Below are 70,706 nucleotides of genomic sequence, written 5' to 3'. Positions count from 1 at the left end.
ACTTTCCTATTCACCCTCTGGCTGAATTGATCACTTTAGTTTTTTTCTTTTCTTTTTACTTTTTAAATTTTTTACAGAGACAGGGTCTTGCTATGTTTTGGGAACATAGGCTGGTCTCAAACTCCCGGTCTCAAGCAATCCTCCCACTTCAGGCTTGCAAAGTGCTGGGATTATAGGTGTGAGCTACCGCACTGGAACTTGGATCTCTTTAAAAGATCCAAATGAGTCCATGCGGTCCCAATGAATAGAAAGAGAACTGACAAATTTGTAATGGAAACATCTGAGACACACACCTCTGACACCCCTACTGCTCCTGGCCTGGCCTGAGCCTTGCCCCTGCAGAGTGTGCCAACAAGAGCCCTGGGCCAGGCTGAAGGAGCCCAGCCTTCCAGTCTCAGCTCTGCTCTGGCTTGCTGGAAGACCTTGAGCAAGTATCTGGCCTTCTCTGGGCCTCCGTGTCCATGAGTGGAACATGAAGGGGCGGGGATACATTAGTCCTTCTGAATGTTGGGATGGAATACACAGACTTTCCCTTTTAAGGAAAAAAATTTCAGCAGAACCACCCTCTGAGAAGGTATCAATGAACACCTCTAACTCCCCACCACAGGTCTGCATGTTCCCCAACTTGAGAAGCTCCCTCAGAACTGAATCCAGGCTATGAAAATAGCTTGCAATTGTGAATCATAGCTGTTTTCATAAGTGTAACAAAAATTGTGTTTAGCATCAAAATAAGACCATAAAAAAGCTCAATTCTCAGAGAACTTGTGGCCTCTGGGAATATATCAGTAGGCCTCCCCTCCCCCAAATTGCACAAACCCCAGGTTGAGAATCACTGGACCAGATGTTTGCCAACATGCTCTGGTCTGAAGCCTACTTTTATGGTCTATTGGCTGTGTCTACACCTTATGTTTGGGGGATCCAGATATTCCCCCTCTTGCTGTCCCATCCTGTCACGCCACAGCCCCTCTGGCAGGCTAGACAGAACAATCTCCTCACTTCCCTGCCAGGGACCCTGATGCAGGCAGGTGACCAGAGTGGAAAACAGGCCTGGGCAGGAGTCAGCCTGAGGTGCCACCTTTCACCTTATACTGGGACTGGGGTCATGTCCCTTGGGACAACCCCAGGGGGGCCCCCATATTCAGCAGATGAAATGGAAAGGTGACTCTACATCTGAAGCTTCTGCTGCCATCGATCCACCACTGAGTATCTCCTAGAAAATGACCACTGGACTCCTAGAGCCCCTCCACATTCCTGGGGCACCCTTCTCCTTCCTTGCCAAGTGAACTCACCTAAAGAACAGGGAACTTGTTCTGCAGGTGCTGCTGACAGGAGGGAGAGGATGAGCGGGGGTGGGGGTGAGCAGGAAGCCAAGGACGGCCATCTCTCTATCCCCTTTTTTTCCTGAGAGGCTGCTGTGGGCAGGGGGTGCCCTGGACTGGCACAGAAGACAGGGCAGAAGGATCTAAGAGAGGCACTGCATGTCAGATAAGACCGCCATGCTTGGCATCTGCCAGGGACTGACTGCTGTATGACCTCACCTTCCTGGATGTCAGTTTACTCATTGAGAAGTGGGTGGAATCCTTGTTGTCGAGCAGCTAGGAGGAGGTTATGGGTGAGAAGGCTCTTTGGAAAGTGTAAAGCACTGTGCCCTGAACATATGTGTGTACAAACATGGAAGTCTGCAAACCCAATATGCTGTGGGGCCTCTCCTCTCCTGTATGTCTCTAATGCTCACACTTGAGCATGCAATGGAATTCCCCGGAGGGCTTGCTAAAACACAGATTGCTGGGCCTCACTCTGAGTCCCTGATCTAGTCTCAACTGGGTGGGGCCCAAGAAATTGCATTTCTGACAAGTTCACAGGTGATGCTGATGCTGCTGGTGCAGTAAGCACAGTTGGAAAGCCACTGCCCTACAACGTGAAAAGGGTTTCACATCCACTGTGCTGTCTGTGTATGTTCTTGCAAGTTGTGGTGCTCTTCCTATGATGGGGCGGTAAGGGGATCTGGACATGGAGTCGCAGCAATGCTGAACCACCGGCACCCTCCAGTCCCAAAGGGGCCTGGCCGGGAGATCTCTTAGCTTGCCCTGTTCCCCAGGCATCCCCTGTGAAGAGCGTGAAACAGCAATTGGGAGTTAGCCAGGAAAACTTCCCAACACACGCATTCAGCCACACTCACACAGACATCATGCACATACACATACTCATCTCACACCTATGTAACCTAGTGGCTAAATACAAAGATTTATGAGCAAAACTGCCAAAATTGGTCAGCTCCTCCGCTTCCTAAGGTGTGGCCTTGGGCAAGTCACTTAGCCTCTCTGTGCTTCAGTTTCCTCATCAATGAAAATAAGGGTAATAATAATACTTCGTGGGGTTTTTGAGAGACTCACGAGATAACAAATGGAAGTCTCTTGGAAGAACGCTAAATGTAGCAACTGTTATAGTTTTTAGCAGTGGGCTCCAGACTGTCAAAGGAAGCCTCAGTAAGAAAAAAGGCCAAGGCAGGGGCTGTAACTATTAATAAATTGACCCGGGTCAAAACAGCTTCCATGACCCACTTGGGAGGCAGGAGACCTAGACCCCAGTGTCAGATGTGTTTCTGACTCTCACTGTGTGCCCTTGGGCCAGTCCTTTGCCTTCTTTGGGCCTCAGCATCCCCATTCATCCCATAGGGGCTTCTTTCCAGCTCTGCCGCACTATGGGTTCGTGCCCAGTCGTGCATGGCAGAGACGACAGCTATAATGCCACAGGTTGACATCATGAAGGATGTAAGGATGAAACCTGTGGCCCAGTTTCATCTTTACTGGAGCTCAGAGAAGCTGTTCACCCTCCCCTGAACGAGGCACTGTCAGCAACTCTCCCACTGCCTTCTCTTCAACTGGCTCCTCAGCCAGAGCCATGGGGCTGCTGCGGTAGGGGTGAGTGGCGGATGCCAGAGAGAAGATGTGTGACAACCCCTTTACCTCCAGGGCCTACCTGTCTAGCTACTAAGCACCATCGTGTCCGTCATCTCACCACAGCCCCAGAAGTCAGGAAGTACAGGAGAAAATGGAGGCTCTGAGAGGTGGTTTCTTGCCCAAGGTACCAGGACTCAAATCCGGGACAGCCAGATCCCAAGTCCACTGCCCTGGCCTGTGAATATCTGTGCGGGTCGGACCTGGGAAGAGTCCCCACATTGCCTCTACTTTCTCTCTTCAAGATTTTGCTTAAATGTCACCTTCTGATATGGTTTGGCTGTGTCCCCACCCAAATCTCATCTCAAATTGTAGCTCTCGTAATTCCCACATGTTGTGGCAGGGACATGGTGAGAGATCATTGAATCATGGGGGTGGTTTTCCCCATACTGTCCTCACGGTAGTGAATAAGTCTCATGAGATCTGACACTTTTATAAGGGGAAACCCCTTTCGCTTGGTTCTTATTTTCTCTTGTCTGCTACCATGTAAGACATGCCTTTCACCTTCTGCCATGATTGTGAGACCTCCCCAGCCAAGTGAAACTGTGAGTCCATTAAACCTCTTGTTCTTTATAAATTACCTAGTCTCGGGTATGTCTTTAGCAACATCATGAAAACGGACTAATATACCTTCTCAATAAGGTCTCATGCCAGCCCCACCCTCATAATCCCAATGCTCTTTATCATGCTGTATTTTCTCTTTTTCTATAGCTTTTATTGCTTTCTAACATGACATATAAATTTCTTGTTTGTTGTGTTTATTATTTATTGTGCGTCTCCCTCCACTAGCATGTACGCTCTCTGCAAGGAGGGAGCTTTGTCCATGTTGCTTACTGCAGTATCTCCAGTGCCTAGAACAGTGCCTGATGCTTGATAGGCGCTTGCTATGTGTGGCCTGAATGTTTGCGTCCTTCCAGAGTTCACATGTTGAAATCTTAACCTCCAAGGTGATGGTATTAGGGGGTGGGGACTTGGAAAGGTGATTAGGATTAGTGCCTTTATAAAACATGACAGACTGAGAGAGACCCCCCCCACCCATGCAATCCCTTCCACCACGTGAGGACACAGTGAGAAGGCACCACCTATGAACCAGGAAGTGGGCCGTCACCAGACTCAGAGTCTGCCAGTGCTTTGATCTCAGACTTCTAGTCTCCAGAACTGTGAGAAATAAATTTCCGTTCCTTATAAATTACCCAATCTCAGGTATTAGCAGACTAAGATGGTGCTCAATAGATATTTTTGAAACGAGCAACACATGGGATAGCAGCTCAGAACACTGTGGTGGCATGATGGCGGTGAAAACTGCCTCTTAGCTGGTCTCCCTCTATGCCTCTCTGAGTGTGTGGATAACTTTCTGAAATGCAAAGCTGACTGGGTGCCTCCCCTGCCTCAAACCTTTCCAGGGTTCCCCATCTGCCATATGAAAAACTCCAAACACCTTGGTCTTTCGCGATGTGGCCTCCTAGCCCCTCTAGCTTCATCTCTAAGGCCACCAACACACTCTCTACCCTCCAATCAAAAGGGGTTACTTGCAGCGTTCCCAATATGCCCCATCTTTGTGCTTTTGTGACTGCCTTTGTGCCTTTGCCCATGTGGTTCTCTCTGCCCCCGGGACCTCTATCTGCAGCCTAGCAAACTCCTAGTCATCCTCTACGCTTCATTCAACTCCCCATCTTGGAAGCCTTTCCTAATGAGATAATAACTTCTAGCATTCCCTGACTCTCTATGACCTGCTCCCCACCCCGACTGCCTTGGTGCCTCCCAAACCCCATGAAGAGACCTTGGTTCCAGCGCATCTGTATCATGATCTGTAGCCTTCATGTATGTCTCACTCAGTGAGTTAGGAGCCCCTTGAGGGCAGAGATCCATCATGTCTTAGTGACCTTTGTGTCCCCAGTGCCCAGCCACATAGTAGTTGCATGATGGATGCACACATGAATGAATAGAGGTCCACAAAGGCATTAATGAACAGCCACGAGTATCTCCATTTTCAAAAGCCCTATGGGAGACTGATGTACCTTTATGGTAGGATTGCACTGGCTAAGACATTAAGTTCTTTTGCTTTGGGCTAGAATTGTATCACCTCAATGAGACAACCCTGGGTATCTTACAGAAAAACCAATCATATCTTCCATCTCACTGTCTGCCATCTATGCCTGTCATTCCCACCCATGTCCATTTATCTCATCCATCATCTGTGCACATGCATCCCCTAGATTCCTGCCTGTGTGCCTTCTTTCCATTGATCCATCAGAGGCAGCACAGCCTAGCCAGGTTACAGCTCTGGATCAGACGGCACAGGTTCATTCCCAGGCCTAACCAAGCTATACGATTTTGTGCATGTAAATTAACCTTTCTGAACCCCAATTCTCTTATCTGTAAGGAGGGGTTGATATTAATGGCCCCTTCCTCATGTGGCTGTTGTGAGAGTAAATAAACTCATTTTTGGTAAGCGCTGGTAATAGTAAATATTCACTCAGTGATGGTGACTCTTACAACAGTCATTTGTGGCACATATTTTCATCAAAGAATTTGGGACAACTGAACAAAAGCTATAAAATATAAAATCATAAAATATGTACTTGAGAGAAATCAAGATAAAGAAAAACAACGTTAGGAAAATAATAAAGCCAGGATTAAGATTGGCACACACACCGAACGCCTTCCCTGACATTCTACACAGTTACTAGAGCCTGTGTTTGGCTCTCAGCTCCCCTGGTAGCCTCATAAAAGAAGGAAATGCCATCAATTATGAGCTTCACGGCATCTGTAACATAAAAATAAGCCAAGTATTCCAGAGAAGCATGGCTTTTGCCAGTTGGAAAAGGAATCACATCTTTCCCTTGGCCCTTTACAAATAGGGCCCTGGGAGAAGCGACCACACGATGTCTTCAACAACATCCTTGCAGTGAGTACCAGGTTGACATTGCCACGATGTTTCCTCCAACCATCTACTACAAGGACCTGTGGCAATTCTCCAAGAATAACAATAAATAATAATAGCCAGGCTGGGCGTGGTGGCTCACGCCTGTAATCCCAGCACTTTGAGAGGCCAAGGTAGGCAGATCACCTGAGGTCAGGAGTTCGAGACTAGCCTGGCCAACATGGTAAAACCCTGTTTCTACTAAAAATACAAAAATTAGCCGGGTGTGGTGGTGGGCTCCTGTTATCCCAGCTACTCGGGAGGCTGAGGCAGGAGAATTGCTTGAACCCGGGAGGTGGAGGTTGCCGTGAGCCGAGATCATGCCATCACACTCCAGCCTAGGTGACAGAGCAAGACTCCATCTCAAAAATAATAATAATAATAATAGCCATTATTTACTACGTGCTAGGCATTAAATCCCCGAAAAGGTAAACACTGTTATTATCCTCACTTTACAAAGAAGGAAACTGAGTCGGGTGAAATCACTTGCCCAGGAACACACAGGGAGGAAGTGGTGGGGCTAGAGGCAAACCCAGGTCTGTCTATTACCGAAGCCCAGATTCACAGTCCCTGTGCTTTCCTGCCTCCTGAAAGGCCACAGTACAGTGGTCTCTGTACTCAGCCCTCTGATGAGCTGCTTTAAGCAAAGGAGAATATAAGACTCCAAGAGATAGGGTGGGCAGTCTGCCCTTCAGGCAGTCCACCATAAATATGATCTCTGCCAACTTAGCTATTGGTAAGGCTAGGGTGACAGGAGCTTCAAGGCTGAGTTATCTGGAGTGAGATCCTGGGCTGTCGCAGTCGTGAGTTATGGATGTAGGGCAGAGTCCCAGGCTCAGCCAGAGAGCCAGGCAGAGGGGAGGGATCAAGAAGGCCTAGGGGTGATTCTCACAGAGGGGCCCGGAGGGGTATCCACTGATGAGGGCAATCATCTGCCCCCTGCCCCCGCTCCCCACCCTGCAACAGTTTTCAATCCCCTCCAATGTGCAAAGTTCTCCACCTTCGAGCCAGGCCCACAACCATTTCTGTCTGGAACACTTTCAAAGCAGGCGTTACCAATTGCCACTGTGGCCATTTAAAAACTTTCAATAAAACACCCCTAGAACATCTAATTTAGGCAATATAGCTTCCCGGGGAACCCTCCAAGATGGATTAGTCGCAAATTGCACCCCCAGGTAACTGAGTGATTTGACCTGCTGTATTAAATTGTTGGAGAGAAACCAATTGAATGCTGGGGGGCCGCCTGCCAATGCTGATGATTTGAGTTTTCGGGTAGTTGACCTTAAGTCGTGCTTTCTGACAACAATTGGGCAGTAGGATCAATTGTCTCTTGCAGTCAGTCCTAGAGCATGACAATAAAACCATATCAACAGTGGAGAGAAAAATACCGATCTTTCTATTCTCACTTGCAGGGGGCCCAGCCCAGGCATCCGGTTTGCCCAGAAATCGCATGGAGTCATTCAAAAACTCAAGTTCAGAAGAAGCAGGGTTGGGGAAGAAGGCAAAATCCATACACCTCTCAAATGTGGTATCCAATTTCCCAAGAGACCGTCCTTTCCTGCTAACCGTGCTTTATATTTTTCCAATACAGAGTGTTTGGTAGACAAGATCCATCAGAGCCTTGGTGTGAGGGCAGGGGGAGAAGAGGAATGGGGAGGAATCATTCAAAAGGATGGTTCTAGGTGGCCAAATGGTTAAGGACTACTGGCCCAGGGCACCTCTGGCTCCATGAGGGTGGTCACACCTGAAGTGACCCTCTAAACCCTGCCTACCAAAACCCCCAAACAGGCACACACAAACTCCACATCTTCAAGTGCTTCCTCTAAACCCATTAGCTTTGGAAATTGGCTCAAAATAAACACTGGGAGAGGTGGGGTTTGTGTGTATATGTGAGGGTTTTAGGGGGATGGGGAGGGGTCATTCCAAGTGGAAGGAACTGCCTGAGCAGTGGCTTGTAAGCAGGTAAGTACCCTTGGTGGTCTGGAGACATTCAGTTCTCAGGGTGCATTGTAATGCAAGGAGGAGGGGTGGAAGGGCCTTGAATGGCAGCTTAAGGAATTTACACTTTGTCCTCTAGGTACTGGGGAGTCAGAGACTGTTCCTAGGGTGGCAAAAATGACAGATTGGTTAAGAGGTCAAATCCGGAGTCAGATTATCTGAGTTCAAAGGCTGGCTCTGCAGGTTACTAGCAATGTGAACTGCAGCAAGTTGCATAATATTGCTGCACCTCAGTACAGTTATCTGTGAAATGAGAATGACAGCAGTAATCCTCACCACATCGAACCGTTGTGGAGCTGACCTAAACTATCACACATGTAAGGTGCTTAGAGCAGTGCTTGACACACAGTAACTGCTCACTTGGCGTTAGCCTGTTTCAGTATTAGCAGGTTAGATGATGAAGCATTTGCTTTACGTGCGTGCTCTCAGTTAATCCTTACAATCTTATGAGATAGGTATGATTCTTGTCCCCACTTTACAGATAAGGAAACTGAGGCACAGAGAAGTTAAGTAACTAACATGGATCTGGAGTTTAAGAAGGTAGCTTCAGTGTGTAGAACATGAGAGTGCAACCGGAAGGCAGAATAAAACTGGGGGGAGGTAAAGGCAGAGATTGGAGTGAGAGGCTGTGGGGGCTTGGACAATAAGAGCAGTGGCTGGAAGAAAGCAAGGCAGAAGGGACGGGAGAGACCTGGGCCTCAGCTCTCCCATGCAGGGCTCAGGCTCTTACAAGGCCTGTCTGGGCCTCCAGTAATCTCAAGGTAGTTGTGCCCTAGAAGCCTCATGGATACCTACAAAACAGTGGATATCTCAGACCCCACCAATGGGCAGGACATGAGGACGGAGCAGCTCCGTGTTTTAGCCCTCTAGCCAGGACAGTCCCAGCCAGTAGACGGAGCAGATGGGAAGTATGGTTGGAGCCAGGGGCCACGGACTGAGTCAAAGACTCAGTTAGCCTCCTACTCATCCAGGGCCCCCAGTTTACCTAGGTATGAATTCGGGAGATGGCTCCAGGGTATTTCTGATTAGAGTTGAGCAAAGGAGCTCCCTGGGGGAGGTAGGAGCAAGGTGACAGCCCAAGGCAAGAGCCAGGTAGGAGAGTCAGAGGTGGAGAGAAACACTTCACTGCCCTGCCCCTCCTCAGCAAATCCAAGTTGGTGTCCCACTCTCAGACACCTAATAGTGTGTTGGGGAGAGAGCAGTGGAGGATTGATTGTGCCCCTGAAACTCAAGAGTCTGCCCTCCTCCTGACTGCTGAGATGCATGGTGGGTCAGCAGAGAGCTCGGCCCCAGGGCCAAGAGCCATAGCCTAGGATTGGCTGAAGGCAAATCTTTTCTGGCCGCCTGCAGCAGCCACAACCCCTTCCCCTGCTGTCCCCTCCCCTACCCTAAGCAGAGACCATGTTCTGTCCAGGCTCCTTGGTGAAGACTGAACAAACAAAAGCAGCTGGGCACTGTCTGGGGTGTCTTTGGGTTAAGACAGGGGAGGGGGTGTCTGGCAGTCCCTTACATGCAGGTGTGACAAGAAACCTCTCTCATTCAGGGCCATCCACATGATGGCAAATCGAAGTTTTCATCTGAGTGTCAGAAGATCTGGGGCTGAGACCCATATTTTTGACCACCTTGCCATATGAACATGGGAACGTCTTTTCTCCTCTCTGGGCTGTGGGATTGCATTAAAAGTTCTTGGTGCATTTGCCTGAAAACCCATCTCAAATCCAACAGAAGCCTGGGAGTCTGGGTTTCATGGGCACTGGCTCTCTGCCATATCAGCCGGTCCCATCTTAATCCAAGCATCCAGGGACTGAAACCATCCTCAGCAGATCAGGGTGGGGTGTGGGGAGAAGAGAAGCCTTGGAAGCAGAGAGTCCTGGGCTTGAAATCCCAGCTCTGTCACTGGAAGACTGTGTGATGCTGGGCAAGTCTTGTGGCTTCTAGGCGTACTGTGCCCCTGTCAATAAACAGGGATAATACTTCCTCCCTCATAGGAGGATAGTGAGGAGGATTTCATGAGATGATACATTTAAAGCCCCCACAATCACTCAGAAATCAGCCTCCCTACTCAGCCCACTGTCCCAGCAAAACATGTTCCCACACCAAAGATCAGCCTGGCAAAGAAGGGGACAACAATGGCCAGAGGGCTGACCCAGACTGTAGAGGCAGCTTCCACCTCAAAAGAGGGCAGAGTGCAATGCAGAGGCCTTGGATAGGGGTGGAGGGGGACAGATGGAGAGCTGGGGAAGGGAAGGTGGAGGAAAAGGGGACCTCTGAATGGAAAGGAAGGGAAAGCGGGGCAGGAGAAAGAAGTTTATTATTCTTCCTGCAGACCAATCATGGGGCTCCTGGAGTGTCGAATTCCAGCTCCTGCAGCCAGATGTGACCTGTTCCTGTTATCATGGAATATTAATCAGAGGGGCCCTTGGGTAATTGGGGAGTTTTGATTAGAGAAATAGCCCTTATAATAATAAGCAGGCAAGAGCCTGGGGAAACCCACCCCCAACCCTGGCCGCCCACCTCTTAGGCTTCGTACTTCTGAAGCCCAGGGACCTGGACCAAGGAGGTGGAGGGTATGGAGATGGGGATGGTACTATAGCTACGGTGGGGACCAGGAATGGACCTGGGGTGGGGAATGCAAGGATAGATAGGTAAGAATAGGACTAGAGACCGGAGGTCTGAGGGCCCAGGGCTAGCCTGGCTTCACTCACCTCCCCATCAATCATCACATTAGCTGTTCCCTGGGCTTCCCCCTCGCTAAGCCCCCCTCCCAGCCAGCCCTCTGCCGGCACTGCTGCCTCAGGCTCTGGCCCTGCTGGGACCCCAGCTCTGTTGCAGGCTGCACATGGCCCCTGGGCTCTGTATATTTAGACGGTTAATGAATCTTCCTGTTTGGCTGGGCTAGACTAGAGCCCGAGATGGAGGGAACGAAGGCAAGAATGAAGAGGGGGGATCAGCACAACTGTCCCCGCCCCAGAGTCCCTCTGATCACAGGGATCTCAGACCCCCAAGTTCAGAAAGAGCCCAAGCAGTCCAACTCAAGGAATCCAGAAGGTTACTCACAATCCCACCCTCACCCTCAATTCCCTAGGGGACCACAGCTTGAAGACAGAAGACCTGGGTTCTAGTCTTAACTCTTGATTTGTCCTCTCCTGGGCCTCAGCTGCTTCTTTGTATTGAGGGCATAGGACTCAATTTATCCTTTTACCAAACTCACTCAGCACCCACCATATATCAAGCTTTGTACTGGGCACTGGAGATTCAGAGAGAAAAAACCATAGCCTAGTCCCTACCATGGAAGAGATCACCGACTAATGATAGAGGCAGACTTGTGACTGTCTTGCATTGAGATAATAATCACAATAATAAAATTGATTGAGTGGTTATGACCTGCCGGGCACTCTGCTAAGGGCTTTATATTTATTATCTCGTGGCATCTTTTCAACTGTCCAACATCATAGGCAATATCAGTTTCCCCATTTTACAGATGAGGAAACTGAGTTACTGAGAGTTGAAGACTCCAGTGGTTGCAATCCAATGTGCTGGAGTCAAGAAAGACATATGCATAACTCAGGAGGGGAACTAGGAAAGTTTTTCAAAGAAGACAGTTAATATACGCTGCACCAAAAATTTTTCATTGTTACTGGACATGTGTGTTTGTGTATATGTGTGTGCGTGTGTGTGCGTGCATGCGTGTGTGTGTGTGTGTGTGTGTGTGTGTGTGTATAGATTAAGAAAACTACCCAGACATAGCCAGGAGTGATGGCCTGTGCCTGTAGTCCCAGTTACTTGGGAGGTTGAGGTGGGAGGATCACTTGGGCCCAGGAGTTTGAGTCCAGCCTGGGCAACATAATGAGACCCCATCTTGAAAAAAAAAAAAAATCACAAAAGCCCAAAACTACCCAGAGGAGATGGCTTTTGAAGCCATTTTTTTTTATATTAGAAAACCACTGCAAATACATAAGATTGTGATGAAAATTGCTCACACAGGGCCTTCATCCACATTGGAATTGCTGGGTCAGAGCGCCTCCACATTTTTAGGTTTTTGATGTGTATTGTTACTTAAGTGGCTCCCAGACAGGCTGTACCTGCTGAAACTTCACCAGCAAAACAGCGTATAGAAAGGGGCCATTTAGTGTAGCACTGTCCTTCTTTCAAAACTGCCTGCAACTCTAGTGAACCTGTTGAGGATGGGAACAAAATAGTCTCTGGATCTTAGGTTGTGGTGCATGGGCTTCTCCTAAACATGGCAACACATCCTTCTCGACTTTCCCAGAGCATTCTAGGCCATTATCAGAGTGAGTGTCCCTGCTTCAGAATTGGATCTCTGGCTGCTAGAGTCTGGCTGGGGAGGAGCATGGATTCTGGGTGGGAGAAATACTCATTCATTATTCATTGGCTCTTTACTGAGGCCCAGGTTCACTGCCCCGAAGGAACACACATTCTGATGGGAAATGGTGGCTCCTTACATCAAAGCATACGTGTTTTTTTCACAAAGCAGTTTTGCTTACATCATCCCATTTACATTCAACAGATGAAGAAGATACCCAGGCCTCAAGAGAAGACATGGCACATATGACTATTAGGGGCAGAGTCAGGCCTCAAATGCGAGTCTCCTGATCCTGACTCCAGGCTCCTTGTAAGGGTCACAGCAGCCTAGGTATTCCTCCCTTTGGGACTTCAGGAGTCAAGCCTAGGACAGCTAAGCCCTGGGGCTGGGGCCTGGAGGAGCTTGCAGCCCACCACCCATTGCACCCTCACTGGGGACATAGCAACCCGGGCTGAGGCCAGGGAATATTAGCAGCTGAACCTTCTGATTCAAGTGGCTAAGCAGTGACCAGCCCGTAGAGGACTCGGGCTGCCTAAGGCTGAGTGAAGGAACCAAAGGCTGCCTCGGGACTCAAAGGGTAGTAAATGGCGTTTACGAAGCAATTACCAGGGCTGGGCACTGTTCTAAGGGCTGGATGTGTGTTTATTCACTTAATCCTCACTACAGTCTCATGAGATGGCTGCTACTCTCAGTGTCATCTTTTGGATGAATAAAACAGAAGCACGGAGGGGTTTAAGTAAATGGCTCAAGAATTCACAACTAGAAAGTGGTAAAGCTGGAATGTAAACCCTGGCAGCCTGACTCCAGAATCTGGGCTGTTAACTACCACACTAGACAGCCTCTGAAGCCACGTGGCCAGCATCAAGGGGTACAGACCAAAGGGCCCAGGTTCCTTCTTTCTCCAAGCTGCCACCATCACTTTGCCTTACTAGTGTGGTGAAGCACCTAAGTACTTGGACTCCGCATTCCGGCTTCTCAAGTTCCAGTCCTTACATACAACTTCCTAGCCACGTGCCTGTGGGCGAGGCACTTTCCCTCTCTGAGCCTCCATTTCCTCATCTGTAAAACAGAAATAATCACAGTCCTACCTCAGATAGGGACCTCTCTGAGACATCACTGCAGCAGAAGGTGTCAATGAAGTAATGCACATGAAGTGTGGAGCATGGTGCCTGGCCCACAATAAGTACTCAGTAAATGTTAGCGTTTATTGTAAGGGAATATAATAAGATGTTGACTCTCCAGATTGGCTGGATGGTAAAGTGAGCAGTGAAGGGCAGGGATAGAGCCCTGGGGTGACTGTCCCAGCCCAGCCAAGCCCATTCAAGTCGACAAACATTTCAAAGGTTTATTGATATTGCCTCTGTGCTAAACTCTGTGCTGGGCATCATTCCAGGTGAGATGCAGAAATGAAACACTGGCTCTGTCCTCCAGAAGCTCACAATCTACTGGGGGAGACAGACACTGGCAGTGTGAGCAGAAGCGCTGTGAGGGCTGAGAAGAGAACACCAACTTGGCCTGGCTTGGGGGTCAGAAATGTCCGTGAATAATAGGCTCAATAGGAGTTTGCCAGACAACGGGCAAGGGGACGGGCATTTCTGGCTGATGAGAGCACATACAGAAAGGCGCAGAGGCTTAAGGGTGCCTGTTCTGGTCAGGTGCCAAGGAGTAGCTTTGGGTTGTTGGTGTGTAAGGTGTGCGTGGTGGGGAGGGGTAGAGGTGAGAGACTAAGGAGATGGGCAAGGGCCAGATCACCCACGACCCTGAAAGCCATGCTGAAGAGTTGGGGAATGATGGACAAATATGAAAGGTAAGCAGCGATGGGCAAGATCAGAATTGAGTTTTGGAAAGATGGCCCTGGCTGCTGTTTTGCAAGAGAGAGAGGTGGAATGGAAGCAGGGAGACCAGTCAGAAGGCTATTGCCATTGTCCAGGTAAGAGATAAAGGTAGTACAAACCAGAGTGGCTGGTGGTATTAGGGGTGCTCAGAAATGGGCAGAGTCAAGTTCAGTTCAGAGGCAGAACTGAAGGCAGATTTCAAGGATAACCCGGAAGTTTCTAGCTTGGGTCCATCTGTAGTAAGACCTCAGCTGAGCTGGGAGCAGACACCTGTGCTCTGTAAGCTTGTCTCTTTTTCCCTTTTGGTGTTTATTTTCATTTCCTTTCGGTTTCCTTGTAAAGTTCATTTCAGAAAATTCCCATCTTGTTTCAGCTGAACTGAAGGGAAGGGAAATGTTCCCATACTCTAGCTGGGACCAGGGTTCCCAGGGCCTCCCAGAACCCAAGCTTTGCTGGTGACCACTCCAGCAGAGTGATGATGCACAAACTTGGAAAGATCTGGTGGACTAGGGCCCAGGAGAAGGCTTGGCATAGCTTGGCAGGCCTGCCGGGTGGGCGGGGGATGGGGGAGGTTTGGCCAGTATCAGGGGATGGCAGCGCAGAGAGAGAAGTGAGCAAATCCTGTCTTTTGCCTGTTTCAAAGGAGAATGGCTCCCTTCCCTGGGCAATGCCCCTAAGTCATGGCTATCTCTGGTCTTTTCTTCTCTGGATTTCACACTCCCAGGCCCCACTGAGGGGTGTCTCCCAGGAGCATCTGTGCCAGGGGGAGGGATCCCAGAGTCCACAGTAAATACCCCATGATGGGGGTGGGGTGGGGGATGAGAGGGATTAGGAGGCTGTGTGGCGGTTTGAAGAGGCAATGGGCTGGAAGTCGGAAGACCTGGGTGAGGGCCAGTCCCGGTGAACTCTCTGTGTGACTGTGAGCAGTTCCTTCTTCTCCTCTTTGGGCCTCAGTTTTCCCATCCATCCAACAAGGGGGCTGGACTCGAAGGTCTCTAGACGCCCTAACAGCTTGAAAGATTCCATTCTCTTCTCTGAATCTGCCCAGGGGGAGGCCTTGGGGGCTGGGGCACCGGCAGGGGCTGAGAATTCCATAGCAATTTGCATGTGAAAGCATGTTACTGCCATGGCTATTAGTGTGTGCAGGGGGGCTGAACACAGTGCTAGGACAGCTAACTGTCAGGCTGGCCGGAAAGGCCCAGGCAGCCTGGGTGGGGGAGGGAAGAAGGCCTGCCCTGAGGTATGCGTGCAGAGGCTGGCCAGCCACAGTCAGCATCCAAACAAGGGTGAAACCGCTGGATCTATAAGGCTCTGCCCAGCCTTGAGATGCCCAATTCTGGGTCTGGGCTGTGAACCAGTGGGTCTGGCCCCTACGGATACCTCCAAGCTATTTTGCTGATGAGTGACTTCAGAGCTGTGTAAGGTGCCACAGGAGAGGGACCCCCAGAGAGGGGGGCAGACTATGAGTACATTTTCGCGGTCTGCTCCGAACCAGGCCTAAACCTCCCAGCACCATATTTTCCTCAGGGTTATAATGTGTCATTTTGGTAATTGCCTTGTGTAAACTTACAAAGTTTGTCAATATAAATACTGTGTATATATAGGTTTGTTTGGCACACACACACACACACACACTCAGGGATTTTGAGAGAACAAGGCCACACAGTATGCAAGAAGGGCAACTGGCTCTGGCCTGTGAGGCAAGGAAGCTGGGTCCAAGGCTTGGCTCTGCCAGCACTTCCTGTGTGCCCTTGGATAAGTCCTTTCCTGTCTCTGGGCCTCAGTTTTCTTATGAGGGGTTTGGTCTGGAAAAGAGCTCTCAGAAAAGTCCTAGCTCACTCTTTCCTGGCCCCTGACTTCTTAGACTCTACCTGAACCAGCATGAGGGCAGCCAGTGAGGCTGCTAGCCAGTTCCCCTGACAGCAAGGGTTCTACCCAGGAAAATCCAGCCATTGTGGGTCTCTGGCGCACGGGGTGGATTCTAGGGTCTCCCTTGGTTTCCCCTGGTGCCCTGGAACTGAAGGATCCACATGGAGCTTCTCCCTAGGGACCTGGCCAGAGAAAGGGGGCAAGCTCTTCTCTTAGAAGCCAGCTCCTCACCCACGACCACTAGGGAGGCTGGGAGGGACCAGCCATAGGGCAACAGTGATAGGCAAGGGCTGAGGACACCTCTTCTAGTTTGGGCAGCTTCTGCCTACAGGCCTTGGGAAGTGTTTATCATGGGTATGTTTTGCTCAGGTACCTGGCCACGGGCTAGAGGAAGCAAGCTGGCATTAGAACCACAGGATAACTTCTTAGGATGTTTTACAACCTCGCAAAAGGCCGGCTTTGGTGGATGATGACAGCAACAGTCAGGTCATAGGGTCCACTCTCAAAGCAGGAACAGTCCCCTAGAAGCTCAGCCCCAGGGCCAAATTGTCTACTCCGTCCCTCATGGGAGAAGCAACAGCTACTATTTATTGGTACTTGCTATGTGCCATGCATTCAATATTTGTTTTAAAAAATGAATGTGAATGAATGAATGACTCACTTTAGAACCCAAATTTTAAATCAGTGTATTCTCCATTCTACCTCTCACATTCTTGTGACTCAGTCACCAATACAAAACAGAATCAAGAGTTACCTGGGCACTGAAAGACTTTTCTAGAATGTGAGGTCTCTGGGAGCAGGGACCTTGTCTATCCTACTCTTCACTGTACTCCAGTGCCCAGACCATTGACTGGCATATAGTAGGTACTCGGTAAATATTTTCTGAATAAATGAATAAACCTAGTACTGCTCCTTCATTACCCAGACAGGCATCTGCCTGCCCCTGGTCAAAAAGGGAGTTATGGCAAAGCAGGGACAGGCCCTCAGGTCTCCAGCCTCTTGGTCTAGGGCTCTATCACCTGGATTAAAGGGCCCCATGGCAAACTCCTCCCACCCTCCCATATCTCTTCATCCTTATTCCCTCCAACTCCCAGCTTTCCCTTTTTTCCTTTCTCTTTGCCAGCTGAATAATTAACCATTGAAAACAGAAACTGTAATTACTCTCCCCAATGCCTTTAAATTGCTTTCATTTTGGGTTCTATGACCCCTGTCCTGGGTGGGGGCTGGTCTCCCCCTCAGCAGCCTCGCAAAGAGGAAGCCAACCTAACCAGCGCCAGCTGGGGCCCCAGCCCCCTAGATCCAATGTCCAGCTGTACGGGAGGCCGGCAGCAGATGGGTGAGGAGGGTCCCAGGCAGGCTGGGGCTGACTCAGCTAGGGTGTCAGTGGGACGTGCCCAGGCAGGACAGGAGGCCAGGTAGGCAGGTGGGCTGGATTTCTGAGAGTGATTGATGCCAGGTGGCCAGAGGGCCGCTTGCTCAGCAGGGTCCAACCTAGGATGGCCCCAGTGGGGCCTGGGTCTTTCCGTAGGTTGCTTGGCCCAGCTTCGTGCCCCTGCCTAGTGGATACCAGCCCATTCATGTCACTGGTTCCTCAGGGAGGCCACCTGGGAGCTTAAAATCAACCAGTGCAATAAGGTCACAAGAGCCTTGGCCTTCCAGCTCCACAAGGCCTTACCTTTCAGGGAAACTGAGGCCTGGTTAGCACCTGCTCAGTTTGGCTTTATTGGTGAACTGGGCTCAGCCTGCGGAGAAAGCCAGGCAGCCCCACCCTTACCTGGGAAGCATCCTGTATCCCTGACTCACCAGGAGCTTAGGCCCAGCTGGGACAGGAAGGAGAGTCAAGGGTGGGGCAGTCTGGGGCCCTACCACTGGAGGCTCCCACCTCCTGCCTCCAGCTAGCTGAGCTTGGTCCCTCCCTGACCAAGATAGATGGAAAGGGAATGGGGGGTGGAGGTGGGGAGGGCTCCTGTTTTTTAAGATCCCCAAGGAAGCATGCTTGCTCAAAGGCAAGAAGTGGGAAGTCATACCCCTCGCTCTCAAGGAATACCTCTTATTTGCTCGTGGTGTAATAAAAGGCCTGCACTTGTATCCTAGTGCTCCTGTTCACCTGATGTGTGTCCTTGGGCAAGTTACAGCCCCTCACAGGGTCTCGGTTTCCTCATCTCAAATATAAGTCAGGTAATTCCCCACCTACCACCCTCACAGGGCAGTTTGTGAGATTCAATGAAACAAAGTGTGTAAAAGCATTTGAACAAACTGGCAGGTGCTGTCCAGATGAAGGACACAAGGAACTACTAAGCACACTGTGTGACCAACAGTGTGAGCACCAAGCTCAAACCAGCACCAGCCATGGCACCCATGCTAGGGCAAGGGAACAGCCAGTTGCGAAGCTTCTGGGCTAACCAGCAGATTGCCCCACTTTCCTTTGTAAAATCTCCCTTGGATTTTACTTCACACTCCCACAGCTGCTCCCAGGGGGCCCCCAGTGCTCCATCCCCCACTGGGAGGGTTGAAGGCGTGGACTGGGTGGGGGACTACTGGAGGAAACTCAGTTGGAGAAGTGCGGGAAGTGCTCACTCAACTGAGTCAGGCTCTACCCCAGTGAGCGACACCAATCTGGCCTGAACCAACCCTGATGAGAGACCCCCAGCCCAGGCCGGGCCCCACTCTGGGCAGGCAGTCAAGCAGCAGAGGCTCCATCTGATCCAGGCACTTCCTTTGGTTAATGAGAAACCAAATAAACAGCCTCTGCCCCAGCTGGCTCCAGGAGCACCCCAGCCAGGCCCAGCCCTACACTAGCCCAACCTTCCTTCCCTCCGCCTGCAGGCCCTGTGGCTTTCCGCCCCCTTTCTTCTCCACCAGCTCCCCACTTCCCTCATAGCCCGGGTGGCACCTTGGCTAATTCTCTGGGGCTTCCTACTCTGGATCACTCTCTCTCTCCTTCTTCTTCCTCTTTCCTCTGCTGCCTTCTACCCCATTTTTAGCTGCTGGATCTCACTTGTCCTCTTCCCCTGACATCTGTCTTAGCCGTCTCCACAGGGAGTCCCCCCACAAGACCAGCAGGCGGCTCCAGGCTGGAGCAGGAAGGCTCCAGGCCCTGCCAGTCTGCCTCTCCGCTGTGGGATGGAGGCCAAACCCTCTTCAGGGCCCTCACCACACTCTTTGACTTGAGCAAGTTACTCATCAGCCTGTGGGAGGTAGACCGGGTGCTCAAGGCTGCTCTAGCTTGAGGGTATCGACTGCTGGCCAGAAGCCCCCAACTATGCCATGGTGGTGGCTGTGGTGTGGCCCAGCTCAGAAGCAAGATTCTTCTGGCTGAGAGGTGAACTGGGCAGCCTGAAGCAGGCCCAATACCCAGTAGGCTGCAGCTGAAGTTCAGATCTTGGGAAGTTATTTCTATCCACCTCCAGGCGTCCTGAGGCAGGGCAGGGCTGGGCCTGCCAGCAGGTCCCAGATCTAGCCCCAGCTAGGTGGTGGCAGTACTTTGTGGACACACCCAGGTCCCCATGGGAACATCCCCTCCTCCATTAACCCTCTCTAACTGGGCCTGTGCCAGACTGGGCAGATGCCCGTGGCCTATGCCACAGAGGTGACAGGATGAACAGGGGAAATGGTCTCAGGCTCCATGACAGCAGAACAAGAGAGCAGAAAAACCTGGGGTGAGGGGAGTGGCAGGAGGGTCATAGGGCATTAAAACATCTTGCTCCACTAGGATAGCCATCATCTGCCCGTACCTGCCCCAGTCACCAGTGGTTTGAGCACAGGAAAGCGCACACACACACACCCCCACCACACACGCACGCACACAACTCTCACTCTCCATTTCCCAACATCACGACACCATTTTACACCCATTTCTCCATGTGGTTAATTTTTTTTTTTTAGTTCTCATTTTTTTCTAAGAAAAAAGCAACAAGAAAATAATTCAGAGTTTATACAAAACATCTTTACATTATTTTTTTTCCAAAAAGACTAGTATTTACACAAATGGCAACAGAAACAAAAACAAAAACCCTTCCGACTGCCACCTGGAAGGGGCTGGCTGTTCTGCTCCCTCTCCCACCTGGCACTGGGGTGGGCAGCTGGCCAGGAGGCAGTGTGGAGGTGGATGGTGTGAGGGCCAGCTCCTTCCATGGCTGCTCTGGGAGTGCCTGCAAGGCGCACTCAAGTGGCAGTCTGTTAGCAGCCGTGCTGGCAAGGAACTGGGGTCAAAGTGCACAGCGGGCTGGCCCAGCCCCAGGCAGCCTCTTCCTCTTTCCAGGCCCCAGCCCAAGACTGGGACAGCAGCAGGAGCTGGGTTGGGTGGGGGTTACCCACCTGTGCTAGGGCCCAGAAAAGGAGCAGGCCACCTGGTCTTATACCCGCTTAGGTCTCCACCCTGGGCCTCTGTTTCCCCACCAGGCCAAAGGATGCCAAAGGTAAGGAGAGAACAGGGTGGGGGGTGGGGGTGAAACTCCCAGCTCTGCAGGGCAAATAGCCACCTGGGCACCTCACCTCCCTCCACCCCCCATGAGGTCATCTGCCTGCAGCAGCTCTCCTGTTCCCCAGGCAACAGCCAATTAAGACATTAATTACCGTGAGAGTGAGGGAGGCAGGAGATGCCCAAGAATCCCACAAGGAAGGGATTTTTTTTTGTGTGTGTGTGTGTGTGTGTGTGTGTGGAAGGGTGGCAGTGACTACCCCATTGCCAGGATAAGCCTCGTAGGAGGGTCAGGAGGGGAGGGTGGGACACCTTGCCCAGTGGCACTTTCCTCTTCCCTCATGGGCGTGAACAGCCCTGGCCTGCCCCTTACCCCACCAGAAATACCAAGGAATCTATAAAAGAAATGGCATCCTATGCTTCCTGGCTGACCACATCGTGCCCCAGGCCCTCTTGTACTGGCTTGGGCCAGGCTCACAAAGCCTGGGGAGGGGCTGCCTTTTACATTTTTCCATTTTTCTTCAAAAAACAGATGAAAATGAGTTGACAGCTAAAAAATGAACACAAAAGCATTAAAAACAGTGATGATAGCGGACAAGCAGTCCTGGGAAGGTGGCAAGGGGGGCGAGGGAGGGGCAGGGCCAGGGGACTGTCTCCCTGCCTGCTGTCCATCAGTGTCCAGCCCTGCCTTCCAAGAAGGGGCGCCCCCACGGAGCCCAGAGGCCTGGCCAGAGGGGGAAGGCACAAGAGCATGGGGGTTAGGGGCACAAGCACCCCCCTCCGAAGCCCAGGGGGCAGGGAAAAAGGGGGATTATAAAAGCCAAGAAACTACAAAACTAAATACAAAGGTGGGCACAGCTGGCAAGGGGAGGGGGTGTGGGGGCGAAAGGAGAGGTCCGGTCCAGGCCGACTGTCCCTCGGGGGCCTGAGGCCGTGCCGGGCACTCAGACCTTGTAGTAGATGTTCGCCGGGCTCTGGGGCGGCATCTCTTGGACGATGTAGACAGGGTGCCCGTAGTCCCCACTCACCTTCTCATAGTGGGGGCAGTAGTTGTTCTCTGTAGTCCGTAAGGGAATGATGATGTCGCTGGGCTCGGTGCCCGCTGTGCCACTGCCCCCCTTGGGACTGGCCAGGGTACTGAGCGAGAGGGCAGCCGCCCGCTGCTGTGTGTGCTTGCGGTGCCGCTTGCGTAGCTTCAGTAGTAGGACCGTCAGGAAGATGATGATGAGCAGGAAGATGACGCAACCGGCACCGACAGCCGCGAACAATGCCACCTTGGAGTTGAAGAAGCCATCAGGGTCCCCGCTGCTGCCCCCACTTGCACCTGGGCCACTCTTCTCTTCCTGGTTCACAGTCTCTGAGGAAGGGAAAGGGGAAGGAACAGTCAGCCAGGGGTCCCAGGGACACACAGCAGATTTCAGGCCAGGCCCAGCTTGCATTTCTTCAGGGACAGGGCCTAACAAGGTGACAGAGCAATGGCTCCTGACCTCTGGGAAACACATACACTTACCATGCTTGCCATCAGAGTCACCCAGGGAGCCCCGACTACCAGGGGCCTGTGTGGCCATCTTGACAGTGTTGTCTGCCTCCTTGCTGGGCCTGCTGGTAGTCAGCTGCTCAGGCGTCACAGCATTGGGATCTAAGAATGGAGACAGAACAGGTGAGAGGCAGGGACCCGGCCAGCATAGGTGCCCTCAGTCATCAAGGGTGGGCCAAGAATGGCCTGGATACTGTAACCCTACGCCTGCTCCCCCACTCCTAATACACATGCACCCAGCCAGGAACATCTGTTCCAAAGGTCAAACAGGGTGGGGTGAGGGGACCCTCAGACTAGGCACTCACCTTGCCCAACCTTCATGATGATCTTCATGGTGCGTGTGCGGCACACACCGCCCTCCCGGTTTTCCAGCCCCTCCAGGCTTCCATTGGATGTTGCTGCAGGAAGAGGCCAGAGAAGTCAGAGAAGTCAGGAGGAGAGAAAGGTCTACTAGCATTACCCAGAAACTCCCATTCTGCTTCAGCCAACAGGGAGAGAAACTGCAGTCGGGAGAAGCAAGCAGCTCCCATCTACCAGTGAACCTTTTCATTTTCTTCCCTCCCACTAGGAACAAAATGGCCTAGTCCAGCCCAGGCCAAGAACAAGCCCCACCCCCAGGGGCACTGCTCCTCTGTCACGAGCAGGCCATGGCCCCTCGGTAAGGTCTGCCTCCTCACTGGGATCATAATGGGGGCTTCTACATAGACTGAAAGGAATTCTGGAGTAGGAATCAGGAGAACTGGGTTGGAGTCCTGACCCTATCTCTAACTCACTGTGTGATCTAAGGCAAGAAGTCCCTTCACCTTTTGGGGCCTTGGTTTCCCCTGAAGAAAAAGGCTGAATAGCTGGCTGATCCCAAAGGGCCTGGCATATGTTACCATTCCCAATATTAGAACTTAGGTGGGCAAAGAAAATAAGAGAGAAGCAACACGAATTGGAGACCTCTCCTGCCCAACCCCTGGAGCCAAGGTGAGCTTGGTAAATGTTGGGGCGAGAATTCCAAGGCCAGGCTAAGAGGAGAACATGCCAGTCTTCAAAGGGGATCAGATCCAGCAGGGTCTTAACTACATGCAATAGCATTGCACCACTTAGAAGCTCCCACTACTACAGGAGAGGAAAGAGTTAAGCCCAGGGAGAGAGCCAGAGGATGGGATGGGCGGGACTCACAGGTAATGTAGTAATCATGGTGCTTCTTGAACTCCAGGCCCATGTAGTTGGGGCTGAACTCCTGGAACTTGATGGTAAAGCGTATTTCCTGCTCTGGCCTATTGCAGGTGACCAACACGTTGGGGTCGAGAACTGTGCTACAGGCAGCTGCCTGCTCAGGCCGCACCAGGTACAGCTTGTAGTACTCATAGGGCCGCCCTGCTTCTGCTCGGGGGCAGATGATGTCCAGCTTGTCTCCAATTTTCGGATAGATCACCAAGCCCTTCCCACTCAGGAACCTGCCCAGAAGGAAGAAGATGGTCAGCCTCAGGGTTGGGGGTGGCCCCAGGCCATTCCAGAACCAGGGAAGCGGACAAGAGCCGGGCTGGGCCTACTGGGTGGAGATGGCAAGAGCAAGCCTTCTGCCCTTCCTCCATCCTCAGGCTGGGGGTGGGGAGAGAGAACCACACTACCAGGAGAGTGTGGAAGGGGTGGCCCATGGGCAAGGCTGCCAGGCTCTGACTGCTCGGCAGGGTGGAGCACTGCCTGGCTGGGGGAGCCCTTTGTCCTAATGTGGCATTTCCGCAGGGGGCTGACGTGGCCAATGGGCTGGGTACCAAGGTGTCAGGCCCATGCTACCTGGAGGTGGCAGTCTTATATACCCCCACCCCCAACAAAGATTCCTTCATGACCGCTGCTACTACCTCTCCTATACCCATACACACGTGCGCGCGCGCGCGCGCACACACACACACACACACACACACACACACACACACACACATACACACACACACAGCAAGCCCACACATGTCTTAGTCACCACTCCCCGCAGCTCCCAGCCAAAGGCTGGGGGAGCTCAATCTGTCTGGGACCCATGTCTTCTCCCCCATCCTTACTAATCTTGGTCATGATGGAAAGATAGGAACAGGCATCGCCTGGAGCAAAGGGATGATGGCCACAGTCTCTGGCCAGGTGCAGCTCTGCTCACTCCCACTGCCTATTGTCCTACTGGCAATTCATCCCACCCTCAAAATGCAAGAGCCTGAATTCCTAAACTTGATTCATCTCATTCTTAAAAAGAACAGAGGAGAAGAGAAGGGGCTCAACCAGAGACAACAGATCATAGAAGATAGGGCCTCATCTGTATCCTAACCTGTCACCTCTATGTTGCTCCTACTCCAGCTCCTGAGAGGAGATGGACAAATGCCTTTTGAGCCAGGTTCATATTCTAATCCAGAAGGCCAGGCACTGGGGGACAGCAGGGAGGGTCAGCAGCCCAGGACCACCTATCCATAGGACTCTGTCCTTGCCTAAGCACACAGAAAGAAAATGGTGCTCCATTGGCCATTTCTGAGACTGGATGGGCTGGTGCTGAGAGCAAGGCAGAACCATGTAGGAGAAAGAACACAGACTTTAGAATCAGATTCCAAAGCTAGGCCCTTACTAACTCTGTGACCTTGGATGAGCTGCCTGTTCTGAGCTTCAGTTTCTTCTCTTGTAAAGTGGGGGTGGCAAGAGCCCCTACCTTCCAATATTGTGGTGGGGAGACAAGGCAGCACATGGAGAACACCTAGCACACAATAGGCGTTCAACATGTTTGACTGCCTCTTAGAAGCAGTCTCCCAAGAGGCAGGAGGTCAGATACTAACACTAAGTACCTATGAGCTCACTCTCATATTTTGGAGGGGAAACAGGAAGAGAAGATATGGCTCCATCGTCAAGGACTTTACTGTCCAGTTTGGGTCAGAAAAGTAAATAACCCATACTCGAGTGATAGACAACACCAGGCTATCTGTAGGTATGTGTGAGGATGATGATTCAAGCAGCAAGGGCTGGAGGCAGGGAGAAGAAAGAGATAGCTCATCTGACCAGGATGGTCAGAGATGTATCCACAGGAAAGGCAGGATGAAAGTGGGTCTTAGGTGAGGAATAAGAAGTCAACACACTGAGACAGTAGACAGCAGTGGCTACAACACAAAGCCCAGGCCAGTGATTGGTCCAGCTTGGCTGGGAGTGAGAAGAGAGAAACAGAAGAAGAGGTGAAAAGTTCACCTGGGGCCAGACTGAAAGGCTTCAAGGGTCACAGCAAGCAGGGTGGGTTTCATCCCATTGGAGACAGGCTCTCAGAGCAGGAAGGACAATGGAAGGCTTCAGGCAGTGCTTAAAGAGAATGAAGCTGACAGTGTCATGCACCAGTTCACAGGCTACCACAATCATCTGAGAAAAGAGTGGTTCCATTTCCTGAGGGCCCATTACACCAAAGGTACTACAAGCAATACCGGCCTACTGGGAACTCTGGGCAAATGCCTTTGCAATGCCAAACCTGTGTCCTCATCTGAGGGAGGGAAATGATACCCAAGTAGGCGAAGAGGGAAACTGACCACATGGATGAAGTGGACGAAGAAAAGCAGCCTTTCCTCCATGTCGAGTGAGGCTCCACCAAATTGGGAGCTGCCATCTTGATGTGCAGGAGGGTAAAAGCCAGAATGAGATGGCCTCCCCACTGGTACCTAACTATAGAGGGCCCAGAAAGGAAGTAGGCATGGGATGGAAGCCTGGATAAACATTTCAGATGGAATACCCCTGTCCCATGCACCATACAAAGCCAACAAGTTTCCCCAAAGCCTCTAGAATTCTCCAGGCATTTTTTCCCTTTCCAGTGCTCACAACGGTTCCATCCAGATGGCAGGATTAGACAACTGCTCACATCTTAGAGCCAGCAGGAACCTTAGAGTCCAGGCCCTTCATGTGAGGGAATGAATGATCAGATGAATGTTCCCATTGAAAAGAGGGGTCTAAACCTACCCAGGACAATAACCCGATGGGTCTAAGAGGCCCTAAAACATTACCTGAATCCTTGTACTGTTGCATCTTAACAACACATATATATGCAGCTACATAGAGGGCACGGAAAGGGAGACAGGCCAGCTCAGCTTTCTAACCACTCGGTTCTGGCTTACTCACCAGGGAGTCCTGTCTACCCCAAGTGCAGTCTCCCATTGCCACCCAGGTTCCAGAGCCCTGGAATTGGAACAGGGCTTCTAGCTAATTGGGGTTCTACCTTGAAGCCAGAGGCATTGAGGAAACAGATGTCTACATGATGGAGGAGGGGGGAGAAGAGAGAACTATTGCCCCCAAAACCCCTCAGAGTCTCTTCAACCTCAGTGAACAGACTTCATAAATATTCATTAGTTCATTTGCATGGCAGCTGGCAGAGGGAAACTCACCTTCCCCTGAAGTGCAGAAGGGAGCGGAGCCTGATGAGACCCGCCTTCCCTGACCCTGATCCCCCATACTGGTAACCTTAGCATCTTCCCGACCACTGGGCAAACCTCGTCTTGACCTGTCAGAAGCTCAAGAGAGTGGTAACGGGCCATAAGGGATGGGTGTATAGCCAGTGAGAGTGAAGGCCAAAGCTAGGTAGAACACTAGTCATACTTTAAAGGGGGACCCTACAGTTCTCCCCTCTTACCAGATTAGGAGTAGGAGTAAGGGAAGAGGAGGAAGAGATATCCCGAAGTGAAACTCTTTATCCTCCACCTTACTTCCCCCCACCCTAGGACCAAGCCAAGCTTTTCTGTCTGGGGCCACCCCCAGACAAAGCCCTTTTCTGAAAAATAAAGGGATTGACATGGCTCAGCAGGAAGCCTGAAGCAGGTCACCATGGTAACCCCTGAGGCCTTCCCTCTCCAGCCTCAGATAGCCCTGGGACCCCAGGGCGCCACCCCAGGGAGTAAAAGGACTTGGGGGAGGCGGCCTAAGCTATTCCAGCTCTTCCCCCTCTACCCTAACCCAAGTTCTACCTTCAGCCTTTCTACCTAGCTTAGAAGCACCACGATGCCATCACTGCCACAAAGAATCCTGGGATATGAAAAGCCTGAAGGGGTTGGGGACAGTAGCCTCCAAGGCCCTGGACTGGCCAGAAACCAACTAACCAACAGCCCCCTCCTTGTTTTCTCCGGATAAGCCCTTCTCCACCCATGTGAATACAATTTACAGGGGGCAGGGAGAGCTTGCAGCTAGGAGGGTCTTGCCCAGAAAGCTGCCCACATCCCACCAGGTCTATACTTCTTTCCCTGTCACCCTGCTCTCAGGCTCTAGCAACTTGTGGTCAGAGAATGACCAAAGGGGGAGCCTGGTTCTAGGCCATGCAAGCCCAAGTCTGGTAGAAGCCTCTAGCCTCAACCTCGATTCAGTGACCCCACGACCACTGCACCTGCACCTCCCAGGGTGGCAAGACCAATGGAGGACAGACCCCAAGCCAGAGCTCAAGTCTGTTCTCATCCCAGCTAGGGTGGGGAGCCCCCAAATTAAAGGCTCCTCTTTAACTCCCCCAGCTCCACCCAGCCCCCGAGGCTGGCAGGAGCAGGCCTGGCATGTCCCAGCAGTGCCCGCCCAGGCGTGGGTGGGCAGGAACAGCAGCTGGGTCCTGGCACACACAGCTCTGTCAGAGGCAGGGAAGCCAGGAGAGTCCTGGAGGAAGTCACCCTCCCCATCTACACTGAACTATGCCCTTCCCTCTGCCCCACCTGGCTAAGGCTCGTGTCCATTATGAATTTAATACCCCCCCTCCTCGATGTCGATGTCTGCTTTCTGTGGGGTCCCTGAGAAGAGAGATTCTTAGCTCAGAGAGGAACCAAAGGTGCCACTCAGAGCTCCGCAGGGAGTGTGCCAGGCAGTGAGTTGGCTGCCTTTAGTTCAGGTCACCCAAGCAGTCAGCCCTGGAAGGTAGGCCTAGAAAAGTCAAATGAGGAAGTTGGAGCACTGCTCACCCCACACAGACAGGGCCTGAGTCACAGGGACAGATGCTTGCACACCTGCGAGGTAAGAGGGGAACTCAGGGGCAGGGAGCCAGGGCCTCTTCCCAAACCCCACCTTGAATTCCTGTCTCTCCTACATTTCAAGGCAGCAGGAATGAATGGCACACAACACAGCTCTGCCCCCATAGGCAAGTCATTGACTGGCCTTAGACAAGTCACTTCCCTTGTCCGGGCATATGCCTTCTTATCTGGAAAATGGGACCAATACCTACTTCCCAGGGTTGTTGGGAGCATTCGATGAGATCATATATGAGAATGCATTGTAAGTAGCAAGGTGCCGCCTGCCTATTAGTTAGCATGCCAAACACAGCATTATTTAGAAGTAAAAAGCTGAAGGAGCTTACATTCCTGGCTGCTAGCACCCTGACCCAAAACAATGATCGTGAAACACGCCCAAGAGGGGCTGCTATGGTCTGCGGGGTAAGGAACCCAGAATGTGGCTGGTGAGCACCCCCGTATCTCAGCTCCTCTAATAGTCACAGAGTGGACTCTCCCCCAAACCTGGTGTTCCCATGGCAACTAGCAGCCTCCTGGCTGGCCCACTCTATCTCCTTTAGTCCCTAACCCCAGAAAACAGTGATGCACCATAGTATCCAGGGCCCACGCATCCCCATTCACCTGAGCGGATGAGACAACAGAGAGCCCAAGGGAAGAAAGGGAACCCTTGATTCAGTCCCCACCCCAGCCTCACAGGTCCTTCTTGCCCTTGCCTGGCTGCCCTATGTGGGAGAGGGGAGGCAGGGGAACAGGGGACTTTAGGAGCTGCTGGATTCCCATCACTCTCAGGCTCCCACCTGTGGCCAATCAGCCACAAAGTAGAAGAGGTCAGGTCCCTAACCACCCCGGAAAAGGGCCCCCTGAGCTGGCCTCCCCAGGACTGTGAGCTAGAACAGCTGTGTGGGGCTGGGGCCAACACTTTGGCTTGGAGCAGGCAAGCATGGGTTGGGGTCTGCAGCTGCCCCCACCCATGCTGGAGTCAAGGGTCCTGGATGCCAAGCTGAACCCCCCCACCCCCACCCCCTTGTAGGGAATGTTTGTAATGTGATCTCAGGCACATTCTGACTCCCTGGAGGTGGGGGAACCTGAGTGGGGGGCAGGAAGGGGTCAGGACGGGACTGAGAGACTGAACTGCAGCAGCTGGACTTGGCTGAGGACTCAAGTGTGAGGCCTGCCGGCTGCCCCAAGTTCCCAGGGGAAGAGGCTGCGGGAGGGGTCGCCTAGGACCATTTAGATAACAGCCCCCCAACTCAGACACACACACACACACACACACACACACACGCACACACAGAGGTTCCTAAAAAAAACTCTAGCAGGACCAAACCCATCCCCCCACCTTGCGCTCATGGGGCAAATCTGACAGGAGGGGCCAAGGAGGCAGAAGCTCCTGCCACTCAGGGACTAGCATCCCAGAAGGCCCCAGCACCAATTTGGGAAAGAGGCTTGGGAGTCTTGGGCCAGCCATTCCCGCTTCCCCTCTCAGTCAGGGCTGGGGCCGGGCCGCACGCACCTTGGAACCTGGAAGCGGACCCCCAGCCCCACCACTTCTTTTATTTTGATTTTTTTTTTCCCAAGAAGGAAGCAATTAAGCAGGGTTTATAGGCACTGGGAGATTTTCTTTTTTGGGAGGGGGGTTGCCAGCTTCTGACAGGGCTGAGGAGAGAGACCAAAAGCCAGGAGAGGAAGAGGGGAAGGAAGAGAGAAAATGAGCCTGAGAGGGAGAGCACGGGCATGTGCGAGAAACAAAAGGACTTGAGAAAAAGAGGCAGAGAGTGACTAAGAGTGAGAGGGAGTGTGAGAGCAAGGCAGAGCAGGCGAGCCTAGCTGGAGAGGGGAAGTGAGCGCTGCTCGCGGAGGGTATGAGAGGGCGAACTGACACGGGCCTGAGAGGAGAACTCGGGCAGGAGGCAGAGAGGGAGGGAGACAGAGAGGGACTGTTTATTTGAAAGGCTGTGGCAGCCTGAGGGTTGGGCGCGGTGGCAGAAGCAGCCCCCAAAGCTCAAGGAGAGCTGAGGGCAGTGCCTCCTTCCTGTCCATTTGCCCCCACCACCCCGAGCCAACACATGTAGACAGTGGCTGCATTCCAGACCCCTGAGCCTGGATGGAAGGAGGGTGCACCAGGATCAGTCTCTGATCCTTCCCAGGATCTACCCAATTACAGAATGGAATTCGGACAGTTTCTAGAGAGTCTTCAGCCACCCCCCATCCTCACCCCACAATGCCTGCCCTCAGCTTGAGGTAGATGAGGAGGGGGGTCAGAGAGGATACCACCCCCCAAAACCTGTAAGCCAGTCCAGAGCACTAAAGTCTCTGAGCACAAAAAGGGGGAAGCACAGACAGATCGTGTTTCTTCCAGCACCCCCAACTCTGCAGGAGGGCTCCTTTCCAGCTGTGGAGCTGCATGCTATCTCTGGTTAGAGACCCGAGAGAGCAATTAGGTCACTCCCATGAGCCCCTATGATGGGCTACCCCAGGCGGATTTCAACTCTCCTGGCTCAAGACAGAACATTTCCAGCCTCCACCCTTACCAGGGTAACTGAGCACTTCACAACCACTGAGCACTTCACAACCACTGAGCACTTCACAACGTTCCCCCCTGGGCTCAAGCAGCCCAGAGCTCCCAGAGCATTTTGAGCCCCTGCTGTTAGGAGAGTGTTGTACCCCGTTTGGCTTCTGGGTAGGAAAGAAATTCTTGCCAATCCCTTTCCTTGTACCCAGGGAGAGCCCTCCACCCCAACCCTGGTTTAGCCATCCCACCAACCAGTAATAGGACTCTACCTTAATCGAGGAGAAGAAAACTAAAGCTGCCTTCTCCTACTCCAGGGCTGAGAGATCAAACGTCCCTGGGACCCAAGAGGCCAAGGTAGGCAGGAGCCTGGGAAGTTACCCGGGGCAGGGCGGGGCTGGGGGGGAGGCGGCGTGGGGCAGCAAGAGTGGACAGGAAGAAATTTGAGATACAGGAATCAGTGATCACGGATGGAGCAGGTCAAAGCTCCCCAGTTTCCTGCTAAGTGGGGTTGTTCGCACATTGCTGGGACCTCCAGAAAATTGAGAGGAAGGGCAATTTTGACCCTTGGTTCCAACCTGAGTCCTGGATGCCAAAAGAGAAGGTCCAGAGGTCACTACAACAGCCCCAGCGACTTCCCACTAAAAGCCCAGAAACCACTGAGCCACCGCCCTGAAAGGTGTGCGTGTTGTTTGGAGGGGTTGTGTGTGTGGTGGTGGTGGGGTAGTTGTGCAGAGGAAGGAGAAGAAAGAAAAGAAAGGATGTCCTTTATATAGCTGCCCACTCCCCGCCCCAACCCCTTGGGGAAAACTAAGCACAGCTTCCCAATCTGGGGGACAGACTCGGGGGCCAAGGGGACCTGCCTGGGCAGGAATCGCTCCTTCTCCACCCACCTCCCTCAACAGCTCGGCCGCCACTCTCCGCCCTGGCGGGCCCTTGAAGCTCTGTTACCGGCTCCATTGGACCCCTGACGGGCACTGGTTCGAACCCCCACTACCCAACGACCACTCTCCCACTCCGCCCCTCTCCACCCGCTGCCTTTGTGAGCCTGGGAGCAGCGCCCGCCTTTCTACCGCTCCGGCAGGGAGAAAGGAGGGGCGGGGGGCAAAAAGAGACAGCAAAGCAAAAAGCCAGGGAGGAAAACAGGGAAGAAAGAGAAATGAAAATGGGAGAAGCCCGAGTGGGGATGTTGGCGCTGCCACCCACCCCAAGCGCCGGGTCCCGCTCTGTGTTCCCTCCACAGCTACGCAAACGAGGAACCCGTGTTCTGGCCTCGTCCCTCGCCCGAGTCAAGCTCGCTCCTGGAGCGGCTCTCGGCGAAAATCACCACGTTCCCAGGGGCCCCGGAGGGAGCTGCGTTCTCGCCTCCACTCAGTTCTCCGGTGCGCTCTCGGGCGCCCGGACTCCCCAGCTCCGCCTGTGCGACCACCTCGACTTCATCCAAGACGTGCAGAGGCAGGGGGTGGGAAGCCCGGGGGGTCACAACCCAGCCAAGTGCCCCTACCCCACCCCGCCGCACCCTGCTCCATCCGCCCGCCCGCAGGAAAACACTCGAAAAAGCCGGAGACAAAATGAGGCGCCGCTCCTCCTCCGAAGACCTCCCCACATGCACTCCGGGGCGTGCGGCCTCACCCTGAAGGAGTGCCTCCCACCCCAGCGTCCAGAGGAGATAAGTTACTCACTTGGGGTTGAGGGAGCTCCAGGATACGGGCTCCAGGTTCTTGGCCAGCGGTGTGGCGAGCCGGCACAGCGCCCACACGACCATCGCCACAAGCCACTTGCCGAGCCAACGCTGCCCAGGCCGAGCCATCTTCCCGGGGGCAGACTGCACTTCGGGATCCCTTGGCGCCTCCTCACCAAAGCTCGCCTCGCCTTCCTCTGCCGCGCTGCGCTCGGAGCCGCTCAGGCGCCCATCCTCCGCAGCCGCCGGCCTTGAAGTGCTCCCCTCCCGCCGGCTTCGGTGTCGCTCTTCTCCGCCCGGCCGGCCAGGAGGACTCACTGGGCAGCCGCCCCCAACCCGGGCATGGGCTTCGGCCCCCGAGGGCTCGTTCTCCTGGGCTCTCCGCTGCCGCACGAGGCGCGACGGGGGCTCTGCGCCCCCGGGTGATCCCGCCCGATTCCGCTCGACTTCCCGAGACGCTTCGGGGCTGCGCGCCCTCTCCCCGACGGGGTCTTCCCGCAGAGGTCTCGGTGACCGCCCCGACGCCTCGACCGTCCCGGGATCGCTGTCCCTTGGAAGAAGTGGGGGTTTCCCCACAGCACAAGCTCGGTCCCCGGGCTCCCGACTGGGCCGCCCTGGCACGGGCTCCGTTCCTCCGGGCCACACTGGGACTCCGGGCTACGCGCCCCCGGACAGCTTCTACTTCAGCGCGGGCCCTGCTCAGTGTACTTAGAAGAGCGGGGAGATGCTGCCGAGCGAGCCAGTCCCATTAGTTTGCGCCCCCGAAGCCTCGGCCGGGTAGCCCGGCAGCCTCGCGTCGCCGAGTCCTGGCTCCCGGGCGATCGAGCCCGAGGGTCTGCGGCCAGTGCGAGCCTCACAAACCTCCCACTGCTGTCCAGCTCGCATAGACTCCCTCCGCTGCCGCTGTGCTGTCTACTCCCTTGCTCAGGCGAACGCAAGGCCAACCCTGCTCTCTTAGCCAATAGCAAGCTCAGTGGCGGGGTCCTTGCCCCATACCACGCCCCCAGAGCAGGAAGGGGGCGGGGTTTCAGGGAGCTCTTAAGGACGCCGCGCGCCCGATGGCACCAATCTGAGTGTGCGGCTCGTGCGGTTAGGGTTGGGTCCCTCTCAGTCCTGTTCCCAGAGAGCTCAACCCGTGGGAAGTTGGCACTCTCAAGAGCTGCCGGCCTGCTCTCCTCTCCACGCGTCTGGTCAACACCCCAGCCCACTGACCCTGTCCCAAGTACCCCAGGAAAGTATTTCCATTTTCTTTTTACACACAGGACCCCTGAAGTCCTGCTCTGTGCCCACCTCCGTGTCAAGGACAGCCTGTCTGCTCCTCGTCCAGTCCCACGTAAGGCTTTAGTGGGCTTTCCTCCTCTCGCCCTCAAAATGCACTGTCTGCTTGCACTTGGACCCGGAGTCAGGAACATAAAAGTGAGAACAGTGGGAGGGGGAAACTGGTGAGGGTCCAGTACTTGATTGGGGTTAGAGGTGGGGCGGGGAGCAGGGTGGGGTGTGGTGGGGAGAGAAGGCGTGTTCATCGCCCCTGGGGACCAGGCCTTCGGAATCTCAGCTTTCTGGGGGAGCCTTGTGGGACCTCTGGAGCCAAGATTTAGTCTTGTCCTGTCCGAAGGCGCGGGCAAGGTCCCGGGATAGGCAAGCGGGGATGAGAGGGCACGTCGATAAAGAAAGACACCTCGAGGGCAAAGAGGAAAAAGCACAGGGCATGAGACTTTTGAAAAAGCAAAAGCGGGCATCCTGGACCGGAGAAGCCGGACTCCAGCCTGTCCCGGCCTCGCCATCTGGGTCTTTGTCTCCCAGCCCTGGCCCATTCTTCCCGCCCCGCCTTGCCTCTTTGCTTATAACTTGGCTCGATCCCATAGCTCAGACCTTCCAGGTCCGACCCACTCTCGCTGGTCGGACCCCAGAGGACGTACCCACGTGCTAATGTCTCCCCCTGCTGGACTTCCATAGCACTGCGGGCGCCTGGGATAAACCCGGAGCTTGCCATAGCACAAGACCTGGGACAGGCGTAGCCTTGGCAAAAACCGTCACCCTGTATGGGGAGGAAGGGAAAGAACTAGAAGGATATCTGAGTTTGGGGTAGGCTTAGGGACTGCCAAGAATACAAGGTCTCCCCACTTTTTCTTTATGGAGATAATTAGATGAGCAACATTCCCAAAGTGCTCCACCATTCACACAGTTTCATGTCCATCATCTCGCTTAATAGGTGACTGAGCTACTGCGTTTCTCAGTGGATCCTCTGATGATCTTTGTGGCTGTAGAGGTGGGAATAGCCCAGATTTTGTCTTTTTATTTTCTCCCAAATAGAGGAGAAAATAGGGAAAATCTGGGCCCTTCCCACTTCCAGGGGCAGCCCTTGAGGGTGAAGTGGCTCTGGGTAGGTAGGGAAAGAAGGAGCTGTTTGGGGTCTCTGAGCTCTCAGCTGGACCCTGCATTGGGGTGTAAGGAAGGAGAGATGAGATGAATAGGGTGTAGGGACACACCAGTAGTCTAGCTGGGAGACTGGGATCCCTGGAGTGCATGCTAGGACATCAAAACCTGAATACAGAAAGCAGCCTGCTGCTTACTGAGTGCCTACTATTGTCAAGAACCAAGTTAGATGCTTTTCCTTTCATAACCTTTTGAAATGAGTTTCAGTATCCCCATTTTACCTACAGGGGAAAGTAAGGCTCAGAGAGAAGTGACTCATCTGAGATCACCAAGCTGATCAGTGGTGAAAGCAGGATTTGACTCCTGGGACATCTGTCTCCAAAGCCTGTGGCCATTCCCCTGTACCATACTGGCTCAAATTCCCAGCCAATCCTTGCTTCTTTGCTTCTTTGGTTCATTCCTGGTTAAGGCTGGGTCGTGCATGGACAGCAGCAGCCTGGGGCTGGCCAGGACTCTTCCCTCACTGTCCTTCAAGAGGTTGCCAGGCCTGGAAAGTTCATCTATATTCCTGGCCATAGCCCAGAGTTCTTCTCATCTAAGACCACCACTGCCAACCCTAGAGCCAGCCTTGATTCTTCCTCCCCACAGCCAGCATGCCCGGTGCCCCACAGGAGGAGAGCCCAAGGCCAGGTGGGGGATGGGGAGATGAGGCTATGCGGCCAGTCTTGGGAAACATGGGAAGACAAGCAGTTCCTGAGTGTGCCAGCACCTAATCCCGGTGGGCAGGGTGGCAGAGGAAATGAGAAGAAGACTCTTTATGTCCAGACCTGCTCCACATGCTACTTATCCCTGCTCACAGCACAGCCTTTCTGCCTCAACCTGCCCACACCAGCTACAGGGGCCTCAGGAGCAGAGCTGAGCCTACTCCCTGCCATGGCTAGGCCAGTGATTCCAGGTTCCCACCTCCTGACCCACCCTGGCGGGGCCTCAGATGTAATGATTCAGGCCCCCGAGGTAGGGAAAAATTACTCCCAAGGGAGCCTGAGAGGAAGTCAGGATCTGTGAGCAATGGGGGCCCTCTCATCCAAGCCCTCCCTATACCATTGGCAGTCACTCCCCACCCATTTCTCCCAGGTTACTGTGTCATTACAAACACATCCACGCACGTGCTCACACACACACACACACACACAACTATCAGGTTTCAAGTCCACCAGCATTTCCTGAGCAGTGCCTCTGTGCTGACCTCTGAGCGGGGCCATCCCTGTTGACACAAAGAGCAGCTCCAACAAGCCCTGCCCACAAGGAACACCAAACACTGATACCTGTATGTGGGGGATCCTGGACCCAGAGATGCAGGAGAACATCTGGCAGCTGCAGGAAGCCTCGGGCATCGTGCAGCCCTGGGAGAGCAGAGCTGCTCCTTCTGAGCTCAGCTTCCCACACCCATGAGCAGCAGGGAGGTATAAACTTCAGAGCCACAGAGTTCCCTGCTTATGAACTGTGTCTCCTTGGGCAAGTCAGTTCACCTCTGTGTGCCTCAGTTACTTGTCTGTAACCTAGAGGTCGTCCCTCATTCACAGAGCCGTGGTGACGGGTGAATGAGACAATGCATGTGAAGGGCTTAGTATCATGCCTGGCCCACTGTGGTACTTACTAAATGGAAACTCTTACTCTTCTGCAGAGCCTCCCACAGAGACACTCTCATCCCCAGTCACACACGTTCTCACCTGTTCACACATGCTTTGTGTGGCACATGCACATTTTTTATCTCCTCTCATATTCTCACACACTTGTACATATATGCACACAAACTCTCATTCTTTCTCACCTATCCATTTATTCAGCAGAAGGTGGCAGGACCGGGTACTGTCCTCGTGGAATTTAAAATCTAGCCCCCAGAGTTTCTCATGTTCACTATCATCTACACATGTGTATGAACATGCACACACCTTTCTATTTCTGTGGCCCTTGTCCTTGACTTCTCCCTGCCTGCCTTGCACTCTGAGACACAGAGAGGTGAAATAACTCACCTAAGGCCACCCAGCCAGGAAGTGGAAAAGTCAGGATGTAAACTAGGCCACACTGATATACCAAGGCTGTGGAAAGGAGTGTGTGCCAAGGTGTGGGCCTGGGAAAGCCAGCAGGCCCAGCCAGAGCTAACAGTTAGAAAAGCAGACTGAAGAGTCAGGGAGCAAGGATCCTAACTTGAGGTCCAAGGCATTGCCAACTGGGACAACCCAGTGGGGCTAGCAACCCTCTCTCTTGTCTGCAGTCATCTCTAGCCTGCCCCATGCCTCCTATTTTCCTCCTAGAAGACCTACTACCTGTACCTGCACATCTCACATACACTGGCACCTATTCCCTACAAGGAGAGGGAGAGCTACCATTTATTAAACACCTACTGTATGCCAGGCAGTGTGGCTGGGTGCTTTCACCTGGTGCTCTATTATGTTTGTTTAATCTTCACAACATCCCTGAGGTTGATATTGATAGACCTGTTTTAGAGATGAGAAAACTAAGGCTCCAGGCTCAATCTGGCTGCATCCTCTGCTCCACCAACCTCAGTCTGCAAAGTGCTCTTTTGCTCAGCCAGCTTATTCCCACCACCCCCTTCTCTGCTGTCCTTCCCTCTGCCCACACTTGCCTCCTAGCTGAGACCAGCTGGGGTCTATGCTGATCTTGGGTTGCCCTTTCTCTTCAATGAATACTTTGCTTTTTTCCAATTCACCCTATCTGTAGGTCAGTCTCTGGGCAAGCCTGGGGTGGGACCTGAGACTTCCCACTCTTCCTCCTTTCCCCACGTGGCTGCATCATACCCCAGGGCTAGGTGAGATCTAGCCTCAGGCGGGTAAGATCTGGAAGTCTGTTTTCACTGCACCCACGAGAGTTCCCGGTGGCTGGGGAAGAAGGGGGTCGTCCCAAAGGCCAAAGGTTCAGCCAGACTCTCTCCCCAGCCCTTCCCTGTCCCTGCCCCAGCTGCATGCCTGGTTTATGGGTATTTGCACTGAGATCATCTTGATTTGCCAGATGCTAGCCTGTGTCAGGTTGATGGCAGAATGGCACTAGGGATGGGAGGAGCCCCTCTCTCCCTCAGATGGGTCTGGTCCCCCTCCCTCCTTCTCTCTTTATCTCCTCCTCATACCCCTTACCCCTACCCTGGACTCCTAGACATCTGTCCCAAAGCCTCAAGCTCCATGCAGGCAAATGACCTGCCCCCCTGTCCCTGTAAGAGCCTGAAATAGGGCATCTGAGAGCCAGAGCATGGCTTGGTGTGCATAACAGGTGGACAAGCCTCTGAAGGGCAGCTGGGACCCTGGGCCCTCAGAGGCCTCATCTTCAGAAACCCCTGCCCTGCTGGGTTTCACTGATCTAGGCTCAGTTTCCTCCAGTAGTGCCCCTGTCCTCTGCTCTCCAGCCCAGCAGGAGGCAGCCTAGGTAAGGGTAAGCCTGTTGCTCTCTTGCTCTGGTTACCTGGAGAATGTGCAAGGCTAGGCTGGGCCATTCATCACTGTCAGGGGCACAGGAATTCGAGGGAAGGGAGCAGCACCTGTCCTCATCTGTCACTGACCCCAGCCTAGCTCCTCATCTCAGAGGGCCAGTGGGCCTGGGGGAGGGCGATGGGATGCATCTTTGCCAGGTCCTCCTCCTGGTTCCCGAGTGAACACACTAGACACGTCAGGCCCCACAAACACCGGGAATAAAGTTCCTATGGAGGAACACCCCAAGCCGAGAGTGCATTTGGGCAACCGAGGAGCAGAGGGAAGGACAAGCTGCTTCCTCAGTGCTCCAGCCCCCTAGCTCTGAGCCCTCTCTGGACTCCGAGCTAGCATCCTGCCTCCCACCCAACCATGGAGGTTAAAGGGTCAGGTTCTGGGCTTTCTTGGCTGATAACCCCAGGCCTACCAGGAGAGAGACCACGAGCCTCTTGGGGCATCCCGAGGACAGAATAGGGGCTGGACCCAGCTGGCCAGATAACCACTGGCAGATATATGGCACCCAGGCCCACCACCCTCCAGCTGCCCCTCAGCCAACCCAGCCAGGATGTCTGACACCTCCCCTCCCCACTCACAATTTAGTCTATCTTGGTTTAGAGACCTTCCTTCCCACCTTCAATGAGGAAGGTCCTGGTAAGGGCCCAGTCTCTAAGCCTTTAGTCTCTCAACCAAGCCTTCCCCGCCCCACCCCCACCAGACATCCTCCTCTCCAGGGCTGCCCAAAGAAGTGTTGGGGTGAGGCTGAGGCCCTGACAAACCTCGATTGACAAACCACTCAGCATCTTCCTCGCCAGGAAGCCAGCCCCTCAGAGGAACATCAATCTCCCTGGCCTGGCTTGTTTTTCTTCCACAGCCTTTCTCCAGGACACAAAGCAGAGCCTGCGGCAGCCCCTGCCTTAACTGGGAAGGGTGGGGTGTGGAGAGGGAGGGAACTTTCCTCCTGGGATCGGTGTCCCTGGCAGAGGTGCAGAATACAGGAAGTTTGGGAGCTTCTGCACTAACTTAGTGCCTGAAGGAATTAGGGCTCCAAAGACCAGGGAGGGAGAGGGTGTGATCTTAGAGGTGAGGAAAAGAGGCAGTAAAAGAGGTGAGGAAAAGAGACAGGTTATTGAATCAAAGTGGTGGAGTCCCCAAGCAATCTTTTCCGCTCCCTAGTAGCCTGCCTATTTCTCAAACTCTGTCGACCTCTGATGGCCAGCTAAGTATTTGCATCCCTAAAGCTGAACCAGCACTGAGCCTCGCCCCCAGCAGCCGAACAGAAGACCGGGACACGGCCAGCTTCCGGTGCTGGCCTGGGCTGAGCTAAGCCAGGAACGCCCTCGTTTCTCCCTATCCTCCCTCCAGACACTGGAAGTTAATCTATTCAGGCCTGCCTGAGCACCCACCTCCTCTGGACAGCCTTCCTGGAAGGCCCTAGCCCACAGGGACTGTTCCTCTCTTTGAGCTCCATATTCTGACTGTACTGCCCGAGATCTCCACTTGGATTTTCATTATTTGTGTACATCTTAGCTGTCTCACTAGATACTAACCTGGGGCAGAAACCACTGACTGCTTCTCCTTTATCTTTATGCATCAAGGCCAAGCATAAGGATGGGCATACAGGAGGCACTCCACAGATGCTAATGGTGATGGTGATGATGGCAGCGGTAGTGGTAGTGACAGCCACTATTTATTGAGCACCTACTACATTCCAGATTGTTTGTATCCATTTTCTCATAAGAAACTCATTCTATATACAGACGAGGAAACTGGTGCACTCAGAAGCCAAGTGACTTAAATAGTGTCTCCCATCCAGTAAGCAACAGAACCCAAAGTTTTATGCAGGTCTCTCTGGCTCCAAGCCACAAATATCTACATCAGCCACATGCCAGACACAGCCTTTATTCCTGGGAGGGACACGGAGATGACTGCAGCTCAGCCCCTGATGTCAAGGAATGGTGTTGGCCACAGCAAAGACTTGTATGCTCCATGGAACATGGAGGGACTAGCTCTGCATCCTTCCTCCTGCTCCCCTCTCCTCATCTCAGGGAAAGTCTTCTCTGGTTTCACCATTTGACAGAAGGACAGATTGCCCAGGCCAGATGAGCAGTCTCCCAGATCCTGTCACACACAGAGGCTATAGCTAATTAGGACACTCCTACAGACATCAGATGCGTGAAAAAGTCAAGAATCCAGGACCGAAGAGGGAGATTCCAACAGAGATCCTGCCAGTCTCTCCCAGGAATAAGCATAGGTGAGTCCAGTTCACAAACACTGCTGGGCCTCCCCTGACCCTGGCAGGTTCCAGGACCTGAGACTTAAAGAGATGAGAGAGACACTCAAGTCACTTCCCCTCACCACATGCCATTTCCAGTTAGCCACCAATCCCAAACCAACAAGCACGTTTGAGTAGAGGGCTCACCAACCCCACCCTCACTCTTGTCCATGGCTCCCTGAGACATTTTGTCTCTCTCCAACCTGGTGATCTTGGAGGAAACTGAGGCAGGTCGCCCTTACCTTCTCCCCTCCCCATGGAAGCCACTCACCTGAGACTCTCTTTCAGTCACTCAGTTCTTAGTAGTCGTTGGTGTGAAGAGTCAGCTCTGGCTAGTAAGGAAAAGAGCCCACTGTGGGGGTCTGAGGTGTTCCAACCCTCCTCTCCTTCCCTTGCCTGCTCCTACCATTCGTGTTTTAATGAGGCCCTGGCTTGGAGTTAATAACCCTGAAAAGCAGGCAGCCCAGTCAGGTTCCCAAGCCTATTCTGCAAGGACCCGAGCTTGCAGGTTTCAGGATGGACTTTCCGTGGACACTTTATTACGGGGTTTTATGTCCAAAGGGGATGATTGGTAACACCTGCTTTTAAAAATGTCCAGGCTGAAATTGCTACAGCTAGGCAATAAGGTCCAGGAGTCTGTGACTGTGATTACCCATTTTTCCTCCAGTTGGTGTAGTACAGAACAGCTTCCTGCAGGAAATCTCAGCCCTGCCAGCAGGGCCTTCCAGGGTCCACTGCTGGGCATGAGCACAGTGGTCTTCCTCATAGGGGTGTGCGTGCCCTCGCTGGGCAACTCAGCTTCCATCAGCAGCTGACAACTTCCCTATCAGCCCGGCCAATTGCTAAGCCTGATGGGTGTGCACATATTGCATGTAGCCTGCCACACAGAATATTTGCACTCCAGGAGCTCATTAGGGAAGATGGGCTCAGGTGCTGCCACCTAGCATATAGCAAAACTCCCACTTCTGGAAATAATGTTTCCAGGAGTCTTGCCTGAAAGTGTGCAGTCCAGTGAATTCTCTTGATACCTTCAGTGACCCCTTGGATTAAGTCAGGCCACTGGAGTCAATGGTGCCCAGATGGGCATTGTGGGGGCACACTCCACCACTGCAGGTCAGGAGAGAACCATGAGTGGGACAAGGTGATACACAGTCCTGAGTAGTCTGCGGCATTCCCTGCAAGAAGCTGAGAGCCTACTTCATAGGATGGTGTGAGGGTTAAATGAGTGAGACATTTATATAGCAAGCGACATGGAGGTCATAGCCCTTATTCGCTGTCTTTTTGATCTCTTCACATATTTATTAGCCATTTGTGTCTAGTCTCATCTTTGGGTATTTGTCTCCTTTGCTTTTGTGATTTTTAAAATTAACTTGTAAGAACAACTTACATATTAAGAATGTTCATTTTTCTTGGAACTTTCTGAGGTCTAGAGCCCAAATTATTATTATTATTATTATTATTATTATTATTATTATTACTACTACTACTACTATTATTATTATTATTATTTTAGATGGAGTCTCCCTCTATCGCCTAGGCTGGAGTGCAGTGGTGCCATCTCAGCTCACTGCAACCTCTGCCTCCTGGGTTCAAGTGATTCTCCTGCCTCAGCCTCCTGAGTAGCTGGGATTACAGGCATGCTTCTCTCCTGGCTAATTTTGTATTTTTAGTAGAGACAGGTTTTCTCCATGTTGGTCAGGCTGGTCTCAAACTCCCGATCTCGGGTGATCCGCCTGCCTTGGCTTCCCAAAGAGCTGGGATTACAGGCGTGAGCCACCGCACCCGGCCATTATTTTTATTATGTTACTGTTTTTCAGATTGTTCATTTTTGGTTTTGGTGGTGGGTTTTTTTATTTTTTATTTTTAATTTTTTTGAGATGGAGTCTTGCTCTGTAGCCCAGGCTGGAATGCAGTGGCACAATCTCAGCTCACTGCAACCTCCGCCTCCCGTGTTCAAGCAATTCTCCTGCCTCAGACTCCCGAGTAGCTGGGGTTACAGGCGCGTACCACCAAGCCTGGCTAATTTTTGTATTTGCAGTAGAGATGGGGTTTCACCATGTTGGCCAGGCTGGTCTCGAACTCCTGACCTCAGGTTATCCACCTGCCTCGGCCTCCCAAAATGCTGGGATTACAGGCATGAGCCATTGCACCCAGCCTGTTTGTTACTTTATAACAGTTTTATTGCAATGTAATTTATATACCATAAAATTTGCCCCCTTTTTGGAGACAGAGTCTTAGCTCTGTCACTCAAGCTAGCATGCAGTGGAGTGATCACAGTTCACTGCAGCCTTCATCTCCTGGGTTCAAGTGATCCTCCCACCCCAGCCTCCTGAGCAGCTGGAACTACAGGTGTGCACCACCATGTCTAGCTTTTTTTTTTTTTTTTTTTTTTTTTTTTTTTTTTTTTTGCTTTAAAACAGCAAACATTTATTATGTCACACAGTTTCTGAGGAGCAGGAATTTAGTAGTGGCTTTGCTGAGAGGTTCTGGTTCCAACTCTCTCACGAGGTTTTGGTCAAACTTGGCTGAGGATGGAGCCATCGGAAGGCTTGAGTGAGGCTAGGGGATTCCAAGCCCACTCACATGGTTGTTGGGAAGAGACCTCAGTACCTTGCCACATGGGGATCTCCCAAGAGTTACTCATGACATGGTAGCTGGCACAAGACAGAGTGACCAAGATGTATTTTATAGTCTCATCTTGCAAGGAATATTGATAATGTAAAAAATCAGTTATTCATATATGTGTGGGTCTGTTTCTGGACTCTATTCTATTCCCTTGCTCTATTTTTCTGTCTTTGTACTGATACCACATTGTCCTTTTGTTTTTCTTTTCTCTTTCATTTTAGAATCAAGGGGTATATGTGTAGGTTTGTTACAAAGGAATAGTGCATGATACTGCGGTTTGGGGTATGATTGAACCCATCACAAGTAGTGAGCGCAGTACCCTACAGGTAGCTTTTCAGCCCTTGCCCCCCTCCCTTTCTCCCCACCTCTAGTAGACCCCAGTGTCTGTTGTTCCCATATTTTTTTATTTCAATAGGTTTTTGGGGAACAGGTGGTGTTTGGTTACATGAAAAAGTTTAATAACTTTAACGGTGATTTCTGAGATTTTGGTGCGCCCATCACCCAAACAGTGTACACTGTACCCAATGTTTAGTCCTTTATACCTCAGCCCACTCCCACCCTTTCCCTGAGTTCCCAAAGTCCTATCATTGTTAGGCCTTTGCATCCTGATAGCTTAGCTCACACTTATGAGTGAGAACATACGATGTTTGTTTTTCTATTCCTGAGTTACTTCACTTAGAATAATGGTCTCCAACTCCATCCAGGTTGCTGTGAATGCCATTATTTTGTTCCTTCTTATGGCTAAGTAGCATTCCATGGTGTATGTATATATATATATACAATGTGATATATATATCACATTTTCTTTATCCACTCGTTGGTTGGTGGGCATTTAGGCTGGCTCCATATTTTTGCAATTGTGAATTGTGCCACTGTAAACATGCATGTGTAAGAGTCTTTTTCATATAATGGCTTCTTTTCCTCTGGATAGATACCCAGTAGTGGGATTGCTGGATTAAATGGTAGTTATACTTTTAGTTGTTTAAGGAACCTTCACACTGTTTTCCATAGTGTCTGTACTAGTTTACATTCCCACCAGCAGTGTAAAAGTGTTCCCTGTTCACTGCGTCCAAGCCAACATCTCTTATTTTTTTATTTTTTGATTATGGCCATTCTCGCAGGAGTAAGGTGGTATTGCATTGCATTGTGGGTTTGATTTGTATTTCCCTGATTATTAGTGATGTTGAGCATTTTTTCATATGTTTGTTGGCCATTTGTATACCTTCTTTTGAGAATTGTCTCTTCACGTCCTTAGCCCACTTTTTCGTGGGGTTGTTTGTTTTTTCTTGCTGATTTGTTTGAGCTCCTAGTAGATTCTGGATATTAGTCCTTTGTCGGATGCCTAGTTTGTGAAAATTTTCTCCCACTCTGTGGGTTGTCTGTTTACTCTGATGATTATTTATTTTACTGTGTGGAAGCCTTTTAGTTTAATTAAGTCCCATCTATTTATCTTTGTTTTTGTTGCATTTGCTTTTGGGTTCTTGGTCATGAAGTCTTTGCCTAAGCCAATGTCTAGAAGGGTTTTTCCAATGCTATCTTCTAGAATTTTTATGGTTTTAGGTCTTAGATTTAAGTCTTTGATCCATCTTGAGTTGATTTTTGTATAAGGTGAGAGATGAGGATCCAGTTTCATTCTTCTACATGTGGCTTGCCAATTATCCCAGCACTATTTCTTGAATAGGGTATCCTTTCCCTACTTTATATTTTTGTTTGCTTTGTCGAACTTCAGTTGGCTCTAAGTATTTGACTTTGTTTTTGGGTTCTCTATTTTGTTCCATTGGTCTAAGTGCCTTTTTTATACCAGTACCATGCTGTTTTGGTGGCTATGGCCTTATAGTATAGTTTAAAGTCAGGTAATGTGATGCCTCCATATTTGTTCTTTTTGCTTAGTCTTGCTTTGGCTATGTGGACTCTTTTTTGGTTCCATATAAATTTTAGTATTCTTTTTTCTAGTTCTGTGAAGAATGATGGTGGTATTTGATGGGAATTGCATTGAACTTGTAGATTACTTTTGGCATTATGGTCATTTTCACAATATTGATTCTACCCATCTATGAGCACGGGATGTGTTATCATTTGTTTGTGTCAGCTATGATTTCTTTCAGCCGTGTTTTGTAGTTTTCCTTATAGAGGTCCTTCATCTCCTTGGTTAGGTATATTCCTAAATATATATATTTTTTACAGCTATTGTAAAAGGGATTGGGTTCCTGATTTTATTCTCAGCTTGATCGCTGTTGGTGTATAGCAGAGCTGCTGATTTGTAAACATTAATTTTGTATCCTGAAACTTTGCTGAATTCATTGTCAGTTCTGGGAGCTTTTTGGAGGAGTCTTTAGGTTTTTCTAGGTAAACCATCATATTATCAGCAAAGAGAGACAGTTTGACTTCCTCTTTACTGATTTAGATGCCCTTTATTTCTTTATCTTGTCTGAATGCTCGGGCTAGGACTTCCAGTACTATGTTGAATAGAAGTGGTGAGAGTGAGCATCCTTGTCTTGTTCCAGTTCTCAGGAGGAATGCTTTCAACTTTTCCCCATTCAATATAATGTTGGCTGTGGGTTTGTGGTAGATGGCTTTTATTATCTTAAGTTACGTCCCTTCTATGCTGATTTTCCTGAGGGTTTCTATCATAAAGTGATGCTGGATTTTGTCAGATGCTTTTTCTGCATCTATTGAGATGATTATGTGACTTTTATTTTTAATTCTGTTTATGTGATGTATCACATTTATTGACTTGCATATGTTAAACCATTCCTGCATCTTTGGTCTGAAACACACTTGATCATGGTACATTATGTTCGTGATATGCTGTTGGATTAGGTTAGCTAGTATTTTATTGAGGATTTTTACATCTATGTTCATCAGGGATATTGGTCTGTAGTTTTCTTTTTTTGTTATGTCCTTCCCTGGTTTTGGTATCAGGGTGATACTGGCTTCATAGAATGATTTAGAGAGGATTTCTTCTTTCTCTATCTTTTGGAATAGTGTCAATAGGCTTGGTACCAGTTCTTCTTTGAATGTCTCATAGAATTCAGCTGTGAATCTGTCTGGTCCTGGACCTTTTTTTGTTGGCAATTTTTCAAATTACCATTTCAGTCTCGCTGCTTGTTATTGGTCTGCTATTGTATTTCTTCCTGGTTTAATCTAGGAGGGTTGTATATTTTCAGGAATGTATCCATCTCCTCTAGGTTTTCTAGTGTATGCACATAAAGGTGTTCATAGTAACCTTGAATGATCTTTTGTATTTCTGTGGTATCGATTGTAGTATCTCCTGTGTCATTTCTAATTGAGCTTATTTGTATCTTCTCTCTTCTTTTCTTGGTTAATCTCACTAATGGGCTATCAATTTCATTTATCTTTTCAAAGAATCAGCTTTTTGTTTCATTTATGTTTTGGAGTTTTCTTGTTTCAATTTTATTTAGTTCTGCTCTGATCTTTGTTATTTCTTGTCTTCTGCTAGGTTTGGGTTTGGTTTGTTCTTGTTTCTCTAGTTCCTTGAGGTGTGACCTTAGATTGTCTGTTTGTGCTCTTTCAGACTTTTTGATGTAGGCATTTAATGCTATGAACTTTCCTCTTAGCACTGTCTTCACTATATCCTAGAGGTTTTGATAGGTTGTGTCACTATTATCTTTCAGTTTATATATTTTTTTCATTTCTATCTTGATTTCATTTTTGACCAAATGATAATTCAGGAGCAGGTTATTTAATTTCCATGTATTTTCATGGTTTTGAAGGTTCCTTTTGGAGTTGATTTCCAATTTTATTCCACTGTGGTCTGAGAGAATACTTGATATAATTTCAATTTTCTTAAATTTATTGAGACTTGTTTTGTGGCCTATCATATGGTTTATCTTGGAGAATGTTCCATGTGCTGATGAATAGAATGTATATTCTGCAGTTGTTGTGTAGAGTGTTCTGTAAATAGCTGTTAAGTCCATTTGTTGTAGGGTGTAGTTTAAGTCCATTGTTTCTTTGTTAACTTTCTGTCTTAATGACCTGTCTAGTGCTGTCAGTGGAATATTAAAGTCCCCCGCTATTATTGTGTTACTGCCTATTTCATTACTTAGGCCTAGTAGTAATTGTTTTATAAATTTGGGAGCTCCAGTGTTAGGTGCATATATATTTAGGATTATGATATTTTCCTATTGGACAAGTCCTTTTATCATTATATAGTGTCACTCTTTGTCTTTTTTAACTGCTGTTGCTTTAAAGTTTGTTTTCTCTGACATGAGAATAGCTACCACTGCTTACTTTTGCTGTCCATTTGCATAGAATATCTTTTTCCACCCTTTTACCTTAAGTTTTTGTGAGTCCTTATGTGTCAGGTGAATCTCTTGAAGACAGCAGATACTTGGTTGGTGAATTCTTATTCATTCTGCCAGTCCCTGTCTTTTAAGTAGATCATTTAGGTCATTTACATTCAACGTTGGTATTGAGATGTAAGGTACTATTCTATTCATTGGCTATTTGTTGCCTGAATAACTTGTTTTTATTTTTTTCATTGTGTTTTTGTTTTACAGGTCCTGTTCAATTTATACTTTAAGGAGGTTCTGGTTTGGTGTATTTCGAGGATTTGTTTCAAGATTTAGGGCTCCTTTTAGCAGTTCTTATAGTGCTGGTTTGGTAGTGGTGAATTGTCTCAGCATTTGTTTGTCTGAAAAAGACTGCATCTTTCCTTCATTTATGAAGCTTAGTTTTGCTGGATACAAAATTATTGGCTGATAATTATTTTGTTTAAGGAGGCTAAAGATGGGGCCCCAATGCCTTCTAGCTTGTAGTGTTTCTGCTGAGAAATCTGCAGTTAATCTGATTGGGTTTTTCTTTTTTTTTCTTTTTTTTTTTTTTTTTTGCCAGAGTCTCGCTCTGTCACCCTGGCTGGAGTGCAATGGTAGAATCTTGGCTCACTGCAACCTCCACCTCCCGGGTGCAAGTGATTCTTCTGCCTCAGCCTCCCAAATAGGTGGGACTACAGGCATGCACCACCACGCCTGGCTAAATTTTGTATTTTAGTAGAGATGGGGTGTCACCATATTGGCCAGGCTGGTCTCAAACTCCTGACCTCATGATCTGCCCACCTCAGCCTCCTGAAGTGCTGGGATTACAGGTGTGAACCACCGTGCCCAGCCGGTTTTCTATTATAGGTTACCTGATGCTTTTGCCCCACAGCTCTTAAGATTTTTTCCTTTGTCTTGACTTTAGACAACCTGATGACTATGTTCCTGGGCAATGATCTTTTTGGGATAAATTTCCCAGGTGTTCTTTGAGCTTCTTGTATTTGGCTGTCTAGATCTCTAGGAAGGCTGATGCCTAGCTTATTTTTTAAAATTTTTTTTGTAGAGATGGAGTTTTGCCATGTTGCCCAGGCTGGTCTCGAACTCCTAAGCTCAAGCGAACCTCCCACCTTGACCTTCCAAAGTGCTGAGATTACAAGCGTGAATCACTGTGCCCAGACTGCCCCCTTAAAAGTGTACAAGTCAGTAGTTTTTAGATGCGTATAGTTGTATAAACATCACTGTTATCTAATTTCAGAATCTTTCACCCTCCTCCAAAAAACTCCTATCCATTAGCAGTCACCAACCATTCCCATTCCTTTCTCTCCCTATCCTCTGGAAACTATTAATCTACTTTCTGTCTCAATAGATTTGCCTATTCTGAACATTTTATATATATATATTTATATATTTATATTTATATATATATTTATATATATTTATATATATATTTTTATATATATTTATATATATATTTTTATATATATTTATATATATATTTTTATATATATTTATATATATATTTTTATATATATTTATATATATATTTTTATATATATATAGACACACACTATGTGGTCTTTTGTGACAGGCTTATTTCACTTAGCATCTCATTTTGAGGTTCATCCATGTAGGAGCATGTGTCAGTAATTTGTTCCTTTTTATTGCCACATAATATTCCATTGCATTGATAGACCATATAATTTTTAGTAATTCATCACTTGATGAACATCTGGATTGCTTCCACCTTTTGTCTATTATCAATTATGCTGCTATGAACGTATATGTACAATTTTTTGTGTGGACATATATGTTTATATTTCTCATGGTTATACACCTAGGAATAGAATTGCTAGGTCATATGGCAATTCTATGTTTAACTTTTTGAGAAACTGTAAATTCCTTTGCAAAGTGAATGTACCATTTCACATTCCCACCAGCAATGTATGAGGGTTCCAATTTCTCCACATTCTCCCCCAACACTTGTTATTTTCTATCTTTTTGATTGTAGTTATCCTAGTGGGTATGAACTGGTATCTCATTGTGGATTTGACTTGCATTTCCCTGATAATGACATTTAGAAAGTTTTCATGTACCTATTGGCCATTTTTATATCTTCCTTGGAGAAGCGTCTATGAAATATTTTACTGAATTATTAATTTAATACTCTAATTTATTTTAATTTTTAACTCAGTTTTTAATTGTTGAGTTGTAAGTGTTTTTAATACTTTATGGATACAAGTTCCTTATCAGGTATATTATTTGCAAATATTTTCTTCTGTTGTATGAGTTTTTCACTTGTTTGATAGTGTCATTTTAAAGCATGAAAATTTTAAATTTTGATGAAGTTGAATTTATCTATTTTCTTTTTTGTTTTTATGCTTTGGTATTATATATAAGAATCCATTGCCAAATATGAGGTCATGCATATTTCCCCCTATATTTTCTTCTCAGAGTTTTATAGTTTTAGCTCTTACATTTAGGTCTTTGTTCCATTTTGAGTTAATGTTTGTATATAGTGTGAGGTAGAGATCCAACTTCATTTCTTTACATGTGGAAATACAGATGTCCCAGCACCTTTGTTGGAAAGACTTTTCTTACTCCATTGAATTGTTTTAGCATACTTGTTGAAAATCAGTTGACCATAAGTATGAAGGTTTATTTCTGGACTCTCAATTGTATTCCACTTTACATCTATACATCTGTACTATATATCTGTCTTTAAGTGTATATGACACTATCTTGATTACTATGGCTTTATAGTAAGTTTTGAAATCAGGATGTGAGAGGCCTCCAATTTTGATTTTCTTTTTCAAGATTGTTTTGCTTATTCAGGGTTCCTTGCATTCCATATAAATTTTAGCTTATTAAATCTGCAAAACACAAGCCATCTGGGATTTTAATAGGGATTGCATTGAATCTGTAGTTCAATTTGGAGATTACATTTAAAATATTAAGTTTTCCATTTTATGAATAATGAGGATGACTTTCCATATATTTAGATCTTCTTTAATTTTTGTTAATGTTTTGTAGCTTTCAGAGTATAAGTCTTGCACTTTTATTAATTTTATTTTTCAGTATTCTTTTTGCTGTTATCATAAATAAAATTGTTTTCTTAATTTCATTTCAGATTGTTCATTGCTAGTGTTTAAAATACACATATTTTTTGTACATTGATCTTGTATCTTACGACTTTGGCTAACTTGTTTCTTTTATTAGGTTCTAGTAAATTCCTTAGGATTGTTTATGCACTTATATACAAATAAAGATAAATATTTACTTCTTCCTTTGTTATCTAGATGCCTTTTATTTATTTTTCTTGCTTTATTGCCCTGGCTAGCTTCTCCAATAAAATGTTGAATAGAAGTGGTGAGAGCTGCCATCCTTGTCTTGTTCCTGAACTTAGGGGAAAAGAACTGTCTTTCACAGTTAAGTTCGATGTTAGCTGTGTTTTTTGTTGTTAGTTTGTTTGTTTTTTTTGTGGATGCTCTTTATCTGGTTGAGGAAATTCCCTTCTCACCCTAGTTAGTGGAGTTTTTTAAAAAAACATGAAAAGATGTTGGATTTTATCAAATGCTTCTTCTGTGTCTATTCATATGATTATGTGATTTTTGCCCTTTATTCTGTTAATATGATTTATTACATTGATTGATTACTGGGTGTTCAACAAACTTTGTATTATAGGGATAAATCTCACTTGTTCATGGTGTTTAATCCTTTTTCTATGTTACTGGATACAGTTTGGTCTGTAGTTTTCTTTTCTTCTAATGTCTTTGTCTGGTTCTGCTATCAGGATAATACTTCACAGAATGAATTGGGAAGCATTATTTCCTTGTATCAGTCAGGGTTCACCAGAGAAACAATTGGAGAGAGATCATGCGTGCAAGAGAGACTGATTTATTATAAGGAATCAGCTCATGTGATTAGGGTGCATGGTGAGTCCAAAATCTGCAGCACCAATGTCCCAATTTGAGTCTTAAAGCCCGCAGGCTGCTGCAGAACCAGGAAGAGCCAATGTCCCAGTTTGAAGACCATCAGGCAAGATAATTATCTGTTACTAAGAGGAGGGTCAGCCTTTTTTTCTATTTAGGCTTTCAGTCATTGAATGAGTCTCATCCACATTATGGAGGGCAATCTGCTTCACTGAGTCTACCTATTTAAGTGTTCATCTCATCCAAAGCACCCTTACAGACATACCCAAGATAATGTTTGACCAAGTATCTGGACAACCCATGGCCTAGTCAAGTGGACACATAAAATTAACAATCACAAGTCCACCCCTTGTCAACTTGGCACCCATATACATCTCCTTAAATTGTACTTAATCTCCAAATAAATAAAATAACAATTCCACCTGACATGATACAACTATCCTGCATACAACCAAAAATGCACTAACCCCTTCCCCAGAAGAGGAGGTAAAGTCCTTGCATGATATCTACTCTTCTTCTAATATCCAGAAAATTAAATATTATGATGTGAAGTAAGTAATACGTAGATATGGCAGGGGGCAGTGGCTTGCACCTATAATCCCAGCACTTTGGGAGGCTGAGGTAGGAATACTGTTTGAGCTCAGGAGGTCGAGACCAGCATGGGCAACATAGAGACCACTGTCTCTACAAAAAAATTTTTAAAAATTAGCCAGGCATGGTGGCATGCACCTGTAGTCCCAGCTATTTGGCAGGCTGAGGTGGGAGGATCACATGAACATGGGAGGTTGAGGCTGCAGTGAGCTGTGATTGCAGCACTGTACCCCAGCCTGGGCAACAGAGGGAGACTCTGTCTCAAAAAAAAAACCCCAAATCCAAAATAATACTTAGATACTGTGATACACAAATCTCCCTTTGCCTCTCTCTAACAATGACACTTGTCATTGGATTTAGGATGTACACAGATAACCCATGATGATCTCTTCATCTCAAGATTGTTAACTTAATCACATCTGCAAAAATGCTTTTTCCAAATAAGCAAACACTCACAGGTTCCAGGATTCACATGTCCAAGATTTAGAACATGGCCATATCTTTTTGGTGGCTACCATTCGCCTCACTAGAATGGAGAAAGGGGTTGAGGATATGGGGTGAAGAGCAAGGGGCAGAGCAATTGCTATGTGTCAAGCCCCATACTAAATCCTTTATGTACATTATCTCATTAAAGTGGCCCAACCCTCTGAGTTGTTTACTATAAATACTATCATTTGCCAACAAAAAAGTTGTGGTACAGAGAAGTTAAGTAATTTGCCCACATTCACACAGCTAGGAAGGTATGGTGCCTCCTTACTAGCTGTCTAACTTGAAACCCAGCATAGCTAACCACAACCCTCAGTTTTCCCCTCAGATAAACCTGGGGATTGGGATTTAAGGAGCCTCAGTAGTGTTAGAAGCATCCTAATATAGCTGTTGGGAGCCCTGGCTCTGAGGTCAAACTGACTTGTGTTTCTATTTTATATCTGTCTCTTATTACCTGTGTGATTCTCCCTGAGCTTCTGTTTGATCTGTGATGAATTGGGGAGATATCATTCATTCATTCATTAAGTGCCTACTATAGGCCAAGAAAGTAACACTTACCTACCAGGGTGTTGTGCAGATTGAATGAGCTAATGCATATAAATCTCCTGACATGTATGACAAAGAGTGGCTATTATCATTGTTTCATAGTTACAGGAGAGAGAGAGAGAGAGAGAGAGAAAGAGAGAGAGAGAGAGAAAAAGAGAGAGAGAGAATAAAAGAGAGAGAGAGAGAGAGAATGGCCAGACCAAAAGGAGTTACTTTTGGAGTGAGACTGAGATAAAGTTCCCAAGACCTAGGTTGATTCAAATGCCAGAGAGACGATGGCACAGGCAGAGGCAAAAGCTAGGTTCCTTGGCCAGGTCATGGAGAAGGGTCCAACATCAAGGCCAAAGGCCTCTAATTTTAGCCTGAATTTACATGATGTGAACACACGAGGGCATGCGCCTCTCACAACAGGCTGCCCCAAAGAATCCCAGAGAGGCCCAAGCCCCTGCTCTCTTGTTTCTACCTCTTGGCAGCAGGCTCAGGCCCTGTGACTGTGAAGGAGGCAGAGAGAGGGAGGAAGTATAGGAGATCTGCAGGATCTTCTCTGGGATATGAAAGAGTAAATCCCTTGCGTTGGCCCACAGGAGAGATAAAACGGGAGGTGGAACAGGCCCAGCAGATTCGGTGATAGATGGGGAAGAGAAAAGGTCACAATGCAGGGGATTGAAATGACCTTTTTGCCTGGAGACCAGGCGCGTGCACACACACACACACACACACACACACACACACACACACACACGAAATAAGAGCGAGTCCAAATTTGGCGAAGGAAGCCTGAGTGAGGTATGGGAATGTCCAACCAGGGGCATTTTGGGTCACACAATATCTCAGTCCTCATGTTATAATCATGAAAAATAAAGACAGTGGAACCTCACATCTCTATAGGGTCACTAGGTGGAATAGGCTGAGCTGATATCTCCAGTGAGAAAGGCCCAAGGAAACCAAGGCAGTTCTGAGGTTGGGAATCTCAAAGAACTTCTAAAGCCTGAACAGGGTAGTTTAAACTTCAGAATTAAGGGAGCAAAGAATGGTAGGAAGAGGCACCAGCTTTGTAGTCAGACAATTCACTACACTCTTGCTGGCAGCTTGGCCTTAGGTAAGTTACATAAACTCTCTGAGTTTGCCTTATCTTTCAGATGGGAATGATAATAGTACCACCAGATAAGGGTTAAGTAAGATACTGGGTATAAAAGTTTCAGGCACACAGCAGGTGCCTAGAAAATGCTAGTTCTGCAGCTATCCATAAGGGAGTCTTGAGGACCTCCTCCAGTGGGAAACTTTGGCGACCTTGAGGCCGATTGTACCACTTGAGGGCAGTGTCCTACTGTTGGGAAATTAAACCTATGTAGGCTTGGACCTGGATTAGAAAACCTTTAAGGAACCTTCTGTCCCTGAGACTCCATGCTCAGCCAACCAGCAAATATATAGTGTGTACCACATAACGTATGCAAGGCATTGTGGGAGATATAGAAAGCTATTCATATCTCCTCATTCAGGTCTCAGTTCAATTGCCACCTCCTCAGGAACCTTCTCCAATCATCCAGGCTAACATTGCCACTCCCCCAACTCTAATCATTATTTAGGTCATTTCTTGTTTTATTTTCGTCATAACACTTATCATAGTCTAAAGTTGTCATTTTCTTCATGTATTTACTCTTTGAATCTGGGGCCAGATTTCAAAGGGCTTTGAATTACATAAAAAAGTTCAAAAGTTAACCTGTATCACTGGAGAGCTTTAGAAGGATTTAAGGCTAGGAGTGGATATGGTTAGAGCTACAGGATTTAATGTGTATTTTTGAAATCAAACGAATACATGTATATGATTAAAAATCAAAGAGTAGAAGTTTTTATTATAACAATCAACAGTCCTTTGCCCCATCTTTTCCCATGCCAGACCCGCTCGTCTTTTAGCTGTTTCTCCTGGTAATTAGTTCCTTCATTTATCTCTAATACTATACATAAGCTGCTATTTCTTAATCTATCAGTTTAAGACACAACCTCTCCTACTCCTGTCTTCTCCATATACACCTTATCTTTAGTTCCTTCCTTGCTTTTCTGTGTAGCTTTAGACAATTGCTTGCATCTATATTTCTTGCTTTATCAACTGTAGACAATATCTCTTGATTCCCCGTTCTGTAAGATAAGAATATTAGTGGCCCTGCTTTCCTCTTCAGCTCCTCTCTTCCTTTCTACATCCCATCTTTCATCACGTATACTTTTAATTTCACATTGTCAAGATTGATGACATTTCCATAAGCCTAATTAAGTCTTCCGTGGCTTCTCTGCATGTTGATTTTAAAAGTTGAAAACAAGCAATAATGGCATTATGGTGGCTATGTACATTGTGTTTCCTTCATATCCAAGTAGTTTATGATGCAACCATTTCCCTTTCTTAGCCTTTTTTAGACAGCTTTTTGTTTTCCTGGAGCTTTCCTTTCTTTTCTTTTTTTTTTAAATTAGGACAAAATACACATAACATAAATTTACCATTTTAACCATTGTTAACATGTACAATTCATTGGCAACTAGTCCATTCATAGTTTTGTTCAACCATCACCACTATCTAGCTCCAGAACATTTTAATCTTCCTAATGGAAAACTTGTAACATTCCCCTCTCCCTCCAACCCCTGGCAGCCCCTCTACTTTCTGTCTGTGGATTTATCTATCCTGGGTACCTCATATAAATGAAATGATATGATATGTGGTCTTTTGCGCCTGCCTTGTTTCAAAGTTCATCCATGTTGTAGCAAGTATCAGTACTTCATTTCATTTTGTGACTAAAAAATATTATATTTTATGGATATGCCACATTTTGTTTATCCATTGACAGACATTTGAGCTGTTTCCACCTTTTGGCTACTGTGAATAGTGCTGCTATAAACATTCGTTTACAAATTTTTATTTGAACATTTCTTTTTAATTCTTTAGAGTATATATGTAGGAGTAGGATTGCTTGGTCATATGGTAATTTTCTGTTTAATATATTGAGTAGTCACCAAATTGTTTTTCACAGTGTGTGTACCATTTTACATTTACACCAGCAATGTACACAGGTCTCAATTTCTTCACCTATCATTTTCTATTTTTTAAATTATGCCCAATCTAGTGGAAGTGAAATAAGCTCTTTAGCTTTGATTTGCATTCCCATAATGATTAGTGACACTGACAAATTTTTAATGTACATGTTGACCATTTGTATGTCTTATTTGGAGAAATGTCTATTCAAGTGCTTTGTCCATTTTTAAATTGGGTTGTTTGTCTTTCTCTTGAGTTGTAAGAGTTCTTCATATAGTCCAGATAGACCCTTACAGGCACATGATTCACAAGTATTTTCTCCCACTGTGTGGAATGTCTTTTTACTCTCTTGATAGTATTCCTTGATGCACAACAGTTTTTAATTTTGATGAAATTCTATTAATCTATTTTTTATTTTACTGCTTGTGCTTTTAGTGTCACATCTAAAAAAACATTGCCAAATCCAGTCATAAAAATTTACTTCTGTGTTTTCTTCTGAGAGTTTTAAAAAATAATCTTCACTCTTATATTTAGGTATTTGATCCATTTTTAGTTAATTTTTGTATTCGGTTTGAGGTAAGGGTCCAACTTCATTCTTTTGCATGTAGATATCTAGCTGCCCCAGCATCATTTGTTGAAAAGATCTTTCTTCCCTGTTGAGTAGTGTTGACACCTTTGTCAAAAATTAGTTGACCATAGACATTTGGGTTTATTTCTGGACTTTAAATTTGATTCCAATCATCAATGTATCTATCCTTAGGCCAGGACCAGACTGTTGTAAATACTGTAGCTTTCTAGTAAGTTTTGAAAGGGTGTTGAATTTTGTCAAATTATTTTTCAACATAAGTTGAGATTAGAATGTGGATTTTTCCCCTTCATTCTGTTAATACGGTATATTACATTGGTTGGTTTTTGTACATTGAAAGATACTTGCATTCCTGGGATAAATCACCCTTGGTAACATGTATAAAGCTTTTAATATGCTGTTGAATTTAGCTTACTGTTAATGTGTTGAATATTTTTCATCTATATTCACAAGTGTTATTTATCTGTTTTTTTAACGTGATATTTTTGTCTGACTTTAGTATCAGAGTAATACTGACATAATTAAATTAGTTAGAAAGTGTTCCTTTATCCTCCATTTTTTGGAAGGTTTTGAGAAGAATTGGTGTTAATTATTTTAGTGAAGCCATTTGGTCCCAAGCTTTTGTTTGTTGGGAGATATTTAATTACTGATTCAATCTCTTTACTTGTTATAGGTCTATTCAGATATTCATGAGGATATAGCAAAATGAACATATATGCACCCGACAAAAAGTCCATAAATACAAGAAGCAAAAATTGACAGAATTGACAGGAGGAATAGACAGTTCTACAATAATAGTTTTAAACTCCAATCTCCTACCTTTTTTTGAGACAGGGTCTTGCTCTGTCATCCAGGCTGGAGTGCAGTGGCACAAACATGGCTCACTGCAGCCTCAAGTTCCTGGGCTTAAGCCATCCTCCTGTCTCATAGGAGCTTCATACACCTGGCTTAGTAGGCTGTGGCCATGACTGCCCCACTGCTCAGGGGATGCCTGGCACGTTCTACCCAAAAAGGAGATTTTTATCTCCCTCCCCCAACCTTACTGCATCTCATCAGGCTCAATGACTTCCTCTCCTCTCGCTTCTCACCACACCACTCTGAGCCTCTCTCTACTATATCCATGAGCCTGTTGGATTCTGGCCAGTTAGCGTACATTTATTTCCCAGAAACCAGGCCTAATCCTCTGCATCCTGCAGGGCATCTGGCACATTGTCAGGCACAACATAGGTACTAAGGAAAAATGAATTGAACGATAACGATAATAGCATTTATCAAGTGTTTACAATGTGGCAGGCAGCAGGTCTTTCCTTTAATTTTCACATATACCCTATGGAGTAGATACTATCATTACCCCCATAATACTGATAAGGAACCTATGGCTTTATAGAAGTTAGGTGGCTTGCCCAAGATCACACAGGTAGTAAGTAGCAAAGCAGCCTGGCTCTCGGGAATTTGCAAATTACACAAAACCCCAAAAACTAGAATGACAGTGAATCAAGCTTCAGAGTTCAGAGGCTGAAATGGATAAGTTGAAATGCTACAGCACTAAATGGAACCTGATCTAGCCCTACCCTCACTCCCAATCCAACTGCACAAGTATAAGAAGGGGGAAGATGGTGCTCATTAGCAGCAAATTTGGAAGCCCCTTTCCTTCACTCCTATAATCAATCATTTTCCAGGTGAGGTGGGAGTCACTTTGGTGGTATCTTTTCCACCCACCCCCTCCTCTCCATTCTCACTGACTGCCCTGATCTGAGGTATCAGCATCCCTTCCCTAGATCACAGCAAAAGTCTCATAGGTGACCTTTCCTCCAGCCACCCCTTTCTCCACACCTAGATGGATTATCCTAAAACACTTCTTGGTATAATTCCCCTTCTCCATCAAAGACTCCCTGTCTCCTTAGCTTGGCATTCAAAGCCCTACCCAGTCATGTCTTAGCCCTCGTTTCTCAGCCTCATCTCCTATTCCCCACTTCCTCTCACTCCAGTCACACTCTACTACTGGCTAGTTCCCTGAAGTGTCCTGTGTTATTGCTCATGCTATCGTCTCTGAAAGTCAAAAAATTACCCATCTTTCAAGGTTCAACTACTATTTGAGGCCTTGTTAGGTTTTTCGTTTATTTGTTTTTGAGACAGGGTCTCACTCTGTCACCCAGGATGGAGTTCAGTGGTGTGTTCATAGCTCACTGTAACCTTGAACTTCTGGGTTCCAGGGATCCTCTTGCCTCAGCCTCCGGGGTAGTTCGGACTACAGGTTTGCACCACCACATCTGGTTAATTTTTAAATTTTTTTTCAGAGACAAAATCTTGCTGTTTTGTTCAGCTGTTCTTGAACCCTTGGGCTCAAGCGGTCCTCCTGCCTCAACCTCCCAAAATGCAGGGATTACAGGCATGAGCCACCATGCCCGGCCTAGATTTTATCCATTGAAATCAAGCTCTCCTTCTCCTCCTACTGCATTCAGTTTGTGCCTTGAATTAGAACTAGTTTCATAGATATCTCCCCTCTTACTAAACTGTGTGCCCCTGAGGTGGAGACCTGACCTTGTTTATCTTTTTCTTTTTTTGAGACAGAGTCTCGCTCTGTCACCCAGGCTGGAGTGCAGTGGCGCTATCTCCGCTCACTGCAAGCTCCACCTCCCGGGTTCACGCCATTCTCCTGCCTCAGCCTCCCGAGTAGCTGGGACTACAGGCGCCCGCCCCCACGCCTGGCTAATTTTTTGTATTTTTAGTAGAGATGGGGTTTCACCGTGTTAGCCAGGATGGTCTCGATCTCCTGACCTCGTGATCCGCCCGCCTCGGCCTCCCAAAGTGCTGGGATTACAGGCATGAGCCACCGCGCCCGGCCTGTTTATCTTTGTATTTCTCCCACCCAACCCCGAAACACACACACACACACACACACACACACACACAGACTTACACACATGCTTAGTTCAGTGCCTGGTGTGATGAATGCTTCCTAAATTTCCTGAGTCTACTCCAAGAGAGTAGATTTGGATTTCTTCACAGAGGATGGTAAGCAAGTGAGGAAAAGGGCCTGCACCCCAGTTCCATATCTGCAGCCTACCACGCCCCTGATGAGACAGTATCCTTGCCCTGGGTCCGTAGCAGCTCTCTCTGACAGATGGAGATCAAACTGATGAGTTCAGTGACACCACCCAGAGGTTTATCAGAAGGCCAGGCACAGGCAGATGTCTAGAGGAGCTATGCCATCTCCACCTCTCAGAAAAGACCACACTAGGGTGGCATCCCCCAAGGGCCTTTGTATCCCACTCTAACATTTTCACATAATTTTTATCCTCATGTGCCCTATAAGGGAGGTAGGGCAGGGGCTTTATATTACAAATGGGGAAACTGAGGGTCAGACAGGGAACAGGAACTTCCCAGAGTCAGTGAGGCTGCACATAAAATCCCAGTGCCAACAAGCACACCCAGTACCTGAAGCACTTTGGATCCATTGTGGTGGTATTTCATTCACACTCATTCCTGCCATCCTGATAAATGCAGGAATCTGAGATAGCAAATACCAATCTGCCATGGTTAATCAGGCTTGTCAGTCATACACAGGAATGAATATCAGTCTCAGCTAAAGTGAAGTAGGATGAGGCATGACACATCAGCCACTCAGAAGCAGTTCTGGACTGATGGGTTGATGCGCTATCTTATTGTGTCTGTGTGGCGAAGGTGGGGGCTGGAGTGGGAATGGGAAGAGATGGGACTGCAGCTGTGATGAAATTCCAGGACCAGCTCAGTCTCCCGGGTGTCTGTTTAGGTTACTGACTCCTCATTCATGGTAGCCTTCAGCTTCAGGCCTGGCAGGGGACCTCACACTTCCTGACTCTGTTAATCTTTACAACACCTACTGCAGGAGTTGCTCCTCATTCCCTGTAGGCCTGTGCTTAAATGTCACCTTTTCAGGGATGCCTTCCTTGATCTCCCTACTGATCATCGAAACACATGCTCCCTTAGGAAGTTCTTAGCTCCCTTCCATACTTAATGATTGTCCATAGATTTATAACCACCTAACATTCTAGATATTTTATTTACATTCTCAATTGTCTGTCTTCCTCCACTGGAATATAAGCTGCATGAGAGAAGGGATTTTTGTACATTTTAGTCTCTTATATTCACTGCTATGCTCCTCGGTGTCTAGAACAGTACCTGGCACATCATGAGTGTTCAACAAATATTTTGGGGAGTGAATGAGGTCTCACAGCCAACTTCACCCTCTGCCAGCCAACCAACTGCAAACACCACGGTGGGTACAATCATGCTGCTAGCCCCATGTAGCACAGGAGGGATGAACAGATTTTAAGTGTGGTTGCAGAGGACTGCCTGGTGCACTGGAAGCACTAACGCTGTCTTTCCTTAGGGTTTCCATATAATGACATACACCCCACTTTCCTAAAGGTGTCTTTCCTTAGGGTTTCCATATAATGACATACACCCCCACCTCCACCCTCCCCTGCAGGCCAAACAGGCTTCTCCTTCTCTCAACTCATGTAGTCCTTCCTAGCAGAAACTTCAGATTCCAGCCAAAATTGTGCTCCACTACCTTAAACTCTTTCCCAATACTACCCCCCATTTCATTGCTAACTCTGTCTACTGGAGATAGCAATGAAATGGGGGTAGGATTGAGATACCCAATCTCTTTCCTGGATATTAATCCCATCCAAACAACATTGGCTTACTGTGCTCAAAGTACCAAGCTGTTTCCAGAGTTTTCATTCAACACACAAGCATTAAGCACCCACAAGATGCTATCCAAGGACAAAAAAGACATGATTCTTGTTGTCCTCAAGGAGCTCCCATTCTGGTGAGAGGGTCTAGAACATAACTGGATAGATACTAGAATAGTGTATTCTAGTACTAGCCAGTATGATCAGGTCTGTAACAAAGAGAAGCACAGGAGTGTGGAACCTCCTGACCCAGACTGCCTCCCTGAAGAAAAGGCTGTGTAAGCTGAGGCTCAGGGGATGAGAAGGAATTTGCCAAATGATGAAGTAGAAAGAAGGGAAGCCATTTTGGGCAGAGAAGTCAGCATGTGCCAAAGTCTGGAGATGGGCAAGAGTCATTCTGTGAGAGGGAAGTGGGACCATCCACCCAGAAGTGGCAGAGTGGAGGCTGGAGAAGGACCTGAGAGTCAGAGCACGCAGGGCCTGGCCGACCATAACTTGGTTTTATTGGAAGAGTGATAGGAGCCATGGAAGGGTATTTCAGAGGTGTGGAGTGTGGATTGGAGGGTCAAGAATGACCTCAGGGAAACCAATGAGGAGGCAGTATGTTTTTCCAAGTGAGTGGTGAAAGATGATGATGGCCTAGTGGTGGCAGTGTGGATATGAGGGAGGGGACAAACTCGAGAGATAAGGAGGAGAGAAAAGCCACTGGATGTGGGGACCGATTGGTTGGAGGTTCTGGGTCAGGAGAGGAGAGACGCTGAGTTGGGTTGGAGCCATGGTGGCTTTGAGATATTGGGGATGACATCCAAGGGGAGATTTTTAGCAGGCCAGTGGACTCTCGAGTGCTAACATTTCCTTCAAGTAGCTCAGTCCTGTCCATCTTTGTCCAGTTGAATATCTCCAGGTATACAACTGCATATTTCCAACTGAGATATTATTCTCTTTCCTGTTCATCAATCTCTTCCCCATAGTGAATCTTTCATTTCAGATATGCACATTAACTCTTTATTTAGCACCATCTGAGCAGAGGCTTTTTAAAAGATTAATCAAGTGCAGTAGCGAGGAAGTAGAGGTTTCTTGAGCTATTAAATGGAAGGGCCCTTACAATATGAGGCCCATAGAGGGGAACTGAGTTGCCAAGGTCACACCATGAGTTAATAGCTGAGAGGGGACTAGAACCTGGTTTTCCAGGCTGGTGCTCAAATCCATGTGGGTTCTTCCTAGCACAAAAAGGAGTGCTTGAGATATGGAGCAAACAGAGAAGGTGGCCATGTGCCATGAAGACATAAAGAGAAGCCAGGAAATCTTTTCCAAACTCCTTCAGCAGAGAGTGGCCATGTAGTTGACTCTGGCTCTTCTGCTTTGAGGTAAGGGTTGTACTAGATAGGGGCTGACCTCTGCCCTCTTTGCATTATCACTGGAGCAAATATCACCTCACATTAGTAAGATTTTCACTTTTACTGAAGTTATTGGGTGGGTCCAGCCCATGAGAGGAGAATGGAGACAGATGCTGTATCAGCCTGTTTCCATGCTGCTGATAAAGACATACCCGAGACTGGGAAGAAAATGATGTTTAACTGGACTTACAGTTCCATATGGCTGGGAGACTTCAGAATCATGGTGGGAGGTGAAAGGCACTTCTTATATGGCAGCAGCAAGAGAAAATGAGGAAGATGCAAAAGCAGAAACCCCTGATGAAACCATCATATCCCAAGAGACTTATTCACTACCATGAGAACAGTGTGGGGGAAACCATCCCCATGATTCAAATTATCTCACACTGGGTCCCTCCCACACAATTATGGGAGTACAATTCAAGATGAGATTTGGGTGGAGACACAGAGCCAAACCATATCATTCTGCCCCTGGGCCCTCAAAATCTCATGTCTTCTCATTTCAAAACCAATCATGCATTCTCAGCAGTTCCCCAAAGTCTTAACTCATTTCAGCATCAACCCAAAAGTCCACAGTCCAAAGTCTCATTTTAGACAAGGCAAGTCCCTTCTGCCTATGAGCCTGTAAAATCAAAAGCAAGCTAATTACTTCCTAGATACAATGGGGGTACAGGTATTGGTGGCCCTCTTCTCACAGCTCCATTAGGCAGTGTCCCAGTAGGGACTCTGTGTGGGGGCCCAACCCCACATTTCCCTTCCACACTGCCCTAGCCAAGGTTCTTCATGAGAGCTCCGCCGCTGCAGCAAACTTCTGCCTGGACATCCAGGCGTTTCCATACATCTTCTGAAATCTAGGAAGTTCCCAAACCCCAGTTCTTGACTTCTGTGTGCCTGAGGCTCAGCATCATGTGGAAGCTGCCACAGATTGGGCTTGCACCCTCTGAAGCCATGGCCTGAGCTCTACATTGGCCCCTTTCAGCCATGGCTGGAGCAGCTGGGACACAGGGCACCAAGTCCCTAGACTGCACACAGCATGGGCACCCTGGGCCCTGCCCATGAAACCATTTTTTCCTCCTAGACCTCTGGGTCTGTGATGGGAGAGGCTGCCACAAAGGTCTCTGACAGGCCCTGGAGACATTTTCCCCATTGTCTTGAGGATTAACATTCAGCTTACTTACATACTTATGCAAATATCTGCAGCCAGCTTGAATTTCTCCTCAGAAAATGGGATGTTCTTTTCTATTGTACTGTCAGGTTGCAAATTTTTCAAACCTTTATGCTCTGCTTCCCTTTTAAAACTGAATGCCTTTAACAGCACCCAAGTCACATCTTGAATGCTTTGCCACTGAGAAGTTTCTTCTGCAAGATACCCTAAATCATCTCTCTTAAGTTCACAGTTACACAAATCTCTGGGGCAGGGGCAAAATGCCACCAGTCTCTTTGCTAAAACATAACAAGAGTCACCCTTGCTCCAGTTCCCAACAAGTTCCTCATCTCCATCTGAGACCAGCTCAGCCTGAATTTCGTTGTCCATATCATTATCAGCATTTTTGTCAAAGCCATTCAACAAATCCCTAGGAAATTCCAAACTCCCACGTTTTCCTGTCTTCTTCTGAACACTCCAAACTGTTCCAACCTCTGCCTGTTACCCAGTTCCATAGTTGCTTCCACATTTTGGGGTATCTTTTCAGCAATGCCCCACTCTACTGATACCAATTTACTGTATTAGTCTGTTTCCACGCTGCTGATAAAGACATACCCAAGACTGGGAAGAAAAAGATGTTTAATTATACTTACAGTTCCACATGGCTTGGGAGGCCTCAGAATCATGGTGGGAGGTAAAAGGCACTTCTTACATGGTGGCAGCAAGAGAAAATGAGGAAGATGCAAAAGCGGAAAGCCCTGATAAAACCATGAGGTCTCGTGAGACTTATTCACTACCATGAGTACAGTGTGGGGAAAACCGTCTCCATAATTTGAATTAGCTCCCACCGGGTCCCTCCCAAAACACGTGGGAATTATGGGAGTACAATTCAAGATAAGATTTGGGTAGGGACACAGAACCAAACCATATCAGATGCCTCCCACCCAAAAAGTCTCCCATTCTAGCTGAGGTGTGGGTGCCTCATCAGCCAGTCCAGAGATCTTCCAGGATGACATCCTCGTTCAAACAGTGGCTGCTGATGGCTGAGAGTCCAATGGAGAGCACTAAAAGTTAATTACCTGCAAGGACCAGGATTTGTCTTCTCTAGATCCTCCCCAGGGAGAAGAAAGGTATCATAATGTAGGTTGAGGACCTTCTAGGGCCTCCAGCCCACTTGGTGCCCTCTTTAAGACCTGGAATCTGTGCCAGGTTTCACCCAACTGATAACAGAATCAACCATAATTATCACAGGGGCAGAAAGCCTGGAGTCAAATCTCTCCTCCACTACTACTTAGTAGCTGTGTGATCTTGAGCACGTTGCTTAACCTGTCTGATCCCTAATTTCCAATTCTGTCAAACAGAAGTAATGAGTATATTTACCTCACAATGTTATGGGAGGCTTAATGAAGGGTGTGAATACAAAAGAGCTATATAAACTGTAAACCACTGCACAAATTGGAAGAAGTTTTATTGCCAGGAATTCTTCCTACTGTCTGACCAGTGGTCCTCCCTCTACCCATGGACTCCTCTAGCTGTAGTTTCCACCCATACCTTCTTGTTCTTCAAGGCAGGATGAGGTGTCCTCCAAACACTATAACTGCCTTCCTGAATCTTGTGGTACCCCCATTTGCTTTTTAATTAAAAGTAGAGACTCAAGGGGATGCAGTCTCTGATGTCAGACCTTGGAGGTGTTGTCACAGGGCAGAGGTTGTAGGTAGGATCTGGGTAGCCCCTTGGTGGAGAGGGTGAAGGAGTAAGGACCTGTGCTCAAATGTGTTTCTTCCCTTCCCCCCAGCAGCCGTTCTTCCAATAACAGATCACCAGCTCCACAAAGCCACCTCAGAAACCTGCGTTTTTAACATGCACCCCAGATGATTCCAATGTGGAGTTCCTCAGCCCAGACTTTGAGAACACCTGCTTCAATCATCTATATGGCCAGGGATAGTAGCCTTGCTGTGTTCTTTGCAGTTTAACACAAGGCAATATCCTATCCCAAATGGTGGAAGTCAAGACACTGTGACTGACAGGTGAGACTGACATTTGGGATGTGGACTCTCCACCTCTCAGATAGTACCTCATGCATGTGACCACAGGGGCTCCCAAGGTGCAAATTCATTTCCATCTGCCAGCGTTTGAGCCAAGTGAGCTTTGTTTGCCAACAGCCTCTGCTACAATCCTTCCCTGGGTTCAGGGGCAGGGAAGCTGTGACCACCAACAGAGGTACAGGTCATGGAAAGGCAAGGAGCCAATGTTCAGGAGCCTGGGAAGAATACATACAGCAGCTTGATGGAGGAAGACAGCAAGGCGCCTCTTTCAGAAATAATTTAAGAGAAGGAAAGTAGAGGGAGCAACTGAGGGAGATGGTCAAAGGGTTCTGAGCCCAGGAAACCTGTTCAGAGAGGTCTCTTTCGGGGACACTGGTGGGAGCCCAGGGCAGAGGAGTCAGTGTGGTTAGGAGATGACATGATTTCCAAGTAGCTTGACAGGAGGGGCACCCAGTTCCTTTCCTCAGTGACTGTATCAGTGACAGCAGAAACTGGTGTGCTGCATAGTGTCAATGTCACCAGATTCATGCCAGACAAGGAGGCAGGAATCCCAGGTTTGAGTCCCACTCCAATTATAGATGCCAGGGGTAGGGAGAGGGAAGGTCTCTGTGAACAGGTTGCAGCTCTGCCTTTGGAACCAGTGCTAGGACCTGCAGAAGAGCCGGATACTACTTGGCAGTGATGCGTCATAGAAAGTCCAGACAAGAAATGAGTGAAACCAGAAGACTTTACAATGTCTCTCATGCCTATGTGTTTGTTTCTTTATTTTTCTGGTTAATCCAAAGAAGTTTGAGGAGATTTGCCTGGTAGGGAGGAAGATGAGATAATAGTAATAATTTTAACATTGATTGAGTGCTTTATTGTATACCTCAGATTGTTCTAAGCCCCTTATGTATTGACTCATTTCATCCTTATATTCATAGGAAGTTGGTACTTTTATGACCCTAGATTTACAGATGAGGAAACTGAGGCACAGGGGTTGAGTAACTGGCCCAGGATTCCTGTTTTAGAGTAGGCCAGGTTATGCTGCAGTAATAGACATCATCCAAACATCAGTGACTTAAAAAGAGAGTTTTTTCTCACTCATATTATATGTCCTTTGTGGGTCGACAGGAGGGTTCTAGCACCCAGGCTGCAGGAGGAGCTATCATCTTATGACTTTGACATCACCATCTCAACATGGCCTTCCACCATCTCAACATGGCCTTTCACCATCACCAAAACTGTGCAAGAGAAAGCCATGGAGTAAAGGACCTGCAATTAGATGCTTAGACCCACATATGACCCCTGTCACTTCTGCCCTCAGTTCCTTAACCAGAACTAGTCACATGGTCACATGTAACTTCAAAGGAGTGGAAATGTGTAAGCCTCTGCACACCTGGCAGTGAAAAGACACTCATATTGAGGAGCACTGGTAATGCCTTTCACAATCCTGCAGTTGGTAAAGAGTCAACCTCAAGCTACTGGGTTCCCAAACCTATGCTCTGTATCACCGTGCCTGCTGTCTTCCCATGCCCCCCAGAAGGAAGGGGTGGACCCTCTACCCTGTGACATGGCTAGTGATTGGCATGGCTTGGGGAGGGTAGAAGAAGTGGGAATCGGGGCTTCTTCCTGATGTTTGGCATCTCTCCCGCGACTCTAGCTAGCTAATTCCCCAGGTCCCAGGTGCTTTCTATCCCTGCTTCTGGAATCAGTCCAAGTCCAGTGTCCTCTTCTATTCTGTGATCTCAGAGGGGTTAGAGTACAGAAGCTTCCAGTGAGCCCTACCTCAGCCCAGCCCTGCCACTAGCTTATGTAAATATTTTTCTGTTGAGTTTTGAGTGCTGGGAGATAAAATAGTGGAGACAGAAAAGCCAAAGGGAAATCGGAAGTCCCTGGTCTTCGTGAGCAGAACACTATCAGGAGTCTGGCTTGATGTCTGAAGTGCCTACAACAGCCCTACCAAGGTGATATCAGGAAACCAAGGAAGGGCTGGTGGAAATGAGCCTGGGGTGACATCACCCTGAACTGCAGCAGGAGAGATCAAAGCTAGATGCTGAGGTCCTCCCGATGCTAAAGGTGGTCATTATCTCTGTATGCTTCCACCACTGGACGGTGAGCTCACTGAGGGAGAAATGTCAAATTCATATCTATATCCTCGGCACCCAGCACAGGCTTGGCACAGAACAGGCACTCAAAAGATACTTAGAGAAGGGGACACCAGAAACAGATTTTAAGAACACAGTGGAAATAGCCAGGCTGGCTTAGGCCCCTCCCAGGTTCCAGAACCTCTCATTGAGTGTTCATGTACTACAGTGGGCTGCTGGAGGAAAGAGAGAGCTGGGCTCAGGCCTGGGGAAGCTGGGCAGCCTGTGGTTTCCTCAACATGGCCTCTCTCTCCCACTTTCAAAAACAGCACAAAGTCCCTGACCCTTGGTTACCTGGAAGGGGATTAGGAAGGAACAAACCCTGTGTGGTGGCTCAATTTCTTTGCCTCAATCACACCAGTTTCCTTTCAATTCTTTAAGCATTCTAATCTCTTCCCTACCCCGAGGCTCTAGCTTAAAAATTTCCCTTTATCTGGAATATTTTTCCCTCCACTCTTGCTTTGGCTAACTTCTGCTCATGCTGTCCGTTTCTTCCTCTTTTCCTCATAGAGGATTTCCCCGACATTCCCCTGCCCCACGATCTGAATCAGGCTCCCCTTACTATGCACTCTCAATGCCTCTATTTTTTTTCCAGAGCATTTATCACACTTTGTAATTAGGGATCATTTTGAGGAATTCTTTGCTTGATGTCTGTCTCTCCTAGTAGACTGTAATTTAATTTCATGGGGTTAGAAATTTCATTTGTGTCTCCAGTATCTAGCACAATGCCTGACACATAGTAGGCTCAATAAATATTTACTTAATAAATGGATACAATTATGAGTGAGTGAATGAGTGTCTAACTCTAAAGCCTTTCTCCATTAACCCATTCTTCCTTTGGTGCTTAATATGGCAGCTGGCATATAAATAAAGCTCAATAAAAGTTAGTTCATTCCCTCTCTCCCTCCCTTCCTCTATCCCTCTCTTCCTCTCTCCCCCACTTCCCTGGGAAACTCCTGCCTACATATGCATTTCTAGTGAGACATGCAGACACAAAGACTCCAGATAAGTTAGCAAAATGGAAGAGCATAGCTGGATCCATGCCATGCTTGGAGTAGACCTGCCTTAGGAGGCAGACAACTTGCTACCTGAGCCCCAGTATCTCCCACCTCTGCCACCTCAACTGTAAGTCTTGACACGTGCCAAACCACAGTGGGCTGGCTTGAGTGTCCAAGGCCCATCCTTCACTGAGCAACCAGGGCCACATCAAGGGTGGGGAACCTGAATGTGTGAGGCAGGTAGGCAAAACAACAATGATATCAAGGGGCCTCTGAGACCACTCACTAATTCCAGGGGAACCGTGTTGACCTGGCTGGGGACCTGTCCCCCACTATCTGTCTATGCGGGAGCTCTGGAATCATCTCTGGAAAACAACTGGGCACAATGTCCAAATACTAGCTCTCAAAGAAGGAAAGGATATGGATTTATCTATTTCCACTCCATGTCCATTACCACCAGCATCTGATGCCCCAAGCCCTTTTGTAGCATCCCCAGCAATTGTTCTCACAGCCTCTGTTTGCACACCTCCAGCCACAGAGACACACTTCTCCTGAAGAAGGAAAAGCTTGAACCCTATCCTATATCATTTGGGTATTTCTTTCCCCTGAACTGTGCCGTCAAAGTTCAGGTGCCATCTCAGGGGAGTGGCATTGTTTCAGGGGAATGGTCTGCCTGTCAGTGGCTCCAACTGAATCAGGGAGGGGGATATAAACGTGTGAAGGTGTAACCTCCCATTGGATTCTCCTTGCCTGCTGTCTAGACAGAGCCAATTTATCAAGATGGGGGAATTGCAATAGAGAAGGAGATTAATTCATGCAGAGCCAGCTGTATGGGACATGGAAGTTTTATTATTACTCAAATCAGTTACCTCAAAAATTCAGGGATCAGTGTTTTTAAGGATAATTTGGTGGATATGGGGTCAGAAAGTGAGGAGTGTTTATTGGTCGGGTCAAAGATGAACTCATAGGGAGTTGAAGCTGTTCTTTTGTGCTGAGTTAGTTCCTGGGTGGGGGCCAGAAGACCAGATAAGCCAGTTTTTCAATCTTGGTGGCATCACCTGGTGCATCAGAATACAGGATGTGCAAAATATCTCAAGCACTGATCTCAAGTTTTACCACAGTGGTTCCTAAACCATAATTTATAATCTTGTGGCTAATTTGTTAGTCTGGCAAAGGCAGTTTAGTTCCCACACAAGAAGGGGACTTGTTTTGGGAAAGGGCAGCTATCATCTTTTTCAGTATTAAACTATAAACTAAGTTTCTCCAAAAGTTGTTTGGCCTACACCCAGTAATGAACAGGAACATCTTAGAGGTTAGAAGCAAGATGGAGTTGGTTAGTTCAGATCTCTTTCACTGTAATAATTTCCTGTTGTTATTTTTGCAAAGGCAGTTTCAGAGAGCTCAAGTAGATACTGTAGAGTTCACTGAAAAATCAATTCACAAAAGGCAGGCTAACTGGTGGAGTGGGGAAGGCATACAATTTATTCATGTGTACACGGGGAGCATCACAGATGATTACCCAACCCCACAATGGAATGCAGAAGCTTATATACTATCTTTTTTTAAATTTTTTTTTACTTTAAGTTTTAGGGTACATGTGCACAATGTGCAGGTTAGTTACATATGTATACATGTGCCATGCTGGTGCGCTGCACCCACTAACTCATCCCATTACTGGGTATATACCCAAAGGACTATAAATCATGCTGCTATAAAGACACATGCACACGTATGTTTATTGCGGCATTATTCACAATAGCAAAGACTTGGAACCAACCCAAATGTCCAACAATGATAGACTGGATTAAGAAAATGTGGCACATATGCACCATGGAATACTATGCAGCCATAAAAAATGATGAGTTCATGTCCTTTGTAGGGACATGGATGAAATTGGAAATCATCATTCTCAGAAGCTTATATACTATCTTGAGGTTACAGAAAGAATGGGAGCTCCCTTGAGGCATGGCCTAAAACAGGTCATGGTGGTAAATCAGGTTACGGTGGCAGGACAGGTTATGGGAGGGGCAGAAGGGGAGGCCTGAGGAGCAAAGGTGGTCTCCTTAGGTAGATGAACCCTCACAGGTAGCAGCCCTCAGAGAGAAAAGACGATGAATG

At 48.2% G+C, this 70,706-nt stretch overlaps 1 protein-coding gene across 1 annotated transcript, besides 4 other annotated features; it reads right to left on the bottom strand.

Moving 5' to 3' along the window:
- Positions 10,670 to 11,170: an enhancer, noted in NCBI's record as "H3K4me1 hESC enhancer chrX:68070598-68071098 (GRCh37/hg19 assembly coordinates)". NCBI's record gives its function as "activates a minimal SCP1, AML or CMV promoter by ChIP-STARR-seq in primed H9 embryonic stem cells {active_cell/tissue: H9 hESC(primed)}" and the evidence as "EXISTENCE:reporter gene assay evidence [ECO:0000049][PMID:30033119]".
- Positions 14,791 to 15,291: an enhancer, noted in NCBI's record as "OCT4-NANOG-H3K4me1 hESC enhancer chrX:68066477-68066977 (GRCh37/hg19 assembly coordinates)". NCBI's record gives its function as "activates a minimal SCP1, AML or CMV promoter by ChIP-STARR-seq in primed H9 embryonic stem cells {active_cell/tissue: H9 hESC(primed)}" and the evidence as "EXISTENCE:reporter gene assay evidence [ECO:0000049][PMID:30033119]".
- On the bottom strand, positions 19,765 to 32,904 carry EFNB1 (ephrin B1). Its single transcript, NM_004429.5, has 5 exons — positions 32,021 to 32,904; positions 23,031 to 23,308; positions 22,169 to 22,261; positions 21,837 to 21,965; positions 19,765 to 21,683 (listed from the first exon to the last, which is right to left on the bottom strand). The coding sequence occupies exons 1-5, from the start codon at positions 32,146 to 32,148 to the stop codon at positions 21,271 to 21,273; spliced, it is 1,041 nt and encodes a 346-aa protein (NP_004420.1). The 5' UTR covers positions 32,149 to 32,904; the 3' UTR covers positions 19,765 to 21,270.
- Positions 37,783 to 38,283: an enhancer, noted in NCBI's record as "H3K4me1 hESC enhancer chrX:68043485-68043985 (GRCh37/hg19 assembly coordinates)". NCBI's record gives its function as "activates a minimal SCP1, AML or CMV promoter by ChIP-STARR-seq in naive and primed H9 embryonic stem cells {active_cell/tissue: H9 hESC(naive and primed)}" and the evidence as "EXISTENCE:reporter gene assay evidence [ECO:0000049][PMID:30033119]".
- Positions 38,284 to 38,784: an enhancer, noted in NCBI's record as "H3K4me1 hESC enhancer chrX:68042984-68043484 (GRCh37/hg19 assembly coordinates)". NCBI's record gives its function as "activates a minimal SCP1, AML or CMV promoter by ChIP-STARR-seq in primed H9 embryonic stem cells {active_cell/tissue: H9 hESC(primed)}" and the evidence as "EXISTENCE:reporter gene assay evidence [ECO:0000049][PMID:30033119]".

This window comes from Homo sapiens, chromosome X (assembly GCF_000001405.40).
Source record: "Homo sapiens chromosome X, GRCh38.p14 Primary Assembly".
In the NCBI taxonomy this organism is placed as follows: domain Eukaryota; kingdom Metazoa; phylum Chordata; class Mammalia; order Primates; family Hominidae; genus Homo; species Homo sapiens.
Note: the sequence above shows the minus strand (reverse complement) of the source record. Positions and strands in the feature narration are given on the sequence as shown.

Excerpts from the sequence above, each read along its gene's own strand:
- EFNB1 (NM_004429.5), bottom strand. The coding sequence starts at position 32,148 with ATGGCTCGGCCTGGGCAGCGTTGGCTCGGCAAGTGGCTTGTGGCGATG. Across the intron at positions 22,262-23,030 it reads CCATGATTACTACATTACCT|CAACATCCAATGGAAGCCTG; the intron begins GTGAGTCCCGCC and ends CTCTTCCTGCAG. Across the intron at positions 21,684-21,836 it reads TGACTCTGATGGCAAGCATG|AGACTGTGAACCAGGAAGAG; the intron begins GTAAGTGTATGT and ends TCCCTTCCTCAG.